The sequence below is a fragment of the Stenella coeruleoalba genome (genome assembly GCF_951394435.1).
Source record: "Stenella coeruleoalba genome assembly, chromosome: 17".
NCBI lineage: Eukaryota > Metazoa > Chordata > Mammalia > Artiodactyla > Delphinidae > Stenella > Stenella coeruleoalba.
Window position 1 is genome coordinate 54,998,141 of NC_137163.1, and position 72,089 is coordinate 55,070,229.

Genomic DNA, 72,089 nt, shown 5'->3' on the forward strand with positions numbered 1-72,089 from the left:
TCACAAATAAAGTGAGGAGAGGTCCAAGGAGTAAAACATGATATAGAAATTGATGTGACTACAAGAAGAGAGGCTAGAGCTTCAGAGTCCTTTTATGGTACACTGCAGAAAAGTGTAGTAAGAGTATTTTTTGGTGACCTCAACATTTGTTACCAGGAGTTTAGACATATATATTGCTTTCAGTTGAAAAGCAAAATGGAGGCGAAAATCCTATTGCATCAGCCTATTATTGTTTGGCGAAGAGAGAAGACCACAGTGAGAGTGACCTGTACACATACATCTTGGCAGAGTTATGAGGTATAATGTGTAGTGGCTGACATAAAAATAAATACCTGGATTATGCTTTCTTTATTGGACTTTGTAAGGGGCTAACTTGTAGAGACCAAAGCACACTGAATTTCTAAAGAGGCCAGCCCATATATCTCCTAGTTTAAAAGGCCATGTAGAGCTTCCAAAGAATCTCAAATTTGCCCCCTGAAAAAATCATCACTTCAATTCCTGCTGTAACAGAAACATGCAAGACGATCAGTGTGGATCAAGGGAGGACTGTACTAGCATCAGTGATTGAAAACTTTTTGTTTCTCTTCCTCTGTCTCACCCTTCTCCATTCTCAAACTGGAAGATAAGAGAAGTAAAGGGAAGGTCAAAGCAGACAATGAGTTCCTTTCTGACCTCGCCTTCCCAAGATCAGATCTGCAATACAGGGAGGAGAAAAGTTTCAAATTGGATATAAAAATTCAAAAGTATATATTTTGAGATCAAAAATGTTTAATTGGTCTAGGATGGACTTTTCCAAACCTGAAATTAAACACTAATGAGATTGGCCAATTGTATTGTCAGGCCAAACACCTCACTATCTGAGGACAGTGTTTGGAGAAAAATAACACTATTGGTCTTTGCAATTGGTTTCATACAAAACTAGGTTCCTATCTTAAAATAAGCATCTAGTGGGGCTGGGAGATTGAAAACACAAGGGTCCATCCCTAAGACTAAAATCTTCTAAAATTCTGATGAAATAATAACAACATCAACAAAATAAAATGTAGAAGGAAGAAAAAACATTTATTTTGTGGCTATTTCAAGTAAATAGTTCAAATGTGTATTCTATTTTAACTCAAGCTATGACGTTTTGAATTTTAATTGAGGGAGAAAACAACTGATCTCATATATATTTGAAGGAATACATATTGGTCTATTTCTTCACTACATGAAAGATATGAGATTATATACTTGACAGTGTACAGTGGAGATGGGGAGGGACTTCTAATATTTTTACATTTCAAGTTTAAGACTAAAAAAGAGAAGATATTTAGGAAGAAGTGGAAAACTGGACCAGGTGAGTACATTTTGTGTGATGTAGTCCACAATCACAAAATATAAGTAGTGGTCCAAGAGGAACCAAAGAAACATATATACCAAGAATTACACTAAAGTAAAACAATGGGAGTCTAGGCTCTTTGGAAAACATATTACGAGCAGGTGCACGCTTCCATCACGTGCTTCAGAGAACATAAAATACTGTGCACATATATGCTGCATTTTTTCCTGCTCTATATGACCATCTCGTTCTATTAAATTTCTGTATGCTTGCCCACTTATATTTGGAGTTTACGCTAGCCTTTTGTTGGTAGTATGTGAGGTCTCTTCTTGCCAATTTTCTTCCTTCAAAAATTGTACATAATATTTCAGTGTTCTACTTAGAGAGAGAGCTCTAAGGAAAACCAGAGCAAAAAGCTATAGATGATTAGTCCTCCTTTGATGTGTTTCATATACACCCATGGGTATGACTCTTTTTCATGCGTTTTGTCCTTTTTTGTTTACTCAGTTGGTTTTACTTTTGATTTAGGAAACTAAAGGGAAACATTAACTTAAATGGCACAGGAAAAGATGAGGTAACTTGGGAGTAACAGAGCTAGCACTTGAATCCCATATCAAAACCACAGCAGTGGCTGAGCCTGAGTGATTTAGACATAAACTATGCACCAGAGCTGAGTCTTGTCAAACACACACCTAGGGGAGGGTTCTTCAAATACCATTTGAAAAACAAAGGCTAAGCTGGGAACTCTGTGCTCCCTGAAAGGTATCTACTTAGACCTTTGAATAACTTTGTAAATATGTGCACCAGACATAGCCTTTGGAGATGCAGAAGAACCACATATTTGTGACCTACCGGCAACTAAAAACATATTAGAGATCATGGTACGTAAGATGATCAGTTTGGGTTAGTGGAGTTCCTTGATAGCCAGAAACTGGAACACAAGAAAAAAAAGACAGTCATTTTAGAAATCTAGACATCTTAAGTATTATTATTTGATATTTGATTCTCAGAATTGCTGTGCTGTTCACGTATTATGCTATTTCTTCTAAGTCAGAAAAGCATAGTGTCCAGTTTGATGCTTTTTCTCCCTCCCCTTCAAATTTTGAAGCATTGTTAAATTAGTATGTGTCTTAAAATGAAACCGTGTACAATCCTTGTCTTTTGAAGTAAAAGCCTGACTCAAGAGTAATGATTGGGAAATGTGAAGATGTAGAAAAAAAGAATAGCTGTTGGGCTGGGGAACTGGTAACAATTTAGACTATAAATCTGCTGCACAGAAGAGTCACCAAACTCACAATTCCCTGAAAGATATAGTTAAAGGCCTGACATACTTCTGAGTTGTTTTCATAGGAAGCTGACCCCCACCAGGTGAAAACTGCTGACCACAAGAACATAAACCTAGACTGGTTGAAACCAGAAGTTTGATGATGCTTGAAAATTCACCTTGATGCCAACCAATCCAAGAATGCCCATGAGCTGATCACATCCTGCTCCTTGAACACCATATGAATCCTCACTACACCCTCCAGGGTGGGACACAGTTTTGAGGGCATTAGCCTACTGTGGCCTGCTTTGTCTAGCAGAGCAATAGAGCTATTCTTTTCTACTTCACCCAAAACTCTGTCTTCTCATTTCTATTGGGCATTGGTGAACAGAGGCCAAGTTTCAGCAACAAAAACAATACTTTTTTCACAATCTCTCATGTATAATATCCATTTTCTAAATTTATTCATTTAGATCTTTCCATGTAATTTTTTTAAATTTTATTAATAATCTGGCTATATTGTTTTTCAGCCAATTGTGTTTATCAAAAAAGAGAAATATTGATTCTTGAACTCATTACAGAGGAATCAAGTAGAGTTGATCAGTTAACAATTAAAAGAATGACTTTAAAAACCCTAAGTAATATGTAGGTTAATAAAATTTTAAAACACAATTAGGTAAGATTTGCCATATTAAATTAAAATCAAAAGCAAAATATTCTGTTCTTTTTTAAAAATATATCTCAACTGTACTCTCTATGATTTTTAGAGAGTGACACATAATATTATACAAGAAATTATTTATAGTGAGTTATGTAAATAAATTTTGATGTTATTGCATATAAGAGAAATACATTTTATAGTCTATAATATATTTGGTTACCTGTGGCATTTTATCAGCACAAGTTATACATTCCTCTTGGTTGATACCTAAAAAAATGCATAATAATAATTTTTCTTGAAAGACAAATAAAATATTTAGGTCTGTGACAATCATTGTTATATTAATTCAGCAAGTTACATGATTTATCAACAGCATTTGATGCAAACATTTCTATATTTTTCCTTCTGTATTATTGTCATTGCTTAATCATTTGCATCAGGATAAATGAAATAGGTGCAAACATGATGTGGATATCATAAACTTCACTTAAAATACAAATAAACTCAGACCGGAGGTCACTGGAAATATAATTACTTTCTTCTTTCTTCTAGATTCCTTAACTTCAGTTTAGACATTTTCAAATTTCTAAATCCCTCTACTTATCCCTACCAACTCCTCAACAAACACTTAAATTTTAAGCTCATTGAGAAATGAGAATGGGACTTGGAACTTTAGAACTAAATGTACTGTTACATAGTAGTTTTAAAAATATCTTTGTGGAATAAATAAATGGATCTGTTAATAAACAAACTCGTGATTTCAATAACTATCTGGTTGCATAATATGAGGCACAAAGTGCTAAGTATATTTCCATACATCCTTGTTCTTTTTTAAATAAATGTGGCTTTTAAAACATTTGCCATTGTGTGTCTGTGACTGTGATAATATAAAATGTGAAAAGGAACTAAAATAAAGGTAATTAGAAAAAATGGCAGAGAATTCATCTAAATTATCTTTTTCCTACGTTGATTTTCTTTTATGTGATTTAACAATAAAGTTATTTTTAAAATTATGTTATTTACTCATGTACTAAAAAACACTGTCATTACCTATGTATTACCATAGTAACTCTTTGTGTGTGTGTATTTTAGTAAACAATAAAATAGAAAACCACAAGTTTGAATACATCCAAACAAGAAATAATTCAATTTAGCTTTATGCTTGGTTGTTATTGACTTGTAGAATGTGAATATTAATCTTTCCAGTGTTTAGAGAAAAGAGAAGTCCTCAGAGCCAAGCTTTTACTCAGTGGAAGCACCAAGTGTAGTTTATGGGAAATTTTTCACCCTATACTTTCCATCAGGCACCATGGAAAATTAAACAAAAATAGTGTGTGCTTTATCAATTTAACTTTAAGCCTCTAAGTTTCCCCTTTCTACCAGATCGTGATGGCTACATGATGAATCTACATTTAACAGTCCTCACTCAGCAGTAAATTAGTGTCATCAGCTTAAGTAACACATTGCCTTCCAAGGACATGACCCCAGCAATTCCCTTTTTCGTCTCTGTGTAGTCAAGTTTTTACCCTCTCTACTGGGATATTCCCCTCAGCATACAAGAATGGAGTTATTGCTGCCGTCTTTAAAAAACACAGAATAAAAACTTTTGATGGTCCCATTTTTATTTCCCTTTTACAGATAATCTCTGTGAAGAGTTGGCAATGTCAAACATCTCTTTGTGAGCCCTTTGCTCACATTTCATCTTGGCCCCCTCCAGGATTTCACTCCTACTCTTCCACTTGCTTTTATCAGTTCTGCAATGGCCACAACACGGTAGGTAAGTGGGCAATCCTCAGTCCTGTTCTCCACTGAGTGCACATAATATGAGCCAGCTGTTTACGAGTCTGGCTTTCTGCTAAACTGGGGAAGAAAATGAACTTCAGACGCAATGATGAATGTTTTCTTGCTCCGCTAGTGCATTCTCTCAGCTCACCCACTGTGACACTCCTAGACTAAGTCTGCCCATATGTCTCCTGGATGTTCCCCAAACAATGAGGGATGGAGCCAGTGGATACATGACCCAACCTCTGCTCTTTGGATGGACTTTTCTGGGAACCTGTGCATTTTCTGGAAGTATCTGCAGACTCAAGCATCTTTTGTCTATATGAGCAACCTCAAATGATCTACACTTTTTTGGCTTTTTCTCCTCTTATTTCATATCATATATTGTCTACTTTATCACTCTATTCCTTCCAAATAAACTCCTGTACCAAATCCTTGTCTCAGGCTTTGTTTCCAGGGGGGCCAGGAAGTGTCATCTCTATCTATCTCTCCTCACCCTCTAAATGTCTTTTTAATTGATTTTGCTTAATTCCACCCTTCTCCCTCAAAAATAATGCAAGTTTTGGGCTTCCCTGGTGGTGCAGTGGTTGAGAGTCCGCCTGCCGATGCAGGGGACACGGGTTCGTGCCCCGGTCTGGGAAGATCCCACATACCGCGGAGCGGCTGGGCCCGTGAGCCATGGCCGCTGAGTCTGTGCGTCCGGAGCCACAATGGGAGAGGCCACAACAGTGAGAGGCCCGCGTACCACAAAAAAATAAATAAATAAATAAAATAAAAAATAATGCAAGTTTCGTAAGGGAAATGTTGTTATTATTTTGTTTTTGGTGAAACACGTAGCAGGCCCTAATTTGTTAAGTGAAGGAATAAAAGTAAGTAACACAGACCTCAATATATTTTTAGTTCACTAAATGTGTAGATTTTATTTTATTTTTTCCTAAAACAAGACCTGATATTCTATGCAGTCTTGACAATAAATTAAATATTCTACTATAGAAACCTGAACATTGGTAATAAATTTCAGAAAAGTAATACAAACTATTTTTGTTTCACTTCAGTGTTTTTAAAACTTTTAGTAACTATAACTTTCTTCCAAGTTAACAAGATCTTGTTCTGCAGTTCTAAAGTTGATATAAAATACATTATTTCAATGCTCCTTTCCCCTACTTGTAATGATTTATCTAAATGACTAATAAAATTTTTAAATTACAGGGCTTCCCTGGTGGCGTAGTGGTTGAGTCTGCCTGTCGATGCAGGGTACACGGGTTCATGCCCCGGTCCGGGAAGATCCCACATGCCGCGGAGCGGCTGGGCCCGTGAGCCATGGCCGCTGAGCCTGCGCATCCGGAGCCTATGCTCCACAACGGGAGAGGTCACAACAGTGAGAGGCCCACATACCGCAAAAAAAAAAAAAAAAAAAAAAAAAAAATTAAACTACAGAATATAATAAGCTTGACTTTGATATCACATCTACTCCATATAATGTCTATACAGGCATTGAATTTTCATGAATATCCAAAATAAGTTAAATATTTTGAAACCACATGTTTGCAATTTGGACTTATCACACATTTTATGTGTATCATATTGATAGCTATTTAGATTATCTGTATTTTTTTCTTCAAATAATGCTGCAAATATATCCTATTAAAATTTTAACTTTAAAAATTGATATTCACTATAAAATTGCCCTTTGAAAATATCACATCCATTTATAATACTATAAACTTATGGATATGTTTCCCCAGTACTATCAAAAATACTGGGTAAAATGATTTTTTTATTACTTTTGGCCAATTGATAGAAAAAATAATAATAATTTCCAGTATTTTAACTTACATTTTATTGAGTACCAATAATGAAACTTTATGTTAATATTCTATATTCTGTGAATTTCTTGCCAATATAGATTCAACCTGCTTTCATGGGGTTCTTTCTACTTGCTAGAAGCTATAAACTTTACATACATGATCTCAATTCTCTTAAAAACCCTATGAGGTAGTGGCTATTATTATCTCCATTTTACTTTTTGGAAAACTGATAGAAATAAGTTATTCGGGGTTACACAGCTGAACACAAACTTGAACCCAAGCACCTTAACTCTGGAGCCCACACTCCTAGTCACTATGTCCAATGGTCTTCCTCTACTTTTAAGATTTATTTCCTATTTTCCTCCTTCATTCTTTATCTTTTTCTTATTGACAGATTTAGCAATAAAGATAACTTTAAAAAAGAGAGTCATTTTAGGGGCTTCCCTGGTGGCGCAGTGGTTGAGAGTCCACCTGCTGATGCAGGGGACATGGGTTCGTGCCCCGGTCCGGGAAGATCCCACATGCCACGGAGCGGCTAGGCCCATGAGCCATGGTCGCTGAGCCTGCACATCCGGAGCCTGTGCTCTGCAACCGGAGAGGCCACAACAATGACAGGCCTGCATACTGCAAAAAAAAAAAAAAAAAAGACAGTCATTTTAAGAGAGATTTTAGGAGGAAAAAAACCTTACATAGATAACTAAATATTGGACTTTTTTTTCCCCTCAAGAGAAAGGAAATAAGTAAGATCCTGAAATAGTTAGTCAAATTTTCTGGGTTTTTTTATGGAAGTTTTCTCCATTTTTCAGTGCCACTGTTTTAGAACCCAATAATCATTTATAATCAATCTCTCTACATTTTGCAATCCACAATATTCTGGAGACTGTTCAGAATTTGAATGATATTTTTTTTCCAAAGAGAAAATCCCATTTTTAAATTCTGATTTCTCTAATAGAACCATATTTGTTATTTTTAAAATTGTGATGATTGTTGGTACTGTTTATCTTAAAGGTATAACAAAGGACTAGAATAATTCACACTGTAGAGAAAAGTTAAATGTGATGGTCTTTAGCAATCTTAAAAATTGGAAAGATCAAATTAGGATGCATCACATTAGCCACTCTGATTGATTTCTTATTGCTGTGCTATCTTGTGTTCAATTTGCTGCTTACTTAAAATCAGGGCAGATATATGGGCATGGGGAGTCTGAAGCTTAGACAATTCTGTCAATAAAAAAAAGACATAAATACAAAGTTAAGTACTAAAGTCAGTAGTTATTAGTAGGAAAAAATAAATCGCATCACATTAAGAGAGCCTTGGAGATATAGATTCCTTTCTTTTCAGAACTCAATAAATTTTTGAAAAAAAAGGTTAACATTGACATGCTTCTGGACCCGGTTTCCCCTCCTAGCTTGGAATACCATTCACTGCAACAGAGAGTTCTTGAAGTAGCCCTGGAAGTAAGCAACCATGAACCAAACTTTTTATCAGCTTTTATAGCATATTACTTCTGCTTAAAGCTAATATTAAAATTCTTTGGGTTCCTTAAACAGGCTTTACAATTTTGACTCTAGATCATTACATATATTTCTTTTCGGTATCGTCACCCCACATCATCCTACAATTTCTTGTCATATAGTCTGGTCACAAGTGAAATATCACTTAAACAAAGGTCTTCCCTGACAGCTCTTCTATTTATACTAGGTAAGCACACTTTCCATAAGTTTCTTTAACTCTCAACATTTACCTTTTTGGAATAATAAATTACAAAATTCATGACTAAGTAATTTGCGATTACTCTTTTGATATGGGTGTTTCCTGCTGTAAGTTAAGCTTACCATAGAATCCCCAGCTCCTAGCACATTTTCTTGCACATAGTGGAAGTCTGAATCAGTGTTTTGAAATTAATTAGCTATTAGCAATAATTAAACTAAGTAGATAGCACTTCATAGTTCCTGAATATATTATTCAATTCCTATACCTTTACCCATCCTGATTCTCTGGGGGTCTTTACTCCTTGTATTCTGCACAGCAAGTGTTATAAAAGGCATTTCTAATACAGTATGATTCTCTCTCTCAACTACACAAGGAGGGATAAACCATTTAGTTAGAAAACTCACAAGAGGCTATGTACTTCTTTGCTTGTGCTAGTACCATTGTTTACATCTGGAAGATGAAAATATTCAACATTATGATTGAAAAGAGAAAATACGGGCAGAAGTTTAGCAGTAACATGGACTATGCAATGGCAAAAACAGATTGCCTACTGGGAAGGATCTTTCCAACTCAATCTCATTGCTTAATTTGAATTTTACTTATTCTTTGAGCATATGACATAGGTGCCCTCTAAGTCAAATATATGTATATTTTCATCCATTTTGCATTATACACACTGCTGCTGCTCCTCTCCATTAATGTAGATAATTGAGAACTGACATACATATTGAAAGGCTTTTCTTAAAGCACTTTGAAATCTAATGATGAGATTAAACTATCTAGAAATGTATTTATCTAATAACTTGGTAAATGTAGTCATAAGATGACATTTCCTTTTGGCCTTTATGTCATCAAACAAAAACTAGCAAATATTAAGGCTGTCTAATTACCAGAGGAGTAGTAATTCTCAAGAGAACAAACTCTGAATTTACAGAGAATTAGAATTCTTTTGTTGTACTAAATGGAGTGCATCATTAATCACAATGAACCTTAAAAGAAAATGAAGCTGAATCAAAATTGAGTAATGAAGAAACCAGAAGTATATGGTTTCCATCCTGAATAATTAATCAACAGAGGCCTGGAGCCAGATTTGGGGACTATGTGGGATGAAATAAATGTTGTGTAATTGATTTTAGTTTTGTTGTACATCATATGTATGTGTGAGTTTATGTGTGTTTACACAAATATACACATATTTATGTTAATTTTACTCATTTATAGTTAAAACTTTTTTCAAATTAAAGGAATCTCTTTAATAGTTCCATTTTTTGTGTGTTGCAGTACTTTTTCTACAGTGTATTCATGGATGAAAAAAACACTTTGAGAAAGTGTAAATATTTCTAACAATAAGAAGACAACTCTACTACCATCAATTACAAGAAAAACTTACAGAGGTCATAAATAGGAACTAGCATTTAGAAACATTTGAGAAAAAGACAATAAAAGTAAAATATTTTACCCAGAGCCAATAATAATTCTTGGCATCTAGTAGGTGCTCAATATGCAAATGTTGAACAGATGAATTATAGAAATGAAAATTAAGTAGAACAAGTTTATAAAATGCAAAGTAGTAAAAAGCTGAATGAAGTTTAATTTTGTTAGAAAATTAATACTGATGACTAGAAGTCTTGAGAAAAAAATTTATTCTATATTGTTGGTTACAATAAATTCAGAAACTGTATAAAATGATATTACCTGATACAAATTCAGATTCTGTTCTCTTAATTTGTTTACTCTGCATAAGGCACTTAGGGAGGTATACAGCTTTTGCAAAGGCAGGCAAATCTTATTTTAAACCTTACTTCCAGCTCTTCTGTTCATGAATGTTGTCATATACTTTAATCATTCAGTATATCAGGCTCAATGTTTTTCATTAATGAGTATAATATTTTCCTCATTATTAATTCTTTATAATAAAAAGAACATGAATTTAGATGTAGGCCCAAATCACAGCTACTCTTTTTACTAACCCTGACCTTGTGTATTTTTCAATGGCAGCTTTGTTGAGATAAAATTAACATATAAAATTCACTGTTTCACAGTGTACAATTCAGTGTGGTTTAATATATTTACAGAGTTGTTCAACCTTCAACACTATCTAATTCCAGAACATTTTCATCAGCCCCAAAAGAAACTCCATACCAACTAGCAGACAACCCCAATTTCTCCCTTTCAGGAAAACACACATACTTTCCATCTCTATGAATTTGCCTTTTATGTCCATTTTTGTGATTTTTTTTAAGGATTTTATAAATACAGATCATGTCATCTGCAAGTGGAATAGTTTTATTTCTTCCTTTCTGATGTGGATACCTTTTATTTCCTTGCCTAATTTCTCTGGATAGAACCTCCAGTGCAATATTCAATAGAAGCGGTGAGAGCAGACATCGTTGTCTTGTTCCTGATCTTAGAGAAAAAGCATTCAGTCTTCTTGCATTAAGTATGATGCTAGCTCTCTTTTTTTCATAGATGTCCTTTTTCATGTTGATGAAATTCTGTATTCCTAGTTTGTTGAATGACATTATCATGAAAGGGTGTTGGACTTCGTTAGATTTGTTAGATGCTTTCTCTGTGCTTATTAAGTTGATATTTCCAGAGATCTAACCTTTAGTTTAATTAATTTACTCCCTTGTTTTACTGTTTCTATTTTGCATATTCCCACTCTAATCTATATAACTTCCTTCTTTAGGCTCCCTTGGGTTTAGTTTAATATTTTTCCTAGTTTCTTAAGATGGAAAATGAGTTTTGGGATTGTTTAGATTTTTCTTTTTTTTTCACATTTGTTAACAGTTATAGATTCTCCCATAAGCACTGCTTTAGCTGCATACCATAAGTTTTGGTACATTGTATTTAAATTTTCATTCACCTCAAAGTGTATTTTCATTTTTCCTCATTTCTTCTTGACACTTTTGTTATTTATGTATGTGTTGTTTAATTTTCACATACTTTCAAATTTCCCAAATTTTCTTGTAAACTTCACAAATTTCCTTATGTTATTGATTTCTAATTTAGTTCCATTGTGGTGGGAATACATACATTTTAGGTTGTCTATCCTTTTAAATTTATTGAGGGTTTTTTTATGGCCTAATATATAGTGTATCCTGTAGTATGTTCTATGTGTACTTGAAAACAAAGTGTATTCTGCTATTGTTGGTAGACTGTTCTATAGATAATTCTCAACTATAGTTGGTTTATAGTTAAATTTTTCTATTTCCTCACTAATATTATTTCTACTAGTTATTTCCATTATTGAAAGTTGAGTTTGGAATACCCAATTATTATTTGATTTTCAATTTCTTTATTCAATTATGTCTATTTTTGCTTCATAAATTTTGGACTATATTGTTAAGTGTATATGTGTTTATAATTGTTACGTTTTCATAATAGATTGACAGTTTTATCATCATAAAAGATATTCAAAAAAGAAGGCCAGGGGTTTCCCTGGTGGCGTAGTGGTTGAGAATCCACCTGTCGATGCAGGGGACATGGGTTCGTGCCCCGGTCCGGGAAGATCCCACATGCCATGGAGCGGCTGGGCCTGTAAGCCATGGCTGCTGAGCCTGCGCATCCGGAGCCTGTGCTCCGCAACGGGAGAGGCCACAACAGTGAGAGGCCCGCGTACCGCAAAAAAAAAGTACCACAAAGAAAAAAAAAGAAGGGCATTTCCTTCTATGCCTCTAGTATTTTTTTCTTTAATGTCTATTTTTGTCTGCTACAATATATCCACTCCAGCTCTCCTTTAGTTAATATTTGCACAAATATCTTTCACCATTCTTTTACTTTCAACTCATTTGTTTTTTAAACATTTTTTTTAAATTAATTGTGCCACTCTTTCCATTCTTTACCTTTGATTGGTGTGTTTAATTCATTTATGTTTACTTTAATTATTTATAAGGCAAGAATTGTATCTGTGATTTCATGACTTATTTCTATATGTCTCAGATTTTTTCCCCTTTTCTTCCATTCCTTTCTTTGTTTTTTTGAAAATACATATTTCTTTGTGTACCACTTTAATCCCCATGTTGTTTTCTTTAATATTTTTTTGAAATATTTTCTTAGCAATTGCTCTGGACATTAAAACTAACATTAACTTAAAATAATCTAGTTCCAAAGAAAGTAGTTCCAACTTAAGTTCAATAGTGTAAATTTTTTTGTTTCTATAACTTCATCCCTTCCCACCTCCTTTGTGTTATTATTCTTATACACATTATATATTTATATAAAAACGCCATCAACCCAGTTCTATAATTATTGGTTTATGGTATTGTCATTTCAACTGGAAAAGGAAGATTTTATCCTAGTTGAAGTTCATTGAGTCTCTTGAGTATGTACATTAGTTTTTCAATAAATTTGGGAAGATTTTAGATTTTTTTTTCTTAAAATATTATTTCTGCTCCTTTATCTTTCTCTTCTTTCATTCTGGGACTTTAATTATGTTTATGTTGGTGTCTAGTGGTGTTCCAAATACCTATGAATTTTACTTTTTTTAACTGGTTTTCTTCAGACTAGATAACTTCAATTCACCTATCTTCAAGTTTCTGATTTTTTGTTTTGAAAACTCAACTCTGTTTAGCTTCTGTTTTATGCTTTTCAGTTATAGAACTTTTCAACTGTATAATTTTTATTTTTTAAATGTAATTTATCTTTCCTTATTAGATTTTTTTCTTTGGTGGAGCTTTTTTTCATTTATTGCTTTAATGTTTGAACATGGTTTACTTTTGTCCTTTGAACGTATTTATAATAGCTAATATAAAGTCTTTCCTTAGTAAGTCCAGTAACTGGGCTTCTTTAGAAACAGATTCTATTGACCCTCTTTTCCTGTGTATAAGTTATAACTTACAATTTTTTGCATGTTTTGTATATATTTTGTAGAAAACTTGACATTTTTAACAATATAATGTGGTAACTTTTAAAATCATATTCTTCCTCCACAGGATTTGCTATCGTTGCCATGTTTTGCTGTTGCTTGTCTCCTGAGTTTCCTAGACTAATTCTTTGAAGTATATTTTTTTGTATGAAGCCACTGAGGTCTGTGCTTGGTTACCTTAGTGATCAGCTAATGATTACATAGAGAATTCTTTAAATATTTTAAAACAATATGTCTCACAGTTTTTACCAAGGATTTGTGGTGGTGCAGGGTTGTTGGGGTACATGTTTGTCACCCTGGCATTTTACAGCTCTGCCTTACTCTTCACTTCCTGATTGTTTAGAACATTAAGGTCAGAGAGAGGTGAGATGTTGAGGCTTACTCTTCACTTCCTGATTGTTTAGAAAATTAAGGTCAGAGACAGGTGAGATGTTGAGGTTTTCCAGGGCAAGCACAGACCTGCACATGCAAGTGTCTTTCTAGCTCCAGAGAAATGTGTTGGAGCATTTCAAAGGCTCCTATAGGCATCATATTTTCCAGACTTCCCTTTTAAGATGTTTTGGCAGCGTCTTGTTTGGTATCACTTGGTAGCACTTTCTCAGGCAGCTACAATTGCTACTGATTGCTTTAAAAATTCCCTGAAAATAGGGTTTCCCCATGAACAAGGCCACCAATCAGGTCAAATAAAGAGGAGTCTTGTGAGCGGGAATTTTCCAGAAAGCTGCTAGACAGGTCAACTTGGGACACTTCTGGGGAAAGGGGTTCTTGTGGGAGCTCCAGATCCATATTATCTCTCCTTAGTCTGCTAGACTGCTGTTTTTCTTGGCCTCCATGGTTTCTACAGTGTTCTGTTCAATGATTCTGCAGAGCAGAAGAGAAGAAGATGGAATTGGGACAAAATAAAGCACCAGAAAGCTCACTGCTCTTACTGAGAATCAGCTATTTTTCTTTAAAAATTTAAATTTTTCCAGTTCTTTGTTAATTTCCAGACTTCTGAAAAAGTTGATTTGACAACAGATTTCTCAGTGTTCTCTCTGCTTTTAAGGAGGAGTAGATTTTGGAGACTCCTGCTCTGCCATTCTAGAAATACTTCCCTCTTATGTAAGTTCTAAATCTTTCTGAGAAAGAACTTTATAATCTTAAAAAGTGGAATAAAAATATTGTTGTGGAAATTAAATTTGATGATATTCAACTTTATATTACATTAGGTATTTATGTGTGTATAAATACATAGTTCGTTTGAATAGTAGTAACGTGCAGTGGATATTTTACATATTATGATAATACTTTTAACTCTTTTTATAACTAAATAATACCTATTGGTCCAAGTTTTATTTTGGGTCACCCATAGCTATTGGTCCTACAGAAGGAAAATTTATCCAAGTCTTTAAGTCTTTTCATCTTGGATCGCCTACTTACCACTAAATGAAAATGATGCATGTGACTCTCCAACACTTAACTGTTCCTTGTCCACAATATATTTAAACTGTTTTGGGAAGAGTTTCATTTGGAAAACACAATGACCTTTTATATTCTAATTTTATATTTCAACCCAACAACGTTTAGCATAGTTGATCTTCTACTTTTTGAAATTGTTCTGCTTTGAGTTCTTTTTCTACATGTTCTTTCATGTCTTTTACTTCTCTTGTCACTTTTATTATTGCAATTATTATACTTCTCTGCCTCCACTTTTTGTAAAAGGAAGCTCCAAATTTCTGACCTTAAGTTTCTTCTTTCACTTTTTACATGACTTTCACATTTAATTTAATACTCTCCTTGGCTTTGATTATTTCTATTCCCTTTACTCCTGCAATATATCCATTCCTAACCCCTCTTATAAAGCCTTAATATAAATTTAATACTTCCTGCTGTAATCTACATATGGATTCTTTCTTTATATTTGTAAAACATGTGCCAAGATCTCTCCAATATCAGGGTCATAGTGCACACTGTTTCCTCTACCTAGAATGATTTTATCTTAGTTTTTCTTATGAAGGTATACTTATCTTTCAGGTCTCCCTTTTAAATTACAATCCTCACTGAAGATTTTTGTACTTTTCCTATTTATGCCATTTTCTTTCTCCCATTCTCTGTCATAACTCTCTTTCTTCTTCTTTCAAGACTGTTCATTTTATAACTGACATTTATTTACAGGCTTTTTTCCACTCCTTAGCTAGAATGTAAGCTTTCTGAAGGCAAGAGATAAGTCGCTTTTGCTTACATTAGACACAACTAGTTGCTTAATAATAATTTCTGATTTAGTAAATAAATGATTAGAAAGAATATTGGACTTAGAACCAAGAGCCCTAGTTTTTCTCAGGGCCTTGATTATCTTATCTAATCATCAATGTCCTCTTACTGTGTCAGTGATTATTAATATTGATTTGCCCCAAGATACCTGAAGAATTCTACATATTCCTATCATTAAAATGACTCTCTCTAGTAATGTTTTTTCAACTGAAAAATGAGTGATCATATCATTAAACTATGATCTTCATGACTCTCCCAACTTAATATTATTATATGATTACATCTATTCATTCACCTGAGTTCTTGGCCTCATTGCATGTCTTCCTAAACCCTCACTTTCCTATGTCTGCACATCTGTATGTTGACAGTATACACTGTACACACTTTTTTCCATTACTGGCTGTCTGATTTTAGGCCTTCATCACCTCCTTTCTGTACTGGTCCCATTACCTTCAATTCTCTCACCCATCTCATCCACATTTACATAATTTCCAGTGATATTTTCTTAAAATAGAAAAGAGAAGTCAGTTCTTAATGGTTTTATTTGTAATTAGTTGTCTTCAGACTAAAATTCAAGCTTTCAACGCTGGTTGCAGGCGTTCATGATATTTTTCCAAACTATTTCATCATTCTCATCTCCCACTAAATTATATCAGATACTCAAAATAGTTCTATCACAGGTTCTCTAAAATTTATTTTTCTCAAAACAAACTTTTATACTTTGGCTAATTCTATTAATCCAGCAGGAACTTCCTCTCTTCTTCATGTACTTCAAAACAAATTTGTAAGTTTACAGAAATATACAATTTTCACTGCTTTATAATAGCTTATGTTACTGATTGCATGTATCATTATGTTTTAAATTATATTCTCTTAACACCTCACGAGAGATGCATTTGTATACCTCTTATAATATGTGGCAGGAAGAGGAGAATTGGAATATTCTCTTACTTTCAAAATAATCAGCTATGGCTCATTTTTACCAGGTTTTTTTCTGTGTGATTTGCATATGATAAGCATTGAATAAAAGCTTATTTTAAATCACTTACTGAAAGAGAGAATGACATCAAGTCTTGTCATGAGAAATAAACTAGCAAGGAGGTTTGGGAAGTGTCTATAATTTGGTATGTAAACAGTCACATGACAAAGCAAATGGTTTCCTATATCTATGAAAATGAATGAAGTTGGAAAACAAAATTCAACGTCATAGTTTACCTGATTCTTCCTATGCTTAGCAAGGACTGAAAAAAAATCTTTCATATTTACAGGGGAGATCCTAACTTTTATCTATGTTCACAGAATATATTCTAAATGGTGAATATCTGTTTATATTTCATAGAATAGAGGAATAACATAAGTTCGGAATTCAAACAAACATATATTTAAATCATAGCCTAATGATTATGAAGTTGACTTAATTTTCCCGTATCTAAAAGTGGCATGTTAATTTTACCTTGGAGAATGGTTTTGAGATTTTAAATGATATAGTAAATAAAAAAGAATTGGCACACAATTTCATTAGGTAGATGGCAAATGGCAGTTTTCACATTCCTCAGGTAACAAAATCCTTCAAGATGAATGTTAAGAGAAAAAGGAAAAACTGAATGATTCCTGGCTTTAACCTAATTTCCATGAAGTTCAGATACACGCTCTACTTATTAGTTCATGAATAGGATTCAGGATTCACTCTTCCTCCAATAATGCTATCAGTTATTAAACACAACTATATCAGTCAACAGTATCTTTCTTCTCCTCTGCCTTCTTTATATTCTATGGATGTGTTACATTTATGAGAGAAATGAAGTTTTCTTCCATGGTGAATGACAAAATGGAGTCTGGAAAGTTAGTATTGGGACTTCTGTCAATTGCTTAAGATTAAAACCCTAATATATTTTACAGGGTCACTTTATGTGTGTGTGTGTGTAGTAGTATGTTTGTATGCATAGGTAAAGTGTCATATCTTTGAAAGTTATGTTATTTTCCCTATTTTCCTTCATGAATTGTGGGCAATTTGAAGTGAAGAGGGATTTCTCCCCATTGACCTCCCCCTTTCAGTAAAGTCTGGCTGGTGGTTAAAAGTTTATTTTTAGGTTAATATTTGTGGATAAATCACTTAATAGGTTTAATTTTCAACAACTTAGCCTGAAAAATGTCAACAATGAAAACACTTGGGTATGGAATCAAAGAAACTCTCTGTACTTCTCCCTCATGAAGTATGTGGTCCTTAATCAAAAGAAATGAGGCAATGATATGTAGAATGAACTAAACACGAGAAGAGAAAGTATACAGCAACCTCACAATCCAAATCTGCCACCCTTTGCACTAGATCCTACAGTTCTCCTTTCTGTAATTTTGTTACTCTGAGTTCAGTCAAGTCAAGGTTTATTTCCTTCACTTTATCAAGAGACACTTCCAGAATCAGTCTGTGTTCTTATTTGACAAGAGTAGAAATCACTCTGGCTATTTTGAGCAGACATAGAATATACTAAAGTGTAATTGGTAGGTTTAGGACTTATGTGGCCAAGAGAATATTCAACTCTGTGATGCTCATGCTTCTGACCTGGGAAAGAAATGCTGCCACTAGAATTCCTGCAGTCTTTGGCTGCCAGATGTCTGTAAGTTATCCCTCCACCACTCCAAAATCTACCACACAGAGCTCCATTCTTCACTCACTTCTAGATCATGTGGGTTCACCTGTCTGGTGTGTTCCAGCTTCAAGAGAAGCTGGAAAAATCAGGTTCTGACTCCTTCTGTTGGGAGGTCTCTCAAAATTAGGAATTCTACAAATACAGGAAGAGTTCCAAAAGGTGCTAGCTGTAAATTTAAAATGGAATCATGAAAACACATGTTCTACAAACAATAATAATATTTGACAACTGACATGTATAGACAGTTCTTTATATTAAAAAATCAATAAACAGAAACCTCAATTAAATAAAGAATGAGAAACCCCCATACACTCTGATAATAGTAGAGTTCAATATGAAGAAACAAGGCTCCTCTACTTTCCTGGCAAGACTCAGCCAATGAAAAGCCATGGACTCTTTGTTTACTCTAGCCCTCCCAACTTCCTTTTCCACTCTATAAAAACATTCTTCTTCTCTTGCCATGTGTGTAGGGTCTTGCACATCGTTCACAATGGTTGCAGACCCGAAATTGAAATTATTTTTTGATCCCGATTAAACTCATGTTTACTGGAAAAATATTTGGCAGTGTTATTTGCTTTAGGTCAACAATATCAACATACTCTTTAAAACAGCTCCCATTCCACATACAAAAACATAAATAAATAAATTTAGATCCTTACCTTACACCATTTACAAAAATTAACTCAAAATGGATAGAAGACCTAAATGTGAGAGCTAAAACTATAAATCTCTTAGAAGAAATCTTAGGGTAAAAGTTTAATAACATTAGATTAGGCAAGGACTTTTATATATGACCCCAAAGCATGGGCAACAACAACAACAAAAAGAAGTGGGAATTTATCAAAATTACAAAATTCTGTGCATCAAAGCACACAATCAGCAGAGTGAACAGTGAACCCATGGGATGTGAGAAAATATTTTCAAGTTACATATCTGACAAGGGGTTAGTATCTAGAATGTATAAATATCATCTACAACTCAACAGCAAACAGCAGAAAAAACAAACACAAAAACAAAAACAACAAACCTGGATTTGAAAATGGACAAAGGACTAAAATAGATATTTCTCTAAAGAAGATATACAAATGGCCAACAATCATATTATAATATGTTCAACATCACTAATAATTAGGGAAATGCAAATCAAACCCACAATGAGATACCACCTCACACCCAAAGGAAGACAGAGTTGACAGGACAGAGTACTGGAGAGGAGGAAGATGCAAAGAGAGATTCAGGAGACAAGAAAAGAATGACCCTCAAGTATTCAACAGAGCACTGATCAGCTTATTCCTCTGCAGAAATTACCCGAAGCTAAGGAAAGAGTCACCCAAGAGGCACCAACGCTCTAAGAGGCTTGTCATAAGGTGGTAGTTAAAGAGGTACAAAGTCAGAATTTGCATCCAAGTTTCTCTGATTCATAAAGTCTCACACTCTCCATGAATGCTATTCTTCCCATTCGAAGAGGGGAATTAGAAACAACTTTTCAAATCTATAATATCTTTATAAAGAAAATATGTTGTGAAAATTATTTTTAAAAATCCATAGAGAAGTGTTCAGTGTCACTTCTTAGATTTATCTAGTACATAAAAACTAATCATTACTCTTATTACCCAATTGAGTCTCACCAGAATAATTGTATTTCTATGGAGCTCAGTAAACATTTTTGATAGCTAATTTTCACAGTACTACTATTCTTTGGAGACTAGATGTTTATTTCCTAATTGATCATAAGTTATCTTCTTGATAACTGTACAATTGAACCAATAGGTAGCCAAGATTTTTAAAATCATAAGAATAGTTTTTTCTTGGAGGACCAAAATATGAAAGAAAGAAAACAGAACTAACATTGATCACAGAGCGTTGTTATTCCTGAGAGTAAAGCGTGACTTTTCTGAGAAAGTTCAAAAGCTGAAGCAGATAACCTCTATGGGTTTGTCTGAGTTTAAACTACTTCTATATTCAAAAATAATCAATAGAAATAAAAAAAACAGTTCCTTTACACTGCTCAGAAACTCTCATAGTTTCCAGAAGCAATATGCATTTATTGTTGACCTACAATTAGCCTTATAGTTTATTTTCTCTATTGTGTTGGCTTGCATCATTGGGCTCATATGCTGCAATTCTTACAAGATGTAATCAACATTCTCTATTCATAGTAAAATTTCAGAAAAAAAGCATTCAGTCAAAAGAATGGCAATTATAGTTTTCTAGGTTCTTTAAAGCAAATCTTTTAAAATCATCATTTATGTCTAAAATGTATTAATAATAGATGCCTGATTTCCTTTCTATTTTATATCATTTAGTGTTATAATCACTCATAAAACATCAAAAGTTTCATTTTTTAATATCAAAAGAATATTACTTAATTAATGAAGGGATAATAATTATCCCTTTAAATGTTGCTCAGCATTATATAATGTTACAGAAATTATACACAACAGTGGCCATCACAAGGAAATTATAAAGCCCTGAAAATTCTAATTTGCTTTACTTTTTCTCTTTAAATCAGATATGATAATTTCCTGGAACAATTAAAATTATAAATTATTTTCACATTTATAATTAATCATTTTTGTGTAATTTTATAAAATAATGTACAAATAAAGATTAATTTTAAAATGATGGGATTATAGGTGATTTTTATTTTCTTCTTATGCCCTGTACTTTAAATTCCATATTGAATATGTTCTTTTAAAATCATTATTATCGCAAATCTTAAGTATATACAAAAGTTGAAAAGTATATATAATAAACCCTCAGACACCCATATTTCAACAATATAAACCCATGCCCAATATTGTTTTATTTTTATCCCCACCCACTTCTCCCTATAACCTTCCTGCAACACCACTCCCCCCACCCCGAGCTGCTGATCCAAGCCAATGGATTATTTTGAAGTCAATCCTAGACATCATTCTCCTATAAATATTTTAGTATATTTTTCTTAAAAGTTAGGGCCAATTTGTTTCAATATACAAACAATATCTATAACAAAATTAACAATAATTCTTTTTTTTGTACTCACTTTTTAAAAATTTTTTTAGCATCTTTATTAGAGTATAATTGCTTTACAATGGTGTTTCAGTTTCTGCTTTATAACAAAGTGAATCAGTTATACATATACATATGTCCCCATATCTCTTCCCTCTCTCATCTCCCTCCCTCCAACCCTCCCTACCCCACCCCTCTAGGTGGTCACAAAGCACTGAGCTGATGTCCCTGTACTATGTGGCTGCTTCCCACTAGCTATCTATTTTACATTTGGTAGTGTATATATGTCCATGCCATTCCCCCTCCCTGTATATTCAAATCCCTTCTCTAGTAGGTCTGCATCTTTATTCCCATCTTGCCCTTAGGTTCTTCTGACAATTTCCTTTTTTTTTTTTTTTGTAGATTCCATGTACATGTGTTAGTATACAGTATTTGTTTTTCTCTTTCTGATTTACTTCACTCTGTATGACAGTCTCTAGGTCCATCCACCTCACTACAAATAACTCAGTTTCCTTCTTTTTTATGGTGAGTAATATTCCACTGTATGTATGTGCCACATCTTCTTTATCCATTCATCTGTTGATGGACACTTAGGTTTCTTTCATGTCCTGGCTATTGTAAATAGAGCTGCAATGAACATTTTGGTACATGACTCTTTTTGAATTATGGTTTTCTCTGGGTATATGCCAAGTAGTGGGCTAGCTGGGTCATATGGTAGTTCTATTTTTAGTTTTTTAAGGAAACTCCATACTGTTCTCCACAGTGGCTGTATCAATTTACATTCCCACCAACAGAGCAAGAAGATTCCCTTTTCTCCACACCCTCTCCAGCATTTATAGTTTGTAGATTTTTTGATGATGGGCATTCTGACCGGTGTGAGATGATATCTCATAGTTTTGATTTGCATTTCTCTAATGATTAGTGATGTTGAACATTCTTTCATGTGTTTATTGGCAGTCTGTATATCTTCTTTGGAGAAATGTCTATTAAGGTCTTCTGCTCATTTTTGGATTGGGTTGTTTGTTTTTTGATATTGAGCTGCATGTGTTGCTTATATGTTTTGGAGATTGATCCTTTGTCAGTTGCTTCATTTGCAAATATTTTCTCCCATTTTGAGGGTTGTCTTTTTGTCTTGTTTATGGTTTCCTTGCTGTGCAAAAGCTTTTAAGTTTCATTAGGTCCCATTTGTTTATTTCTGTTTTTATTTCCATTTCTCTAGGAGGTGGGTCTAAAAGGATCTTGCTGTGATTTATGTCATACAGTGTGCTGCCTATGTTTTCCTCTAAGAGTTTGATGGTGTCTGGCCTTACATTTAGGTCTTTAATCCATTTTGAATTTATTTTTGTGTATGGTGTTAGGATGTGTTCTAATTTCATTCTTTTACATGTAGCTGTCCAGTTTTCCTATCACCACTTATTGAAGAGGCTGTCTTTTCTCCACTGTATTTTCTTGCCTCCTTTATCAAAGATAAGGTGACCATATGTGTGTGGGTTTATCTCTGGGCTTTTTATCCTGTTCCATTGATCTATATTTCTGTTTTTGTTCCAGTACCATACTGTCTTGATATCTGTAGCTTTGTAGTATAGTTTGAAGTAACCTACAAGATAAATGAGACTTAAGACTTATCACCCAAATGTAATGTATAGAGCTTGTTTAGTTCCTGACTTGAACAATCTATACAAAAAGTTTGAGTCAATCTGAGGACTAAAACCTAAAATGACTTTTACAGTATAAAGAGTTATTGTTGTCTTTTCAGGGTCTTCAGTAAGTATACTGTAAAAGTAATTTTAGGTTTTGATTCTCAGATTGACTCAAACTTTTTGTATAGATTGTTCAAGTCAGGAACTAAACAAGCTCTATACATTTCATTTAGGTGATAAGTCTTGTCTCATTTATTCTATAAGTCATTGTGCCTCTATTTTTTTCTAGGAAATTATTTGTAAGTTTAGTATCCTATAGTATAAGTTTAGTTTTACTGTATTCTGGAATTTACTAATTTCATTCTTTGTCCTCTTTAACCCTTATATTTCCTAAGAACTGGTAGTTTTTTTTAGCACCTTGATGAATATTTGAGTTCTATATTTAACAGTTACATTTTATATGTATAATTTGGTAATTCTTATAGCATCCATCAAGAGACATAATTTCTTTTTTAGATATTTGGAATAATGTGTTCAGGTCCTGTCATTCTTATCTGCTCATTACAAAATTTTCATCTGATTTTTATCTAATGGTTGTAGATTGCTTAGATTAAATCACTCAGCCAAAGGCTACAAGATTATGATATTCTAATTTTATTATGGTTCTTCATTTGTTAGTTGAAATTTGTCTGTAAGTAAGAACTTTCCCTAATGAGAAATTTCCCTATTCTATAATAAAGCACTAAAGACAGGATAAGTACTTGATTCTTTCTTGTAAATTACCAATTTTTAAAATAATGAGGTGTCCCAATAGCATTCCACAAATATGAACCATGGATTGCTGTAGTATTTGCTATGTACTTATTAATTTACACATATTTATAGTTATTTTTCTTCCTGTTGAAAGAGCTAGTGGAGTTCCTTTCAACCTGGCTATAAAATCTTTCCAGCAAGATCCCAGAGGTCTTTGGTAGCTTGAACATATCCACATGCAACAAACTGCAGGGCCTCACCTTCTAAAATTCAATGTTTTATTATAATGTTATTAAATATTGCCTTTAAATCCATTTTATAAGCCTTAAAACAAACAAATGTCCATGTTTTGTGTTACCTTATTTAATTTATTTTGAATTTTACCATAACAAACAAATGCATAGGGTCAAAACAACAATATAGGTTTATAATGTGTAATATTTTCCTTTTGCCATCTTACCTTAGCCAAATTTTGCTCTCACACAATTTTTAAGAATTGATTTTACTTCCATGTGTTACATAAATGGATCAACTGCTTCAAATAATATTTTTATTTTTAATTTATCAGCTTTGCATATTGTGTATTGAATACTGGTAAGAGCATGGAAGAATTTAACTCAGTTAAATCACATCTCTGTACACTTTCTTCCCAACATAATTATTTCATTAATTTTCTGGCTTTACACTGATAATATCTGTAACATCAAACCTTTCTTCTTCTAATAAATGTAGGCACTATTCCTAGACTCTTGATTTTTTTATAATAAATATCTTAAACATATTTCATTCTTTTAAAGAAATTGTGATGTTGACTGTTAAGTAACAATTCAGGAACCAGTGTACTAACACATAATTTGTATTTAGCTTAAGTTCATTATGAATAATTTAATTTTGATTGTGAACATGTTTTTTTACTTGGAAATTGGTTAATTATTTGCTGATTCTTCTTTTTTTTCAAAACTCATGAGAATTCCCTGGCAGTCCAGTGGTTAGGACTCTACGCTTTCACTGCTAAGGGCCCAGGTTCCATCCCTGGTTGGGAAACTAAACTCTCACAAGCCACACTGTGTGGCCAAAAAAAAAAAAAAAAACCTCTCCTAATTTATGGCTATCTTGCTTTTGAGTGCTTATGTTTACATAATTCATTCTGTATTTTTTCCTCTAGTCATTCTGCCTCCTGTAACGTTTCCTTTTCTTCTGGATTTTTGTTCATCTTAGTGCCCTTGGTCTGCTAAACTAAAGGAAAACAAAAGTATAGAAAGATTTTTAAAATGTAAAGAGAAAGAGAAAAAAGTATGGGAAAAAAGTTATTTACTCTGAAAGAGGACATTAAGCCATTTCTGGTTTAGTTGGAGGAGAAAATAGACTTTTGCTCTTATTATATCAGAAAAACAATGGATCAAAAATATAATTTATTATCAGTGTAAGTAAATATTCCATTTTTCTATAGTTTTTATGATAACACCAAGAAGCTGCCAAGTGATAATTAAATAATAAAGATTTAATATGAAAAAACTATTCTAACCAACTCAGCCATGTTAGAACATGTTCACTCCCTTCTCTCCCTTTCTCTTTTTGGAACATACTGTAAAAACCCAATACAGTTTGGAGAAGAAGTTAAGTAATGTTTCTTTCAAGCAGTAAGGATGTCCCAAGTTCTTTGTTTCTAATCAGTTAATGAAATATAGACCCTGTTGACACTCTGGAAGCATTAACATTGATAAGGTATGTTTCCATATTATACCCTTGGGTTGTGTGTCAGCAGTCCCTGGGAGGTCAAACGGGATTCTCTGTAAAGAAGAGAGGTCTGATCCTGATTGGGATCAAGAATTTCCTTTGTGTCACATGTTGAGAAATACAGTTTAGACTGAATATAATCCCAAAAAGTCTTAACATTATTTTAAACAATCTTTGATCTAATAAATTGGGCAATTTCTGAGCGAGGCTATTTATCTCATAAAACACACACTTCTGTGATATATGACCGGCACACTCAAAGAATAAAATAAAATATCTACAAGGCAGTTAAGCTAAACAGTCTGTACGATCCTTAAAATAGCTGAGAGATTGGAGGCAGAGATAAGGATTGTGTGGATGTATGTGAGAGTACAATAGCCTTGAATGAGTACAGAACAGAGAAGATAAAAATAGAAGAGATGTATTTAAAGAAATAGTTGAAACTCTTAGCAAGGGAAATGGATCAACCCTACCTTAGAAATGGGAGTAAAGGGGTAAGGAGAAAAGTTAGATATTTTCTGTGAAAGTCTGTGAGTTGATTTAAAATTATTACCCAGTGTAAATAAACATTAAATAAACATTACAGGGAGTAGAGAGTGTTAATAACAGAGTAGATAAAAGGATGAACTGTGTGCATTTCAGTCTTTTCTGGAAAAGCAGCCAGAGGCAGGTCCAAAACAAATGGCTGAGATATTATTTTTCATTCCATATGTAAAGCAGAAAGTATAGAACAATGGCAAGGTAAAAATTAAAACTATTGTGATTAGGATTTGGGAGTGGAGGTGCATAATTTTTTAAAAAAATTTTTTTAAAAGACATATGAAATAAAATAGCACAGGTAAATGTTTTATCTTGGATAAGATTGTTCTAAAATTAAATGTCATATGTAAAAGTAAACTGACTATACTTTTTTGTTCTCTCATGAGTCATTTACTCACAACTAATTTATAGAGCTGTTGTATAAAGTAGATACACTCATAACAGTTTAGACTCTATTAACAACACTTTAATTATAGTTCTATTAGATTACAGTTCTCATTGAATGTTTAAATGTCTATTTTACAACATGAACAGGGACCTCCCTGGTGGCGCGGTGGTTAAGAATCTGCCTGCCAATGCGGGGGACACTGGTTGATTCCTGGTCCGGGAAGATGCTACATGCCACAGAGCAACTAAGTCCATGCACCACACAACAACTGAGCCTGCACTCTAGAGCCTGTAAGTCACAACTACTGAGCCCGCATGCCACAACTACTGAAGCTCACATGCCTAGAGCCTGTGCTCCTCAACAAGAGAAGCCACCGCAATGAGAAACCTGTGCACCGCAACGAAAAATAGCCCCCGCTCACCGCAACTAGAGAAAGCCCACACACCACAACTAGGGAAAGCCCACGCACAGCAATGAAGACCCAACGCAGCCCAAAATAAATAAGCTAATTAATTTTTAAAAAAACATGAAAAATTAGTATGTCCAAATAAATAATTTTTTTCAATTGAATGATTGACTGATTTTAACCTAATTTCCCCTCTAACTTCCCAATATATATACTAAATTCTTTAAAGCTAAGTATTTTCAGTGAGATCCAATAGTCTATAACTCTGTGCAATAACAGTACTATTCATACACAAACACTTTATTTGATAGTTATTGAAGAGCACATTTTATGTCTCCTTTTAGTAAGAAACTTTCTAGAAAGAGTTTCATCCTACTTTCCAAATATCTCCTACATATTTGACATTCAAAATGCATTAATTGGGGCTTCCCTGGTGGCACAGTGGTTGAGAGTCCGCCTGCCGATGCAGGGGACACGGGTTCGTGCCCCAGTGCGGGAAGATCCCACATGCCTCAGAGCAGCTAGGCCAGTGAGCCATTGCCACTGAGCATGCGCATCCGGAGCCTGTGCTCCGCAACGGGAGAGGCCACAACAGTGAGAGGCTCGCATACTACAAAAAAAAAAAAAATGCATTAATTGTTCCACCAATTAATTAAATAACTGAAATACTAAAGGGTTTGTGAAAGAGGTCTTTAGAGATTTAGATTTAATGTGTATTACTGTAATAAAGTTGGGAAAATGTGAACCTTGAGCTGCCAGCCATAATTGTCCAGGCTGTTGGTCTCAAAAGCTTGTTTGTAAGCAGAAAGCAGAGACACAGAGGTGAAAAATACTGTAAACACTGAGTTTTTGTGAGTTTGTTTTGCTTTTTTGGCACTCCTGTTCTTTTTTTTTTTTTGGCAAAATTATGTTAGCCTATAAATTTTCCTTTTTGCCTAAGGTCAACTGGTTTGCTGTTACTTGCAGTGAAACATCCCTGAATAATGCATGATGTCTCAACTGAAGGAAGCCCTCTAAGTATAGTTAAAATATATGTTAGAAAGTGATGAATTCCAAAGAACAAATGCAGTCAAGAATTTTGCATTTGCAATATTCAGAAAAAAAGTCAGCATTCCTTAATGCCTGGTGCCATGAACTATTTATTCTGGCCTCAGTATGAACATATTACATAGAAAACATTTTTATATCTACATACATTAATCTACTGAAAGTTCCATCAAATAGACAGCATATAAAAAATTAGTTTTACTATAAGATGTATCATTTGTACAGAGTAAAATAATATACATGTATTATTTAAAATATAATAAACACCCACATACCTATCTCACAACCCGAGAAATATAGCTTATTAATACTTTGAAGCCCCCTCTGTGCCTTTCTATAATCAATCTCTTCTAACTTATACCTTACTCCTAAGATGAACACTATTCTGAATTTTTTGTTGGTCATTTCCTTGCCTTTTTAAAATTTACTACATATATATGTATGGTAAAGCATATTGTTAAATTTTGTCTGCTTATGATTTTATAAAATCATTTATAAAATGTAATTTAATATTCAGCCATAAAAAAAGAAGGGGATCTTGCCATTTGTGACAACATGGGTGGAACTTAAGGGCATTATACTAAATGAAATAAGTCAGAGAGAGAAATACAAATACCATATGATCCCACTTATATGTGAAATCTAAAAACGAACAAACACGCAAAATAACCCAATTCATAGATACAAAGAACAGATTGGCTGTTGCCAGAAGCAAGGAGGAGGAGAGTGGGGGAGATGTGAAATAGGTGAAGAAAGTCAAAAGGTCCACATTTCCAGCTATAAAATAAATGCATTATGGGATGTAATGTATAGAATGCAGAAAATAAAAAATAAAATGAAATCATACGACGTAAATTCTTCTTTGGCTTGATTTTATCATTCAATATGTTTTTGAGATTAATTCCTTCAAACATAGATCACCATTTTACCAGTTTTTTTAGCACTCTGCTTTCTGAATATAAAGTAACTTATTCACCTCTCTGATTGTTGACGATGTTGTACTCCTTCAGTTTCTTGATATTAAAAACAATGTTGGTAGGAATATCCTTGAAAATATTTCCTTCAGTATATGTGCAATTATATCTTGGGCTTCTTCACCTGGGAGCAGAATTGCTGGGACACAGAGTGTGCACATCTTCAAGGCAATTGTGCAGAGCCAAACTGTTTTCCAAAGAGGTTGTGTCAGTTTACAACCCCCATCTACACAGTGTAAAAATCCCTGTTGCTCCATTTCATTGCCTAACACTTGTTATTGTCCTTTAATTTTTGGCAGTCTGGTGGGAGTAATATACTATTTCAGGGTGATTTTAATTTGAATTTCTCTGGCAATAATGGAGCTGTGAATATTTACTTATCTTTAGGGAAATTCATGTTTCCTTTTCTGTAAAATGCCTAATATCTTCATATTTTTTGCCAAATTTTCCATTAAATTGTCTATTTCTTATGGATTTCAAAGTGTTCTTTATATAATGCAAATACTTATACCTTATGATTATATGTATTATGAATATCTTTTCCAAGAATGCAACTATCTCTTCAGTTTCTGTAAGGCAACACTGAAATAGGCATAGTTCATGAATTTAAATTTAGTGTAATTCATTGAACTTTTTATTTCTACTGTTGTTTTGGGACTTGTTAAAGAAGTTCTTTCCTGCCTCGAAGTCATAATGGTATTCTTTTATATGGCTTTCTAAATATTTTCATATCTTAGCTTTTTATATTTATGTTTGTAACCTATCTGAAATAGATTTTTGTACATTGCATTGGAGTAGAAATGTCATTTAATTATTTTCATATAAATAAGCTATTATCCAGCATCATATATTTGATAGTCCTTCTTTTATCGACTGATCTCCACTGCAAGGTCTTCTATATTGTAATTTTTAAAAAAATAATAGCATATGTATTAGGATTTGCTATTACATTGCATTTGCTAATGTGTTTATTTTATTATTGTATCAATAGCATGATGTCTTTGTTACTCTACTTTTATAATCATTCTTTTCACTGAAATATAATTAACACATAACATTATATTAATTTCAGGTGTACAGCATAATGATTTGACATTTGTATGTTGTGAAATGACCATTGCAATGTCTAGTTAATATATAGCACCACACGTAGTTACACATTTATTTTCTTGTGATGAGAACTTTCAAGATCTATTCTCTTAGCAACTTTCAAACATACAATGCAGTACTATAAACTACAATCATCATGCTATATATTACATCCCAGGACTTATTTATTTTATAGCTGAAAGTCTGTACCTTTTGACCACCTTCACCAATCTTTCCTGCCTACTAACTCCCAAGCCTAGCAACCAACAATCTGTTCTATCTATGAGTTTGGTATTGTTTGTTTGTCTGTTTGTTTGGATTCCAATATAAGTGAGATCATATAGTAATTATCTTTCTGACTTATTTCACTTAGGACAATACCCTCAAGGTCCAATCCATGTTGTTACAAATGGCAAGATTTTCGTCTTATTTTTTTTTTTTACTGCTGAAAAATATTTCATTGTATATATATATATATACATTGTATATGTGTGTGTGTGCTACATCTTCTTTGTCCATTCATCCATTGATGGGCATTTAAGTTGCTTCCATGTTTTGGCTATTATAAATAATGTTGACATAAATACAGGGATGTAGATATATTTTTGAATTAGTGTTTTTATTTCTTTTGGATAAATACCCAGAAGTGGAATTGCTGTATCACATTAGTTCTATTTTTACTGTTTTGAGTAACTTCTATACTGTTTTCCATAGTGGCTGCACCAATTGACATTCCCACCAACAGTACACAAGTGTTCTCTTTTCTCCACATCTTTGCCAGCACTTGTTATCTTGTATTTCTGATAATAGCCATTGGGACAGGTGTGAGGTGATAGCTTTTTGTGGCTTTGATTTGCATTTTCCTGATGACTAGTGATGTTGAGTACCTTATTATGAACCAGTTGGCCATCTATATGTCTTCGGAAAAATGTCTATTCAGATCTTCTTTCCAGTTATTAATTGGATTTTTGGTGTATTTTCTTTTTTTTTTTTTTTGAGTTGTATGAGTTCTTTATATATTTTGGATATTAACCTCTTATCAGATATATAATTTACAAATATTTTCTCCCATTCAGTAGGCTGCCTTTTCATTTTGTTAATGGTTTGCTATTGCTGTACAGAAGCTTTCTAGTATGATGTAGACCCCTCTATTTTTCCTTTTGTTGCCTTTGCCTTTGGTGTCAAATATTATCACTAAATGTAAGGTATGAACATAGATTTGTCTTCCTAAGAGTGTATTGACTCTTCTTGACCTTTTTCATTTTCATATAAAATCTGAAATTAACTTGTCATATTCTTCAGCAACCCCCAAAAAGAGTGTTCAGATCTTGACTGAAATTGTTATTAATCTAAAAATGAAATGTTTGAGAATTGACATCATTTAAGTATAGTTTTTTTCTGTTAATGAACATTATATTTCTCTATTTCCATGTTAATCCCTTTAGACAAATATATCAATTCCCACACTAAAGTTTTCTCACATTTTAGTTTATTTCTGTCTCATTTTAAATTTAAATTTCAGATTGCGTTTTAACTGTTTCTATCTGTTGTTATTATATAAAAATATGATAGATTTATTTCTCTGTGCTAGTGACTTCAGGGCCTCACTGATTTTTTCATTGCTTCTTCATTCATAGCAAAACCCTAAGCTATGTGCCTCATAGAAAACTACATTTCTGATAGCATGACTCTCGGATCCCAGTACTCCAAGGTTAGTTATGAGCAATTATCAGAAATGTGGCACAGGATTTCCAAGCAGTCTCTCTATTAGGGACTCTATTAGGGTCAGCCCTTCGTCTCTCACTTTCTCTTATTCTTGTTTTCTGAAATTTAGACTCAGTGATTGGAATTTCAACATTCAACCATGAAGGAACTTCATGCTGGAAGTTTCTCACTGAGAATGGTAGAAGGAAGAAAAATTGCAGAGCATGAGCCACTAATATTACTGGAGCTTCTATTTTACCTGCAAAGCCTACTTCCAGCCTTCTTTTGCATGTGAGAATAAATCCATGACAATTTTTCAGTTTCTCTTTTTCCCAGAACAAATTTCTTAACTCTTATGTCAATGGATTTTAATTGTAATAACATCTGCACTTATTAGAAAAAAGTCTTTAAGTATGCTTAAAGTCAGGAGAAAATCATGGAACATTTTTTTTTCCTGCTAAATTACAAAAAGTCATTTCCAAATAAGAAAAACTAGTTGACATCTGTTTCCAAAAATAACTATTTACATTTGAAATTGACTTAATCCATAAAAATATCATTACATATAAAAATGATTGGGATATAATGAATTGTTTTCTGTAGAATTTCAACAAGTAGTAAGAAGTTTTATTTTTTTAATTATGTTAACCTTAAAATGCTAAAAATCAAGTTGAAGTTTCACTTATTCTACCTCTCTGAAGGAAAACATATATTTGTTATCGGCTGGCAGCAATGATAACATTTTCTTTGTCAAGAGACACTTGCCATCTTAAAGCTGTACAATATGAAGCATCATTATAAAATGAAACATTCAAGTGTTGATGATCTGTTTCCTCTCTATTGACAACTAAGAAGGCTAAAGTTGTGCAGCTGTTACATTCCCATGATGCATGTACTTTTACCTTTATACAAACTAGGCAAACTCTATATTTTGGTATGCATAAGCTCAGAAGACAGGCACAAAATAAAGTTCTGAAACATTCTTTGATTTTTTTTTATAGAATCTCTTCTCCCTAACGCTCACTGATTTGGGAAAGAAAAATAAATTGATGATTCATGAGGGTTAAACACTGCCAGCTGATTCTTTTTACTAGCTGCAGATGGAGCAGTTTCTTTTTAAAAGCAAAGTTCAAGTCTTCACGCAAACAACAATTAGAAAAGTTAATGTCTCATTTTATTTAAACAATTTCAGTTCAGCTGTGAGGAAGCTTAACCATTGAGTATGTTATGAAACAACTGTATTTAATTAAATGTTGGTTTCAGAAAGTGGGCAGCTGAATATGCTCAATTTCCCAGCATTAAATTTGTTTATACAGACCTTTCATTCAACACACTCTTATCACCTTCTGGCTTTCCTCTTATGTTTTCCATATTTCTTTCTTTCTTAGACCATCTGTGGTTTATATATTATTAATTCAAGAAATATGTATTGCTTACCTACTATGTGGCAAGCTCTGATCTAAGGCTCAGCAACAAAAATTTACCATAGAGTGCTCAGTGATGCAAATTTAAAAATCAGTACATCACTTGAGAATCAATGCCATTAAAAGGACACACTAAATGATCAGAATAAATCAAGACTTTCATGTGAATGTCATGAGAAAATTTCATAGGTAAGTCTAATCATAATTTTTGGTATTTTCTGATGCTCCTGAAATTTGGAAAAATAAATCTGCCATTCAATCATTAAAAAAATGTATTCCAAACAAAAACTTATGAGAAGGTATAGGGAAATTAAGACAATATAATCTTACAATGATTTGACCAAAGTTCTCTTATATAAGTTAAATTTTGCTTTCATTAAAGTTTACCTTTTTTATAGTATATGATAATGAATGTTTAGAAAATTGGAATTTTTGATTACCTGAAAATAGTTTTCTATATTTTAACAGGTCTAGTACAAAAGTGTAGAGTGAAGTTTTGTTTTATATTAAAGATATTTAATGTGACTATTAATGTAACCAAAGTTAAGGTTCATTAATGAGCACACAGAAAATAGATAATATAAATGCAATGTTATACATAACAATCCAGGTGTTCAAAAGTATTTTTGTGATAAAATCAGGTTTCCTAGAGAAAAAAATATATATGTTTAAAATAAAACAGGAAGAAGAAAACAAGTATTGTTTATGGCACAGGATTTTGTAATAAGGACTAGAACCCTGATGGTTCAAGGATTGTTTATTTTCTCATGGGAAAATCACCTAGAAATCCCATCAATTGTTGATTCAAAACCATTGATTAAAGGGTCAAATCTTATAAGAAAGTCAACGTGTTAATCTATCAACATGTTTGCTTTGAAGATATTATTTCATAAATTATAGGTCACAGACACTAAAAACAATGGATTAACTTTTCTATAATTGATAAACACCTTTATAAAATTCATAGAATTTGAGACATACAGAAATTTATATACTTCTAATTTTATCTGTACTCCAATTGCTTTTCCCAGTTAAATGTACTCATTTACTTACTTTAGCAGAAGCCTGTATTATGCCTTGAGATTATCTCCTTGTATAATAACTATATGTATATTTAAATAAATATAAACTTACAGGGTATAGCTGGAGGTTGTTTTATTATAAAGACCTCTTTTGCTCTTGCCTTGAGTCTGTAATCTTGGGCATGAGCTTTTGTTTCTACACAGTCATATTTATAATGCTGCCCCGAATTCCTAATTCATTGTAGCTTGATTTGTTTGCCTAAAACTATGACACCCCTAGACTCCTTCTAAGGTTCCTCCATTGAATTGTCACAACCCAAGTCACTCCACTGCTCTCTCCTCTAGTCTTGAGTACTGTGCTGTGTTTAACTGTCAATCTGCAGGTTGTAAAATACTTCCATAATATAACCTTTAATCATGTGTCTATCCCAATTCTGAATGATTTTTATGGTAGCATATTCTTGAATTCATCTCAAATGGCAAACTTATTTCTTGGTTCTATTCCAGATCTTACTCATTAAGTATGAGCCCTGTTCTGCCTTTTGATCTTTGCCTTGGTGAGCCTACCTCAACTCACCCTCTTCAGAACTGTTCCTTTGCTCAGATGTTGAAAACAGGAATCATTTCTATCCTTTCCTCTCGGGTATCTGTCAGCAGCTCACGTAACCCTGAAATACATCTATGGATTAGCAAACACCTAGAGGGAAGAGTCTTGGCATATAGAAACCAAGAATACTTATTCATTTAATGTAAATCAATACTTACTCAAAATCTTTTATGCTGGAGACACTTTACTAGGCACCTATTATGTTAGATAATAGACCTGTTCTTATTGTATTTATCTCAAATCATTCCCCCTTTGGAAGAGAATAAGATTCAAGATCATTTACAAGATTTATAGCATGTGGAGATGTTAATCTACCCAACTACCTAGGAAGTATCTACCTACCAAAGAGGGTTAGAATTATATCTGATACTTTTGTACTTAAAAAGCTATAAAAGGTCAAAAAGAGTTGCCATTGGTAAAATGTTTCAAAGTAATTCATAATGTTGAATGTTTATTTTGGTTTTGTTCTGTAATCTGAGAAAACCAGTCATATAAATAATGTAATATATAAGAAAATTTTACTTATTACAATTAATATTTCTAACAGTTAAATAAATAGTTTACAGCAATGACAAAACATTCAGGACTGGTGACAGACACCAGAGAATTGAGGAAGTGAAGAGGAAAACATTTATTTTTACTTTGAATTTTTATTACTTGACTATTTTTATAATATTTGATTTAATGTAGTTTTTAGTAAATGACATATTACAATCGAAAGAAAACCAAGCAGCAAGAATTATTTTTGAATGCATAAGGAATTGATAATGTCCACCATAAACATTTGAAAATAAAAGTTACCAAGAAAGTATTAAAGTAAGTCATAATCCTACAACCATTCTTCTATCCTTTTTCTCTTTTTTTTAAGATTATAAATCATAGCAAAACTTTCTATAACTTTTATTCTGTATTTATCATTGTTTCTCCTTTGATCTTTACCATCCATACTAAAATGATATTTTCTATTCATCCTTTGTATAAGTTATCAACGTGCTTAGGGTGATTTTTGTACCTCATAATTTTGTGGGTTAAATGACAATTCCAGTAAATTCTATACATAAACTCTAAAGGTATATGATTCAACTTATTTTCAAGACCAGAGGGCAGTTTAGTACTTTAGGTCTTCAACCAGCTGCTCTTCTCTCATTTTTTTCCCTAACGTAATTCCTTATCTCAGCTATTGTTTGTTTTTGGTAACATTGTTCATTATTTCCTATACTACTTCTGAGCCATATCTCAATCTAAAACTTAAGACTGAGACTTCATTTGGCCTTAGATCATCCATTTCTCTTGAACTTATCTTTTATTCAACTTTACTTGAAAGCATGTGTTTGCCTTGGTCCCATGTCTACTTATGAGAGAGTTATAAGATATTACCTCATATTATGTGACCCCAGTGATTTCCTCTATAGTCACCACTTGATAAATTATTTCTATGCTTGCAATTTTTAATTCTTTTAAATTTAATTATTGATTTTAAATGTATTAACATATTCAGCCAACAAATATTGAAATAACTACTACATAGACGTGCTAAAATATGTGCTAAGTACTGGGTATACTCTGGTGAATGAAACAGACAGGACTTGATCCCATGGAGCTTACAATCAAAGGAGGAAGACAGACTCTAATCAAACAAATACATAAAATGCTACAGTGCTGTTAACAAAAATATTTTAAAGTATTATTGAATAACTGCAATGGAGATGAGAGCAATTTAAGATCAGGTGATCAGGGAAGAATTTTTGAGAATATGATTTTTATGATGAGAAATTAAAAATGAAATTATTTAGGCAAATGTGTAGAGAGGTTGAGGAGTGTGAGAAAAATTACGGGGGGGGGAAATAAAATATATAAAGCACTTGGGACTTAGTAAATATCTTGGAGGCTTAGAGGGCCTGAAAGAAGAGTAATGTCACAGGCATAAATAAATGGTGAAGTGGAGAGAGGTGAGTTTTTAGGGGCAGCAAAGACTGGATCACAAAGTGCTTGAGGACTCTGGTAAGAAAATTATTTTATTAATGGCAATGGAAAATCTTTGAAGAGTTTTAAAGAGGAGTAACTCTCTTTCTCTCACTCACTCTTTTTTCCATTTCTTCTTTCATTCATTTCTTCCTTGTTTTTACTTGCCCAACAGACATTGAGCTTGAACTTCATTCCAGGCTCTTTGCTAGGTAGGTTGGAATACACAGCCAATCAGTCATAGCTTTCTGTTCTTGAGAAGCTGTTAATGGTTGGCTTAGCGGATCTTTTAGGGGAGTTTTATTATTGATATCTGATCACTGTATCATTACTTTTCTACTCAAATTGATAGAGCCCTTAAAGACAAGGACTCTTGGATTAAAGTCACTTCTGTAACACCAAACATACCACTTTCTGTAGACATAATTTTGTTGGTCTGTGGAAAGGAGGAGTTTGAATACGTTAAGCATTACACATGAGTTTCATTGTGGTTTTTGAAGTGGCAAATCACACAAAAATGGAATGTGTTTAAAAGCAGGAAAAGTGAGGCATGGAAAGCAGTCTCTGGAGTATTTTCTTGTCTATTCCAGCACCTGAAAGGTGGTTCAGTACCATAATAGCTGGCATGAATTGTGTCCCAAATGTTAAAATGATCTGCAATGTCATTTCAAGCTTGGTAAGAGAGTGAATTATTAATTTGTGATAAAGCATTAGCTTTAGGCCAGAAAATATAAAAAATAATCTTCACCCCATCATTTAGGAAATCAGGAAAGGTAATTAAACTAATGAATGATAAAGTATTATACATCTACACTGGAAATCACACATACACACATGCACACGATGCAGCACAATTAAATTTAGTAGAACTGGCAAAATAGATGATTCAAATTTCCTGTTCTAAACAATGAAACCATTCTTGTTATCCCAAAGACTTGCGTCAGCACCCAAGACACAATCTTGAAAATGACTGGAACCCTGAAGAGTAAAAAACAACTAGAGCAACTGATGTTATTTAAATTGTAATTAAATCCAAAATTATCAAAACTAAGAAACAAATTGTCTCTCCTAGTCCTGGAGAAAGAATGAAGATGAATCTCACTAGGATTCTGAATTTCACAGCCAGGCTAATTGTAAGAAAAAGCATTCAAACAGGAAGTCTTCCCAGAGAAATTAGGATGCTCACTAAAATCAGAGGGAATGTGCATATGAAGCTATAGGATGCTGAATGTTCTTTTCTAATTGTCCAATTCTATATTTTCTCTGGCAAGGAAAATTCAAATATTTAATGGCATTAAAAGTATATTAGCTTTATTAAATAAAAATTAATAACAAGAAACTTTTCTCTGTGCTAATGCAAAGTGAGGCTCTCAAAGGAAATGCATTTTTTAATTCATCTCAATTTTCTTTTCTTTGCCCTACTTCAATTTAATATTATTTCAGAAGATAAATAATTATATTTCCTCTGTGTTTACTTTTCCAAAGTATTCAATCTATAAAAATTTTAAGAGGATGCTAACAATTAGGGTTTTAATAAAAAGAAAAGTTCTCAAAGATATGGCAAGGAATAAAAATACAATCTGAAGGAACCAATGCATACTAAAAAGAGGTAAACAGAAATCAGTGATTAGTGAGTATGAGCTAGGCAAAAATAAAGCCAAAGCTTATTGCCTCTTGTATGTACAACTGCCTAAGTCACAGGCCTCCCTATGTGACCTCCCATCTCAGTCCCCAATTTACTCACTTCAGATTTCAGATCACATTCCCTGTCTGTTCATTCAAGTATATGTCATCACATGTTAAGAATGTTCTTCCTTACAGATGCATGCTGAAGTCTTTATATTCAAATAGTTTTCTGTACTATAGTTTGGATCTTTCTAGGACAACCTCTTCAATTCCTTACATCTACTAGTTAAAACAACTTTCCACTAACCCATCAAAGTCTTCTGCAATTATTTTGTGTCAGCTACATGCTTTTTTCTGTTAGCAAGACAGGCTGTATTTTTTTTTTTAATTTATTTTACTATTTTTTTGCAGTACACGGGCCTCTCACTGCTGTGGCCTCTCTCGCTGCGGAGCACAGGCTCCGGACACACAGGCTCAACGGCCATGGCCCACGGGCCCAGCCGCTCCGCAGCATGTGGGATCGTCCCGGACCGGGGCACGAACCCGCATCCCCTGCATCGGCAGGCAGACTGTCAACAACTGTGCCACCAGGGAAGCCCCAACAGGCTGTATTTCTAAATGCATTAGAGAACTTACAGATTTTTAAAACTATTATCCATTATTCTAAATTAGTCTCTTTTGTTTCTCAATTTCTTACCCATTGTTATGCATGTCAGTCTTCTTAATTAGCAACGAGTAATACAATTTCCCACACACTTCTTTCAAATATATTTTATCTTGTTTAATATTTTATATTATTTAATCCTTAATTTAGCATGATTGCAATTGTATAAACTAATCAATGTCAATAGTGCTTTGTGAGAAAATAGAAACTTTCTTTTATAATTTTAATAGTTACTTTTAAATAATTTTCAGTTTAGAAAAACAGTAATATTTTTGATAGCACCACATTATTAACAGAAATACCTAACAATCTTCAAAATGTATCTCTATCAGTTTAATTGTCCATAGCTGTAATTGAATTTATTCTCACCTGTATGATAACTCCTCTCAAAACTTGTGCATGAATATTAAATGGATAAAAATAGACAGGGATTTTCTATTCAGTAGACATTTTATAAAGTAAAAACAATAGTAATAAAAATATTATATGCATCATTTATACCCATCTGCTGTCACATTTTCACTTGTGAAACTTTATGGAAGAATTTTACAACAAATATAATAAGCTGAATAATAATTGTGATCTACCTTTAAAAGCAAAATCTTTCCATAATTAAAATATAACTACTGTGTGAGACAGGTGCTCATTAGTACAATGTGCATATTTAGCTTCTTTACATTGTTTATGTCTCAATTTGCTTCCATGGTTTCTCTTTTAAAAGAATACAATGAATACAGTCAGCCCTCCATATCCACAGATTCCATATCCACCGATTCCACACCTACATATTTAACTAACTGCAGATTAAAAATATTCAAAACAAAAAAATTCCAGAAACTCCCCAAAAGCAAAACTTGCATTTGTTTCATTCCAGCAACTATTTACATAGAATTTATATTATATTAGGTGTTATAAATAACCTAGAGAAGATTTAAAATATACAGGAGTATGTGCGTAGGTTATATGCAAACACTTTACCATTTTATATAAGGCACTTGAGCATCCTCTGGTTTTGGTGTCCACAGGCATTTCTGGAACCAATCCACCAAAATACCGAGGGATGATGGTAATGAGTTTATTTACACAACTCTCTTTCATGTAACTCATGATAGTATACACATTATTTTTAATTAATTAAGGAGAGGGCCATTATGAATTAATGAAAAACCTGATTTATAAAAGTTTTAAAGCCATGGTATATCTAATATGTATATGCAAATGAATAGCATGTAAGATAATTTCATCTAATGGATTTGTTAACCCATTGGTGTCTTACTTATCTGCTGTAATAAATAGATAGTTCATAAATAACTAGCCAATTGTTTTTCTCTAAATTTACTTAGTATATTTTATTTTTCTAAGTGTTAAAATATCCCTCTTCTAGTTTTTGTTTATACTGTTAGTTTGCTTTGTTCATACTTTATTCAAAGTCAGTTCAAAGGTACAAGCATACCTAGGAAATATTGAAGGTTCTGTTCCATAATAATACAATAAAGCAAATATCACAATAAATGAGTCACATGAATTTCTTGGTTTCCCAGTGTATATAAAAGTCATGTTGACAGTATACTGTAGTCTATTAAGTGTGCAATAATAGCATTATGTCTAAAAAGTGTACATACCTTAATTTTAAAATACTTTATTGCTAAAATAAATTGCTAACCATCATCTGAGCCTTCAGTGAGTCATAGTATTTTTGCAATAGTAACATCAAATATCACTGATCACAGCTCACCATAGCAAATATAATCATAATGAAAATGTTTGAAATATTGAGAGAATTACTAAAATGTTACACAGATACACGAAATGAGCAAGTGCTATTTGAAAAATGGCTCTGATAGACTTGCTCAACACCACAAACCTTCAATTTATTAAAAAATGCAATATCTGTGAAGCATAATAAACTGAAGTACAGTCAGATGAAGTATGCCTGTAAATATCAGTGTAGCTCTGATGAATTTTCCTGAAAAACAAAACAGCTTCCACCAACACAACAAAAGTCTTTTTCAATGTTGGTAACAGATGACAACATTTTCTATATTTGGAAAACAAGCTCTAGTTATTTCTTTAATACTGTGAAGAAAGCATCTGCTATTCTGAGTCAACACATACAAGTCTCCCTGGTATGCTGTGCCAACTCATGCTCTCTTCCATATACATGTTATCTTGACTGATAACATATCTTCAGAGATTTTGCATTTTGAAGAATTTTTAGCATTAATCTAAAAGGAAAAATGGAAGACACAAGATTAACAACCATTACTCTCTTGTTTATTGAAACTCTATGGTATCTGTACCATTTCTATTTAGAAAGTGTCTATACCTTGTTATCCTATAGTAGGGATAGTCTCTTACATTTGATAAATAATCTGTAATTATAATGTTAACTACAGTCTATTACTGAGCAAGTTGATTGAATCAGAGATTCAAATTCAGTACAGGCAATTTGAATTGTTAAAAATGCCATTAACAGACTAGCTGATAGGTGATTTTCTCTCCTCATTAGAGTATGAGTTCCAAGGAGACAGACTTTTAAATTACTTTAATTGAAATTTTATCTTTTTAAATTTCATTTAGTCTACATGGATTTATTAAATATTTATTATAGTCAAGCCCTGGTCTTGATGCTGGGAAATACAATAATTAATAACATAGGGATGTAGCCATTATGCTATTCTTAATCTATAATAAAATATTTGCAATTTATTTTGGTAAGAGCTTTAATATTCGTAAAGATGTATGAAAACAGTGAAGACTAATAACTCCCTTATTTGGGAAGCCTTCAAAGAATAAGTGACAGTTGAACTAGGTCTTCAAATGTGAGTAGAATTCTGTCATTTTAAAGGGTAATTTGGGTGGCAAGTAGAGTGTGGTTAGAATATACTGTGAAAATGCAATGTTAGGATAGTGCAGTCAGATTGTAATGGGTGTTGTGTCAGTTAATGTGGTTTTAGCTGCAAGAGACAAAAACCATTTATTATCTCAATAAATAAAAGGTCTGCAACAGGGAGATCCATGGTTGGTTTAGTGCTCATCTGTGTAATCAAGGACCCAGAATCTTGCCATCTGTCCACTGTGCCACCTTGAGTGTGTTGATGATGTGTCTGCTCATGATTGTGAGATGGCTGCATCAGCTCCAAGCATCAGATGCTTATGTTGTAGTTATGAGTCTGAAATGATGTGAGAAGGGAAATAAGGTCTTTCCCTTTCTGTGTTCTTCCCTTTTTATCACAGAGCTTCATTTTTCTGTGGTTAGGAAGGTGGATTATTGAGCTGAAATTTTGGGGGTTTCATTATTTAATTTTGTCCTCAAACAACATATGATGTTCACTTTCAGTCTTTTCAAGACATTTTAGATGTGCTATATAAATTTTCAAAGATGAGCACCTTGATCCTCCTATCAGAACAAATGATCATAACTCTTCTCCTATCTAATAAATCAAAGAAATATCAGGTGTAAAACTGGTGTATAAGGTAAATAATTTAACAGTTAAATTAAGATTGAAAAAGATATATAATAATTTGCCAAGATTAATGGTCCAATATCTTTTAGTCTTTCAAGTATTTAGAAGAATAATTAATCAAAACGAGCTTGGGTGATAGTAATTCTGAGGAGGTGAGAGAATGTATTAAAATACACTTCTCATTTTAAAATGTGGACTGAAAATTTGCCTTAATCTCCCCAGAGTTCGTTGAGAATCAAAAATATTTGAAGAGATATTCTTTCATTTTAAGAATGAATTTCATTAGGGCAGTAGAAAAGTTTGTAGTGCATATCCTGGATCAGAATATTTGAGAGATTTCTTCCAGCTAATAAAGAGATTGGATAAGATTAGCAAAGATCTCAAAGTCTAACTCTTGTCTAAGATGATAGGTTTGACTTTTCTCAAGAGAACTTTGGATTGCTCCAGCTTTGTACATCTAGAAATCAAAAAAAAAAAAACAAGAATGATCCAACTGACAACTATCTGCAACACTCACTTCAGAGCAACATCAGAACAGCGGGGAGGATGGGGTAGGGATGGGGCATATATGCACTTGTTGAAACTTTTTATTATGAATGGATGTTGAATTTTGTCAAAAGCTCTTTCTGCATCTATTGACATGATTGTATGATTTTTATTCTGCATTTTGTTCATAAGGTATAGGACATTGATTGATTTTTAGTTATTGAATCATCCTTGCTTCCCTGGGATAAATTCCACTGATCAAGGTATATGATCCTTTTAATTGATTATTGCATTCAGTTTGACAATATTTGTTTAGCAATTTACACCTATGTTCATCAGTGATATTGACTGGTAACTTTCTTTCTTTTGGTGCTGTCTTTACATGGTTTTGAAATCAGAGTATTGCTGACCTCGTAGAATTAGTTCTGAAACATTCCTTCCTCTTAATATTTTTGGAATAGTTTCAGAAGAATAGGTGTTAGTTCTTCTTTAAATGTTTGGCAGAATTCACCTATGAAGGTATCTTGTCCTTGACTTCTATTTATTTGTCAATTTTTGACTACTGATTCAGTTTCATTACCAGTAATTGATCTGTTCATATTTTTCTATTTATTTCTGATTCCATCTTGGAAGATTGTACATTTCTAGGAATTTATCCATTTCTTCTAGTTTATCCAATTTGTTGGCACATAGTTTTTTATAATATACTCTTATGATCCTTTGTATTTCTGTGGTGTCAGTTTTAACATCTCTTTCATTTCTGATTTCATTTATTTGGGCCTTCTTTCTTGTTTTTCCTTGATGAGGCTTGTTAAAGGTTTATCAATTTTGTTCATCTTTTCAAAGTACCAGCTCTTAATTTCATTTCTTTTTTTTTAGTCTTTATTTTATTTATTTTCACTCTGATCTTTATTATTTCCTTCCTTCTACTAACTTTGGGTTTTGTTTGTTCTTCCTTTTCTAGTTCCTTATGTGTAAGGTTAGATTGTTTACTTGAGCTTTTCTTTTCTTTTCCTGAGGTAGGCCTGCATTGCTATAAACTTTCTTCTTAGAACTGCTTTTGCTGCCTCCCATAGAGTTTGGAACCATGTGTTTCCATTTTTATTTTTCCCAAGGCACTTTTTTGATTTCCTCTTTGATTTCTTCAATGACACATTTGTTGTTTAATAGCATGTTGTTTAGATTACATGTATTTGTGTTTTTTCCCTGTTTTTTTGTTTCTTTTAGTTGATTTTTATTCTCATGCCATTTTTGTTGGAAAAGATGCTTGATGTGATTTCAATCTTGTTAGTTTTACTGAGACTTGTTTTGTAGCCTACCATGTGAGCTATCCTGGAGAATGTTCTATGTGCACTTTAATGTGTATCCTCTGCTTATGGATGGAATGTTTTGTTTATATCTATTAAAGCATCTGAATATGTGATTGTTAAGGCCAATGTTTTCTCATTGATTTTCTTTCTGAATGCTCTATTAATGTAAGTAGGTTTCTTATTTTTTTTTTTTTGAGTAGCTTTATTTGAGATATAATTCACACACCCCAGAATTCACCCTTTTAAAGTGTGCATTTCAGTGTCTTTTTTTTTTTTTTTTTTTGGTACGCAGGCCTCTCACTGCTGTGGCCTCTCCTGTTGCGGAGTACAGGCTCCGGACGCGCAGGCTCAGTGGCCATGGCTCACGGGCCCAGCCGCTCCACGGCATGTGGGATCTTCCCGGACCGGGGCACAAACCCGTGTCCCCTGCATCAGCAGGCGGACTCTCAACCACCGTGCCACCAGGGAAGCCCATTCAGTGGTTTTTAGTATATTCAAAGAGCTGTGCAACCATCACTATGATATAATTTTGGAATATTTTCATCAGCCGAAATAATTATCACCCTCCCATTCTCCCAACATCTCCAGCTTGGGCAGACACTAATCTACTTTCAGTGTCTATAGATCTGCTTATTGTGGATATTTTATACAAATGGAATCATACAAGACTTCTATTTCTGTGTCAGACTTATTTATTGTATTACTGTAAATTTCTCCCTTTATATTTGCTAATATTTGTTTTATGTATTTAGATGCTCCTATATTGGGTGCATATATATTTACAAGTGCTATATATATTTTTGGATTAATTACTTTATCACTGTGTAATGTCCTTCTTCTTCTCTTGTTGCAGTCTTTGTTTTAAAGTCTACTTTGTATGAAATAGGTATTGTTACCCTAGATTTCTTTGTATTTCCATTTGCAGGAAATATGTTTTTCCAACCCATCCCTTCATTCTCTATCTGTGTATGTTTTTAAATCTAAAGTGTGTCTGTAGTAGTCACCACATACATGATTCTTGTTTTTGCTACCATTCAGCCACTGTATATCTTTTGATTGGAGCATTTAGTCCACTTAGCTTAAAGGAATTATTGATTGGTACATACTTTTTCCCATTTTGTTGATTGTTTTCTCATTGTTTTTGTAGTTCTTCTCTTTTTTTTCTTCTTCATGTCTTGCTCTATTCCTTTTTGATTTGATGACTCTCTGTAATGTTATGTTTGGATTCTTTTCTCCTTTATTTGTGTGTATCCCTTATAAGTTTTTATTTTGTGGTTACCATGAGGTTCATATATAACAACCTATTTATATAGGTACCTATTTAAGTTGGTGATTTCTTAAGTTTGAATGCATTCTAACAGTGATATATTTTTACTGCACCCCCATGTTTTATGTTAGTGATGTCATATTTTACATATTTTTATTTTGTGTAACCATTAACTACTTATTGTATATATGATTAATTTTACTACTTTTCTCTCTTAACCTTCCTACTAGCCTTATAAGTGGTTGATGCTCTAATTTTATTGCATGTTTGTCTTTACCAGTGATGTTTTTCTTTTTTAATTTACCTATGTCTAGTCATGACCTTTTCTTTTCTGCTTAGAGAATTCCATTTAACATTTATTCTAAGGCTGGTTTTGTGTGATGGACTGTTTTAGCTTGTGCTTGTCTATAAAACAATTTCTCTCTCAATTCTGAATGATGACCCTTGCTGGGTACACTATTCTTGGTTACAGGTATTTTTCTTTCAGCACTTTGAATATATCATGCCACTCCCTTCTGGTCTGTAAAGTTTCTGCTGAAAAATTAGCCGACAGCCTTATGAGTGTTCCTTTGTATGTAACTAGTTGTTTTCTATCACTGCTTTTAAGATTCTCACTTTATCTTTAGTTTTTGACGTTTTATTTATGAAGTATCTTGGTTTGAACCTCTTTGGATTCATCTTGTTTGGAACTCTATGTGCTCTTTGGACCTTGTTTTTTTCCCTCCCCAGGGTAGGGACATTTTCTGCTATTATGTCTTCAAATATGTTCTCTGCCTCTTTCTCTCTCTCTCTTCTCCTTCTAGGACCCTTATAATGATACATGTTTTCCCAGAGGTCTCTGAAACCATACTATTTTCTTTAATTATTTTTAACCTTTTCTGTTTGCTTAGTTTATTTCCACTACTCTGTATTCCAGATCACTGATCCATTCTTCTGTATCATCTATCTACTGTCAATTTCTTCTAGTGTATTTTTTATTTCAATTGTTGTATTCTTCAGCTCATTTATTTATTTATTTATTTGTATTTTCTTTTTGTTGAAATTCTTACTGTGTTCATCTTTTCTTCTCCCAATTTTGGTGAGCATTATTATAATAATTACATTGAAGTCTTTATTGAATAAGTTGCTTATCACTGTTTATTTCTTTTTTTCTGAGATTTTCTCTTAATTCATTTGGAACATATTAGTCTCCTCATTTTGCCTATTTCTCTAGGTTTATTTTTACATATTAGCTAGGTCTGTTACATCTCTTAATCTTAGAAAAGTGGCTTTATGTATGAGATATCCTATGGGGCTTAGCAACACACTCCCCTTTGGCCACCCAAGCTAGATGCTCCAGGGGTGTATTTTATGTGGGCTATGTGGACTATTGGGGTGGGGTCAACTCTTGGTACATTGGTAGACAAGGCTTGCCTCTGGTCTGGCTGGTTGTGAGGCTCTGCCTCATGAGGTTGCTGTGAGTGTGCTGGTGGGCAAGGCAGGCACTTGGCACAGCTGAGGGCAATACCTGGTGGCAGATGGGCTACAAGCTCACTGTTGAACGGGGCAGGCTCCTGCATAGCTGGTGGTGCAATCCTGGCAACTCATGACTGCTGTGGGCCCTTTGTTGTGTGGGGGCAAGCCCCTAGCTCTAATAGGGTAGAGGAAGAATCCCAGAATGGTGCTTCTCAGCACTGTTGACAGTATGGTAAACCAAGATCTCAAAAATGGCTGCTGCCAGTGGTTCCAACTGGGGAAGAGGGGAGTCCTATCTGCCTCCTAACTCTCTGGGAGGCTCTGCCAGTTCAGCAAGTGGATCTGACCTATGCATCTTTCAAGCTACTGTCTCTGGACTGTGACTCAGAGCATATGAGATTTTGTGAGCACCCTTTAAGAGCAGAGTCTCTGTTTTCTATAGTTCTTCAGCTCTCCTGAACATAAGCCTAGCTAGTTTTTGAAGCCAGATATCTGGAACTCATCTTCCTAGTGCTGCAGGGCCCCTGGGCTGGGGAATCCAAAGTGGGACTCAGACCTCTCACTTTTCAGAAGGGACTTCTGTGATTGTGACACCTTTCCATTTTGGGGTTGCCAACCTAGGGATGTGGGTCCTGACTAGACTGCATCTCTGCCTCTCCTACCCATCTTGTTATGGCTCTTTCTTTATATCTTTAGTTGTGGAAAATCTTTTATCTAATCCTCAGGTTGTTCCCATAGGCAGTTCTCTGTAAGTAATTGTAATTTTGTTGTGCCCATGGGATGAGGTGAGTTCAGGGTCTTCCTATTCTACCATCTTGATCTCAAGCAAATTCTCAAAGTCATTTTTGGCAACTTTGGCTTATGCCAGTTTCACAATAGCTATGATGTGTGAAGTTATATAACATTTTCATATTAAAAATCACTAGCCCAGTTGTTTGAGTTGTCTGTAGAAGAGATAGAAAATGGAATATACTAGAGACGATACTTTAAAGGTAGCTCTAAAGTCACATCACGAATTATCTTCAGTGCATGTTATGAAGTATGTAATATTTTGGGAGTGAAGGGAAATACAAACATTTAGATACAGGGAATAGAATAGACAAATCTGTTATTATGAAACTAATTGTTGTAAATGACAGGTATTTCAATACTATTGAACTTTTCTTTCCTTGAAAGCCATAATAATTATTGAATTTATAATTTGATGGTTTTTGCCTTGGGATCTTTCATTCCTTCTATTTTATATTTTACTGATATTAAAATAATTTGTTATTTAAACAGTAATTTATTTCCTTCATATTATTTAGCAAAATAGAATGCAAGGTTTTCAAAAGTTATGGCCACATTTTATATTTCCATATATCTTCCTTTTTGCCCAGCACAGTGACTTCTTATAACCTGTCTTCAGATAAGTTTATTAATTTAGTTCATTTTGTTTGTAGACTTTGAATAGTTTTTTGAAATAAATACTTTTGTAAACATGTTAATTAATGATAATTTTAAGGGTAAAAATATGTTTTCCTGAACAAGTATATTGACTGGCATTTAGGAAAAATTTTCAAATATCTATGCATCAAACCTACTTGTTTTATAAGCTTAAATATAAAATTAATAAAAGTTATAAATAGTTATATAAATAGACAAAGAAAAGGCATTTAATAAAATCCAACATTCATTTGTAATTAAAACAAAATAAAAACTATCGACAAATTTGGAACAGAGGGGAATTTCTTCACAGTGACAAAGAACATTGGCAAAAAAAAAGTCTACAACATTACGCTTAACTTCATGGCAATAAACTAGATGCTTTTCCCCTAAAAGTGTTAGCTAATGCAATCAGACAACAAAAAGAAAAAAAAATACAGATTGGAAAGGATGATAAAAAAAAAAAAAAAACTATCTTTGTTCACATATGGCATGCTCATCATCTATTTAGAAAAAATGTTAAAACTTCTGAAAAAGTAAGGTATTGTAGCAAGTTTGCAAAATACACAAAAGTACCAGCAATGAGCAATTGGAATTTGAAATTAAAAACCCAACACTGTTTATATTAGGACCAAAAGAAGAATACTTAGGTATAAATCTAACAATATATGTACAAGATCTACATGAAAAACTTTAATGAAAGAAATCAAAGAATATCTAAACAAATGGAGAGACACTGCATGTTCATGAGAAGGAAGACTCAGTATTGGTAAGATTTCAGTTTTTCCCAAATTTATCCAGAGTCAACACAATCCCATTCAAAACTCCAACAAATTATTCTATGGATTTTGAAAATCTTATTCTAAAGTTTATATTGAAAAGCAAAAACCCAGAAGAGCCAACATAATATTGAAGAAGAGTAAAGTAGAAGGACTGACACCACACTACTTTAAGACTGGCCATGGAGATACATGAATCAATACAGGGTGGTACTGGCAAATAAACAAACAACTAGATCAATATAATAGAATAGAGAGACCAGATGTAGATTCATACAAATGCAGTCAACTGATCATTGGCAAAGGAGCAAAGGCAGTGGAATGGAGAACAAAAGTCTTTTCAACAAATGGTATTGGAACAAATGGACATCCACATGCAAATAAATGAATTTAGACATAAAACCTTCCTCCCACAAATAACTCAAAATGGATCATAGACCTAAACGCAAAAGGCAGAACTATAAGCTCTGGAAAACAACCTAGGTGAAAATCTAGGTGACCTTTGGTTGGCTATGAATTTTTAGATACAACAACAAATGCTGTTTATGAAAGAAAATTGATAAGTTGAACAACACTAAAATTAGAAACTTCTGCTCTGTGAAAAACACTATTAAGGAAATGAAGACTGAGAAAATATTTGAAAATAACATTTCAGGTAAAGGATGGATATCCAAAATATACAAAAAATTCTAAAAGCTCAACAATAAGAAAACAAACAATTTAAAAATGGGCCAAAGATCTGGACACCTCACTATAAAAGATATATACTGAATAAGCAAATGAAAAGGTACTCAGCGTCATTGGTCAATACAGAACAGTAAACAAAACAACAATGAGATACTGCTACAGCAGGCAGGTAGCTAGGTATGAGCAGAGAAATGGGGGCAGAGGCCAGGTGGCCAGGTGTGATTATAAATCACACGTCTTATAAACAGCGGGGGGGGGTCCATGGACAGGAAAAAAAAAATGCAGGAACCTCCAGACTGACAGGAAACCACACTTTTTGGGTGAACCTGTTGCTCATTATGCTCTCATTACAATAATATTAGCCTTACAGATAAGAAGTACTCATCATTCACCAATGCCATGACACTTCTGATCTAAGCTAAATAAGGACAAAAATTCCTCCTTCCCCCTGTCTGCCCGCTCTCAGTCTGAGAGAGTATTCTTGCTTAAATAAATTCTCATTTTACTTTCTTAACCTCCCTGCTTTGTCTCTGAATTCCTTTGATATGTGGCAAGAACCTCAAATTCACCAGGAACAATACTACCATGCACCTGTTAGGATGACTAAACTTCAGAACACTGACAATACAGAATGCCAGAGGGGATGCAGAGCAACAGAACTTATTCATTGTAAAGAGCAATGCAAAATGGTACATCTGGTTAGGAGAAATGTTTGGTAGCTTCATACAAAGGTAAACATAGTCTTCTCATATAACCCAGAAACTGTATTTCTAGGTGTTTACCCAAATTAGTTGGAAAAATGTATCCATACAAAAAACTGGCAAAAGATTGTTTATAGCAGCTTTATTCATTGCCAGTGAATTGGAAGCAACAAAGATATTCTTCCATAGATGAATTGATAAATAAACTATGGTACACCCATACACTGGAAGATTATTCATTGCTAAAATGAAATATATCCATATGTATAGTTGATACACTTTGTTATAAAGCAGAAACTACCACACCATTTTAAAGCTATTATACTCCAATAAAGATGTTAAAAAAAAAAAAAGACATGGAGGAAACTTACATGCATATTGCTAAATGAAAGAAGCAAATCTGGAAAGGCTACATACTGTATAATTTCAATTACATGGCATTCTGTAAAAGGAAAAACTGTGACAATAGTAAAAATGTTAGTTTCCGGAGGTTTAGGGGGAGAAAAGAACAGGTGGAGCACAGGGGATTTTAGGGCAGTGAAACCACCCTATATGATACTATAATGATAGATATATGACATTATGCATTTGTCAAAACCCATAGACCTGTACAACATAGAGTGTACGTTAATATAAACTATGAACATAACTTAGAAACAATATATACATATTGATTCATCAGTTGTAATAAATGTACCATATAGAAGCAAATTTTAATCATGGGGAAACTTGGGTGGGGCTGTTGGTGGGGGATATATGTACTGTATGGAAACCCTTTGTACTTACTTTCTTTTTATTTTTCTGTAGACCTAAAACTACTCTAAGAAATAAAGTCTATTGTTATTTTTTTTTAATCACTAATGTTACTAGAAACGATGTTATTGGTATAGGCACTAATCTGAAATGATTAATGTGAAACATTTCATCATTTCTGTCAAGTTCACCCTTCACTTTAGATTGCTGGTACAAACGCATGATTAACTTAATGTCTTTGATATTCAACAGTGTCACATTATTCAGTTCATGTGCTTTATTTATTACATTGGAGATTTTCTCTGTTTATGATGTCTTCACCTTCTATGTTTTAATGATAATTATTTTCTAATGTAGGTATCTAATAATAAGCTAAATAATTTAAATGCTACAGTTATATATTTCTTGGGACTTACTTTCCTTTCAGTTCCTTAGATACCTATTCTTTTTTTCACATGTTTATTAAACTTTACATTCAAAAACTTCACACAAACTTTAAAATATATTATTTGAAGTAGTATTTTCTCTCTTCCTCCCTGTTTATCTCCATCTATCCATGTACCTAAGCATAGATTTTTCATTCAAAATAATTTAATATCATCAGTAATACCATTAATAATGATTTGCTCCATGATATCACTTTAAGGAAGTGATTATTGTCAATAATTCATAAGGAAACTGCCAGACCAAAAATCTTGAAATCTTAAAAAGTTTAAGGTAAATCTATGGTGTTTTGCCAAGTGAATTTAAATTGTATTTTATGGGACTTTACAGGAAAATGTGAAAGTGTGTAAAAATATGTAACTGAAAAGTGTGCAACTTTTCTATTATGAATAATATTACCTAGATGAAGAATGAAGTACCATGTATTACGAGCTCTTGAATTTTGGGGTTTGTCATATTATTTTATGTCTAGATGGTTTGAAGACTTAGTTCTTATTTGCTCTTCCCAAACAATACAGGAAATAACATTTGCTCCAAAAATATTATCTTAAACTTCTCAGAGTTGATTTGTACTTGACTCTTGAGGACAAAAGTGTTCAACAAAATTATCTTCCCAAACCAAATGAATGAAAATGTATTTTTCATACTTTCATTAAAAAGTTTGAACCTATATTTCTAATAATTATTGTATCTTTATCTTGGACTTTTAAAGGGGGGACAAGGCTATTTTCTGTTTGTTTCTGAACACTAAGTGCTGAATTGGAAAGAATTTAAGTAAGTTACAGGCACACTTAATGAAGGAAGCACCTAATTAACACAAAACCCAGACAACTATGAGCCAAGTCTTTCAAGGATGATTCTCTGCATACCACACTGTGTCATTAGGATGTTTCCCATTCCTTTTTATTAGTGTCTTCATTTCTTATTCTTTTAATCTGCCTTTTTTCTCCCCTCTGTGACTGTGGTTTAATATTAGTGTTTTAAATTTTGTCTTGTGAGAAAGTAAACAGATATGGAAACTTTTAAAATGTTCATATCCTTAAAATCTCTGTGATTTTTTTGTAGATAATACAAAATAGACAAAAAAAAGAGGGTTGACTTTTTTCATGTAATACTTCATTTCATGTGATGTTAAGTATGTATTTCCCTCTTATAGTCCTAATTTCCAATTCCACATTGAATATGAATAAATATGAATAAAAGGCCTTGTAGGTACAGTGTTTAAGATTACTAAAGAAATGCAGTCATTAATTCAATTTAATATCAGCACTGCTATTTTCAAATAACTTAGGTCTATGTGGGAAAATATGTAAATATGAAAATGGGTAAAATACTGTTGAAATGAAAAGTGATAATTTGTATTTAATGAAAAATGTAATTGTTATCTTTGTGGGTGAACTTCAAGTCTTTATGGAAGAGAAGACATAAGCTACTTTACTGGGTTGCTGCTTACCTGTTTAAGAAATCAGAAAAGCATGCCAAATCAGATATGTCACAAGCTCGTCTACTTCCATAGTGATGACTTCAACTTTGAAAAAATTGTTCTGAGTATCTTTCAAAGTCATTTTTAAGATTCTTAAATAAAATAGTTCAATTTTTAAAACAGATGTATAAATATGATTATCAAATATAGATTTCTAAAAAGTAATGTACACCAGTGGATTTGTGAAATATAACAACTTTGAGCAAGTATTATATGAATAAAAAAGAAATATAATAAATCAAAAAAAAAGATACAAGGTAAAGTATTTCACTTTTTAAAAATTAACTGAACGTTATATAGAGAATTTGATTGTAATGATGGAAATAAATAGTAATTTAATTAGTTTTTAAGTAATGACACACTATATTTTATTTAATCAGGAATGCTGCTATTCATTTAAAATTTTACGTTTAATTAATATCACTCTTTTCTCATTACATTTAGAAAATTTTTATCATCAATAAAAAGTTTGGAAATGGGAATGAGTGTGAATATTTTAGTCAATGCTTCAAAAGAAAGTGTCTTATTCATAGGAATTTCAGTTTATAGTAATGGAAATTACAGGGACTAGGCATCTTGTAGGAATCATAATTAGGCATCAATCTGTGAAAACATGCTCCAAGTGCCTGCTCTGACAGAGATATACCACACACTTTTATTTTTAGAGTAGTCAGATTAAGATCGAGAACTAATTATTTCCTGGCAAGATACTCAAAAACTCAAAAACACACAAGCACACACACATACATGCACACATGTACAATACACATATGCATGTATATATAATTATAGTCCATTTTTATGCTTTCTTGTTAGTGTTTGTGTACAAAATATGGGTTTATGATAGTTTAGGCCTGACGTAAGAGAATGAGAACTGCTGATTCCTACCTGCCCAGTCATTTCTCTTCATCATGGTGCTTTAAATGCTGTATAAGTTATGGTTATGAAAATGAGAAGTCCAAGTACCACTTTTGACTGATATATGGTTACTTGCTTTCATTACACAATTTGCTCTATTCTTTTACTCCGTTATTTAAGCTTACCATTTTTTTTTACAGAGTTTCACTTTCTTACTATTTTATTGCATAAAACTTAACTTGAAAATTCTCATTTTCCAGAAAACTGTCCCCCCATTCACCGAAACTCCTAGCACCAATTCCTCTCCATCCATCTCCTCTATTGGGTGATGTAGAGTTTTACTGTAAAGTTTTTTTAATATATCAACATTTGAACTTCTATTATTTTTATTTTTTTATTATTTTTTTTTCCGGTACGCGGGCCTCTCACTGTTGTGGCCTCTCCCGTTGCGGAGCACAGGCTCCGGACATGCAGGCTCAGTGGCCATGGCTCATGGGCCCAGCCGCTCCGTGGCATGTGGGATCTTCCCGGACCAGGACACGAACCCGTGTCCCCTACATCGGCAGGCGGACTCTTAACCACTGCGCCACCAGGGAAGTCCTCTATTGTTTTTAAAACTCAATGTCTTTCCACTGCAAAACCACTGCTGGATTTAATACCAACTACTCAAGGTGAATTCAGGCAGATCAATCCTGACAATAATATATAAAGACGTGGGACATCAGATTGTGGACGGAAAAGATATCCTGGTGAGAACCCTAGTTTGGAATACTGGGTTTTGAACCTGGTTGACCAATTAACTCTGTGAGAAACCCCCAGTCCCATCTGTGTCTCAAGTGCAGTAAAATGAAGAGCTTAATTAATGATCCTTCAAAATATGATATTTTTCCTTGTTAAAAATATAATACATGTGTATTGGAAAATATGAAGTGGCATCAGAATAAATAATCTAGAATCTAAACAGCCAGACAGAATAAATGTTATCCTTTTGGTCATTTGTATTTGAAAAATATGATAATTATCCCAATACAATTTTTAATGCAGCACCTTTTAAAGTTAATAATTGAATACCATCAGTATATTTTTGAACACATTGTTTTAATGGTTGTAGATTATCCCATTATATGCTAGTGACATAATTTATCCATAAATTTCCTCATATATTTTTTATATTAATAATACTCAGATGAGAAAAATTATTCTTAAATCCCTGTGTATGAGGTCATTTTCTTAGGTTAAAGTACGAGATGTGTTCCTTAATATATATGGCTAAATTTCTTTTGATGAAAAAACAAAATAACAGAATATGGTGATGTCAATCTGAATGTACAATTCCAAACACAGAACATTATTTCATCTTAACATTTTACATAATTTGACAAATTTAAAATGGCTTGTCCTTATTCTTTCTATTTTATTATTTTTAATTACTAACAAGTGATAGGTTGAATAAAATTTCAGATATCTTTAGCTATTTTATTACTTTTCCAGTTAATTGTTCTTAGTCATTGCCTAATTACTCTTTGGAATTGTTTATATTTTTAATTCCTCCTTAAAAATTATGCTTTATAACTAAGATATTAACAAATTTGAATAATTTATTAGAATATTTTTCTTATTTCCTTTCACTATTTTTATGCTATTCTTGACATACATAGTTTTAAATTTATATTGTCAAGTCTATTGTGTTTGGCTCTTACACAGATGATATATGTCTTTGTAAAACTCTGTGTAAAATTCTCAACTCTAAAAATATAAACCTCTCTGTATCCTTCGTCTTTTCTAAGGTACTTAGCATTTAATATACACATTTAAAATTCATGAAAAATGTTAACTTTTTGGTTTGGTTTTCTAGTGTTTGAATGTTTTATTCTAAATAAAACAAATAACAACAGCTCGGTGAGTGGTGTGGTTACCTACTTGAAAATGATAAAAAGTCAGCACTATTTTAAATAATGAGTGGTTATGTGACTGGAATAAGAAGAAGTCTGTTTTATTAAAACACAACAAAACAGCATAGACCTTCTTCCCTGACCTTTCACTGATGGAAAGCACAAGAAGAATGAAATGATCAGATCATTTTACTCTCAGACTCTTTTGTATAGAGATACAGATCTAGCTCTTGAGCAATATCCTAGGAAAAATTTACTGAAAACAGAGTTAATTAAAACAACTTTTTATACTTGGCCTGTAATATTCATCTAATATTAGACTCAAAACCAAATTAAGTTTGTCTCTTATATTTTAGGGACTTGGGCCAGAGTACACATGGAGACTCACCATACATATAAATAGCTTCAAATGTAAACTAAGCCATCAAACTTTAAAAAAATATCAATATATCTTATTTTTATATCTTGAAAAATATTCTTCATGATGACCTGGAAGAACAGGTTCAAAATTAGAATTTTCTATTCCTTATATATCTATGGCCAAACACCACAGCCAAGGGAGAACTGGACACTGCCTTCAGGTTCCTAGCCCATAAACCTCTCCTCTTTTGCCATCCCATAGGTTCATGTGGACAACACAGCCAAAGCACATGCTCTTCTCATCCCCAACCCCTTTCAGCTAGCCACTCTTTAACTACTCTTCAAGGCCTCAGGTACACAGACTAGTAATGTGTCTGCTTTTGGAAAGAAGGTACTAGGGAAGAGGCCAGCACAGAAACCAGAATGAGACTCAGGGGCTTGTAATTACTATGTAGCTGGAGCATGGTTTAGAATGAAGGGGCTTATGTTCTAAACGGGAAGCTCTCCTTGGCCCTGTAAGTCCTGACCTCATGGAAAGGGGTTCAGTCACAGATGGTTAAGTGCAGGACTCCTTAAAGTTCAAGATGCTCTTAAGTGAAGGTCCCCGTGCTTTGTAATGTCTTACCTGGGCTTAAGGTCTTAGCTCATCTTTTGAGAAGAGGTAAACTAGAAGGGGAGAGAGGAAAGGCATGAGGGGGATAAAACACTAGAAAACTTTTAAAATTACTTTCCATTTTATTGTTTGTTTTGGAGTTATTGTGGTTTAAATGACACTTCTCTTAGAACTAAATGATGGAAATATATTTAAGACAAACACATGCATTAAGTGCTTTATAAACATGACTGATGTTACTACACAGCAGTAATATCCATCTTCAAACACTTTACAGCACTATCCCACTGATTAGCTTCCATTTTAAATAGTGACTTACATTCATTAGGGTTCTATTATTCCAGTATTATGGTTTCATGCATAACAGCTTCAAAGCAACAATTTTGGCAATATAAGGAATGGAATGTTTCAACAAGCAATCATTTTTGTTCTTGTTGGTTTCCATGTGATAAACTCTGTGAATATATTCAGAGATCTTTGAAAATGACAAGTCTGTAATTTAGTAATTTGGTCTATAATACAAACTGTAAAGCAAGCACAAAGGACGATGTGTCTCCTATTTACTTTCTTGATTTACAAATTACTTGTATCCTGTTATGTTAATTGGAGCTGATATTTTAACTAGTTTTCATAATATAGAAAAGAAAACAATGATAAAACAAATGTGGGACATCCATATAATAGATATTACTCAGCCATAAAAAAATGAAATACTGATATGTGTAAAAAACATAGACGGATGTCAAAAACATTGTGTTGAGGCAAAAAAAAAAAAAAAAAAAAGCTGACTACAAATGGGTGAATATGGCATGATTCCATTGATATGAAATTCTAGAAAACTCCAACATTATTCGAAAGAAGATGACAAGGCTCCATCTACCAGTGCATTGGAAATACCGTTGAACCGGCCTCACCCAGCAGTGGACAAGCACTAGCTCAGGGCCCACCCAGGGTCATGCAGCCAGAGACCTCAGGTCCCAGCTCTACCCACCAGTGATCCAGCACTAGTCTTGGGACCACCTGGGCCCATGTCCCATCCACTAGTGGGCCAACACCAGCATGGGAAACACAGGCCCCAGAGTGCTCAGGACCTGACTCTACCCACCAGTGGGCAGATAACAGCCCCAGAACCCTCTATACCCCAAATGTGCTGACCAGTGGGCCAAGAGCCCGCTGACCAGTGGACCACAAGAGCCCAGCCTGCTGTGTCAGAACCTGGGATCCAGTTCCACTCACCAACAGACTAACACTAGCTGTAGAAACAGTGAACCCTGCAGCCAGATATGTCAGGAACCAGCACCCCACCAGAAGGCTGACAGTAGATCCAAGACCCTGGACATACAACCACTCACTCTGCAACCTGGCTCCACCCACCACTGAGTCAGCACTAGCCTTGGGATTCCCTGAGCTGTGGCCCCACCCACCAGTAAGCTGACACCAGCTCTGGGACACACTGAATCTCTCAGTCAGCAACCCCAGTACTGGGCCACACTCAATACCTTTTGGACATACCAGACCCTGCAGCTAGCATGTCAGGAAATGGCTCTGATTATTGGCCGGCAGACACTAAATCAGAGACTTCTGGCCCCACAGTCAGTCACCCTGTGACCCAGCTCTGCCCACCAGAGGGCCTAAAGCACTACCATCAGTACATTCTAGGGCTCTGCAGCTAGTCACCTAGTGACGTGGTGCTGCCCATCAGCAGCTGGCAGCCTCTATATAAGGCAGAACATGGCAACCAGCTGGACGGAGGGTTAGCCACACCTACAAGTTGGCTCACAGCAGTCAGCCTGCCACAATGGAAGGGCCCACACAGTCCACACAGGGGGGCACCCCTAGAGCATATTGTTCTGGTGACCAGAGGCGAATATGCTGTCGACACAAATAAGATGTCTGTCACCCACAAAAGATCACTATTCCAAGATTGGGAAATGTAACCAACTTTCCAGATACACAGAAATAAAAACAGCAAATTAGGCAAAATGATGCAAAAGAAGAATATGTTTCAAATGGAGGAACAAGATAAAATCCAAATTGAAGAACTAAGTGAAGTAGAGATAAGCAATCTACTCAATAAAGAGTTCAAGTTAATGATCATAAAGATGCTCAAGGAGCTCAGGAGAAGAATGGACAAACATAGTGAGAAATTTAGCACAAAATTAGCAAATATAAAGCATAACCAAACAGAGGTAAAAATACAGTAACTGAAATGAGAAATACAGTAGAAGAAATGAACAGTAGATTAGATGATACAGGATTAGATAGAATAGTGGAAATTACTGAAGCTGAACAGAAACTAGAAAAATAACTTTAAAAAAAAGAAATGAAGACAGTTTAAAACAACTCTGTGACAATATTAAGCTAACATTCACATTATAGAAAGTTCCAGAAAGAGAATAGAGAGAGTAAGGGCCAGAGAACAAACTTGAAGACATAATTGCTGAAAATTTCCCTACCCTGGGAAAGGAAACAGACATCCATGTTCAGAAAGCACAGAGAGTCCCAAACAGGATCAACCCAAAGAGGACCACAGCAAGGCACATTGTAATTAAAATGTCAAAATTTAAAGATGAAGAGAGAATATTGAAAGCAGCAAGGGACATACAAGTTATATACAAGGGAACTCCCGTTAGGCAATCAGCTAACTTTTCAGCAGAAATTCTGCAGGCCAGAGGCAGAGGCACAATATATTTAGTGTGATGAAAAGAAAAATCCTACAACCAACAATACCCAGCAAGGCAATCATTCAAATTTGAAGGAGATATCAACAGTTTTACAGACAAGCAAAAGCTAAAAAAGTTCAGCCCTACAAAAAGAGTTTTACAAGAAATGTTAAGGGGACTTCTCTAAGTGGAAAAAACAACCATAATTAAAAATATAAAAATCACGAAAGGAAAAATATAATTGGTGAAAAGCAAATATACAATAAAGGTAGTAAGTTAACCACTTTTAAATCTAGAAAGAAGGTTAAAAGACAAAAGTAGTAAAATCATTTACATTTACAATAAGTAAGTAAGAGATACACAAAGCAAAAGAATGTAAAACATGATGTCTGAAAGAGTAAATGTGTGTGTGGGGAGTAAAAATGCAGGGTGGTTAAAATGCATTCAAACTCAAGAGATCAGCAACTTAAAATTATCACATATATATGTACATTGTTATATATATATATATATATATATATATATATATATATATATATATATATACCTCAGGGTAGCCACAAATCAAAAATCTATAACAGATATACACACACAAAACAGAAAGGAATCCAAACATAACACTAAAGATAATCATCAAATCACCAGGGAGGAGAGCAACAGAAAAGCAAAAGCTACAAAAAAAAATCTCAAAACAACTAACAAAATGGCAATAAGTAGATAACAATCAATAATTGCCTTAAATGTAAATGGAACCAATACTCCAATCAAAAGATATAAAATGGCTGGATGAATGCAAAAACCTATATATGCTGCCTACCAAAGCTAAAAACACACACAAACTAAAAGTCAGTGGATAGGACCATGTATTCCATGCTAACAGAAATCAAAAGAAGCTGGGGTAGCAATACACATATCAGATGAAATAAACTTTAAACTTTAAAACAAAGACTCTTACAAGAGACGAGGAAGGACATTACTTAATGATCAAGGGATCAATCCAAGAAGAAGATATAACAATTGTAAGTATACATGCACCCAATGTAGGAGCACCTAAATACATAAAGTAAATATTAACAGATATAAAGAGAGAATTTGACAGTAACACAATAATAATAGGGGACTTTAACACCCCATTTACCTCAATGAACAGCTCATCCCAACAGAAAATCAATAAGGAAGCACTGGTCACAAACGACACATTAGACTGTACAGACTATGTATGTGTGTGTGTGTGTGTGTGTCTGTGTGTGTGTATATATATATATATATATATATATATATATATATATATATATATGTATGTATTTAGATGGAGAGAAAGAGAGAGATAGAAAGATCCAGATTTCTCATATCTAGTACTGAAGACTAGAAGATGACATAATAATGCTTTCAAACATTTGAAAAAAATAGAACTAGAATATAAAAACCATCATCAGCTAAGATGTTCAAATACACAGACAGAAGAAAAGCACTTTAGACAGTCTAGGATTCAGAAAGTATGGAACTCATATATCCTTTCTTTAAAAAATTATTCATGAATGCACTCTGATATCCATTTTCTTAACCTTTATTTTATACTAGCTCTCAGTTGAGCTCATATTATGTCCCTCTTGATGCTAAAGGAACAAAAATATTCTTTGTGGTTTCTGCTCCAAGAACACCCCGTTAGTTTAATGCCATCTTTTTCTTTGTGCATCAGAGGATCAGCCTCCTAGAGATGGCTGGTTCTGAGGTGAACAGAGTTAATTCTTACCTTGGAGGAAGAGATCAAAATGTAGTAGAAAGAAATAATACCACCTTACCCCACAGGCCCTTTTCACTCCTGCCATGCTGTGTGCTCATATACATGAATAAAAACTTACTAACTGAGAAAAACAAAAGGGTTTAAAAGAATTTCTTTCACTGCATGAGAATAAGGAAAAATGGAAAATGAGGAGTGTGAGAAAACAGTGGGTGGCAGTTATCACCCTGCACATAGTTGTTGAAATCAATTATGAATAATGTTCCTTGATAAAAGATTTTTCAAAAATGCACAGCATTTCAAAAATGCTCTCAAATAATGATTATGACTTCATAACCACAAATGTTCTTTTATGTTAAATGCAACATGGTACATGCCCATAGAATTGACTTTGGTTGCATAGAGGATTCTGCAGTAGCTTCCATTTAAAAGGATATGCAAAAGCGAGGACTCATAGAATAAGATGATATATATTTGTAATGAGCAGTGCAAAGAGGACTAAAACTTCAAGAGAAAAGAGATTAAACTTTTCAATAATCCTAAAGATGATAACAAATTATGTACAAAAGCAAAAACAAACAAGCAACAGCTCTTTTAGTGATTTGTTATTAAACAAATGACAAAATGAAAACATTGAACCAATATTTGAGGTAAATGGTGCAATGTTAAAGGTTAAGAACCCTTAATTTCCTCAACAAAATTTTTGCTTTTGTCACATTCATGAAAAAAAATACCCATTAGTTTGCCATGGGTCAAATAAACCTCCATAAGAGGAATTTCTCAGCATATAAGGAAATGTCTTCTCAACTTTTAGAGGTATTTAAGCACATTCAAACTACTTGCCTTAGTTATAGGGCAGAGAACTGAATAAACTACCTGGTTGAACTGAATTACCTCTAATTGTCTTTCAAACAATTAGATTAAAATATCTTCTAAAGATAAAAATCTCATCTACTTTATTCTTCCCTTAAATCAAAGGCTATTAAGAAATACAAATATTTATTGGTATTCGTGTGGGACTCAATGAAGGAAACATTTGGTTCTTAAGTAATGTCAGTGAATAAAATAAAAATACTTCAAATTGCTGACACTTTTTTTTCTAGCTCATAAGAACCAATATGACAGAAGATATCCTACTATTTTCCAGGGAAATTATAACTAAAGTATATCATTACTGTCATCTGATGCACTTACAGGAGATACATGTATCTCTGGGAAATTACACTTGGTGGAACCAGATTGAAATGAATGTGACTAGTGTTTATAAATGGGCTTGATCTGCTAGACATATGGAAGAAAATCATATTTGATTCATTCCAAAATGTATCAAATATAATGTGAATGACAACTAAACTTCCTTAAAGAAAAAGCCATCTGTGTAATTGTAGACCTATTTCCAGTGGAAAAAAATGATGGCAAACTATTTCCGTCATCATGCTTGCAACCACCCTGAGTTAGTATCCACATTTATTTATTGTGTTAGTTTTTAAAAGTCCCCCCCTCTCTTATTTTTACCAAGGTATTGCTTCTGCTCTCCCCTCTTGCGAATACAATGTGAACTTGTTATAATTCTGGACATAAAGAGTATAATTTTTTGTAATGGTTCTATTGTAAACAATATACTCCAATGTATATGTTTGAATCTATGTCCTTTGTGCAACTTAACGTTATTTTCCTTAAATCATATTTAAATCATTACAATAAACCAAAAGTTGCAATTAAAAAAGAGATATTCCATATTCAATAAGTCTGCTCATTTCCAAAATGAAAGGAATTTAGGTTTCTAGATGAAAATAGGAAACCAATATATGCACATTTTTATTTTTACATTTTTAAAGTAAGTGTAGCATGTGCTATTTAAAGTTTCCATTTTTATATATATTTAAAGTTTATAGGCAATTCACTATTTTAGACCAGAACACACAGATGCCAAATTTTCCCTAAACATTTAGAATAACTACAAACAGCCATTAATGCAGCTTGATCCTTTGAACTGATCATACCACTGAAAACAACTGAGAAAGCTGAACAAAAATTTTAAAAAAAAATGGAAAACAGGAGATCACGAAGACAGAGCTGCATTATGGAAAACATAAAAAAAAGAAAATGCGACGAGCTGAGTCCAATATTTTGAGCCACTTTCTCCCAAAAGATGTTATGTCCACATAGTTGACTGAGAAATAAGCAGAGATTTCAATAGTCTCTCCAGCCGAGAGAAATCAAAATTTCAGTACAAAACCCTCTAAGGATATGGGGGAATGGAAACCCTCCAGAAAGCCTATACACAAGAAGTTAGAGTGAAACCTATATGAACCAGCCCTCATAAAAGTGAAAAACAGTCTTTGAATCAGATTGATCCCTGACTGGACTAATGTGAAATAGGGTTGCTAGTTCTCTCAGGTAAATACTTGCCAAAAGCAAATAAATTCTTTCTGAGGAAAGTTATATCAGCCTTAGCCTTAGATTATCTCTATAATATTTAACATTTAATTTTGAGTACTCAAAAATAGTCAGATATATGATCAGACAAGCTGATATAACTACAAAGCAAAGAAAAAATAGAAGTGAAAACAGATATACATAAGATCTGGAAAAGAAGATTGGTGGGCAGTGGTAATATCCAGGTATAAATCCAACTAACTACAATATTGCTTTCATTTTTACCTGAACATATTTATAAACCATTGCAATAATACACACAAAAATAGCTTTCCTATTTCCTCACTCTATTCAAAAGTATAAAGATTTGAATGCAACAACACTGTATTTTTTTCTGTTGCTGCTATAGCAAATTACCACAAGCTTAGTGGCTTAAAACAACACAAGCCTGACATAGAATTTTACTGGACTAAGATCAAGGTGTCAGCATGGCTGTGTGACTTTCTGGAAACAGTGGAAAAAAATCTCTTTCTTTGTATTTTTCAGCTTTATAGGCTGCCACATACCTTGGCTTGTGGCCAATCTTGATCTTCAAAGCCAGCAAAAGAGAGTGAAATCTTTTTCAAATCACAACTCCCTGACACTTTTCTTCTGTCTCTTCTTCATCCATTTTTAAGGAATGTCATTAGATTGGACGCACCCAGATAACCTTGGATAATCTTCCCCATTTAAAAAAATGAGTTGATTAGCCAACTAATTGCCTCTGAAACCTTAATTTCTTGTTGCCAAGTAAGATAACGTATTTATAGTTTATGGGGAATAAGACATGGACATTTCTTGGTGGGGAGGGGGCATTATTATTCTTCCTCCCATAGACACCAGTATAAATTTTCTTTTTGTATTATCCATTTTTTATGCTAATTAAATCTGAATATTCTGTATATATTTTTGTATCATTTGGGAAACACCATATAGAAAAATCAAGACATCATGATGATTGTTGATATTGAAGCTGAATGTTGAGACAGTCAAAAATGATGGGCTATGATTTAATGATGTCGTTTCTCTCAATACATTTTCTTCAGCTTCTCACACAGGTGACTCATTCCTGTTCATTCATACCCCATCCCCATTCATGATGATTCATGGGTTAGTGACCTGAAGAATAATGTATCATGCTGTGCTGAGAGATGACCCTGAATGTTCTGACCTCTCTAACTCTTTGTCAGATATGCATGATTTTGAGAGTGGTTTAAGGCAACCCACTTCCTCTACTATTTTATTCTTTGACTACTGTGAGAAAAGATCTCTTAAACTCAACACATATATTAGGTAAGATACTTCCAGGCATTGAAATTTAGGTAACTTTGTTTAAAATCCCTATTCCATGCTCCTGAGAAATCTAAAAACCTACCAAAATTTGAACCAGATGCAAGGCTGTTTGTGTCCTTAGTCATCTCTCCCCCTGGGTTCCTATAGGGTTGGCCAAAAAGTTCGTTTGGCTTTTTCCATAAGATGTTGCAGAAAACCCCGAACAACTTTTTGGCCAACCCAGTATTTCTTCATCTCTTGTCTCTGGCGTATTTGCAGTAAATATAAAAGAGAAATTTTTCTACCTTTGTTTTTTTGAGATAAATAAACAAACAAACAAATAAGGCCCAGTCACAGGAAAAAATGAATGTGTTAGAAAAAAAAAACTATTGTGTTCATGCAAGCGTGTGTGTGTGTGTGTGTGTGTGTGTGTGTGGTAGAAAGAATGCAGGTTTTATTTTTTTAATTAACTTTTATTAGTGTATAGTTGATTTACAATATTGAATTAGTTTCTGCTGTACAGCAAAGTGAATCAGTTATACATATACATGTATCCACTCCTTTTTTAGATTCCATTCCCATATAGGTCTTTACAGAGTATTGAATAGAGTTCCCTGTGCTGTACAATAGGTTCTTATTAGTTATCTATTTTATATATAGTAGTGTATATATGTCAATCCCATTCTCCCAATTTATCCCTCCTCCTCTTTCTCCCTTGGTAATCATAAGTTTGTTTTCTATATCTGTGACTCTATTTCTGTTTGTAAATAGCCTCACGATGGAGGTTTTAGCCAGTAAACTTGGGGAACTTGGAAAATCCTAATTAGACTTGGGAATTCATTAACTGTTCTAAACATTACTCTCCTCATCTATAAAATTGTAATAAAAACATTCATTTTTAAGGAGTTGTTTCAAAGAATAAATTGGAATCAGTATATACATTTTAACAATTAATAGGCATTCAACAAGTAATACCCATTATTAGGGCATAGTAATTTCCATAAGTTGATGAGAGAATCTGTTTCAACCTTACAATTGTAGAAAGAATAATTTTCTATTAAGTTAAAATCAAATGGCTTCCAAAAATACTCTATGGTTATGTCACCTATAACTATGGATTTGTTAGGTCACATAAAATTAGTGAAGGAAGTTGCTGTACATAATGGAAATTAAAAACTTATTTTTCTATAAAATGTAGTTACTTTGTTTCATATATAAACAGACTTTCAACTGTTTCCAACATTCACTCTCAAAGGATATACTGAATACTGACAATGTGTTTCAATATTTTTTTCTTTGTTCTTCCCTAACACTGGCATCCAGTTGTACTACACACACATACGTATACCCGTGGCTGAAGCCAAAAATACAGTCTTGACCTTGGCACGCAAATATTTTTTTCTTTACTGTAGGTAAGATAGATACATTTGAAAAGTTAATGAATGAAATAATTATGTCTATTAGCCACAGAACAAGTTCATTATCAGGAGTGTGATAAATGATTTGAGCAATATGATACTATTTTTATGAAAATATGCCTGCTCCTCTACATAAAGTCAATGCTTTATTACATCACCCACTCTGATCTTCTTTTCTTATTTTTCTGTTAAATATTTCTTTAATCATCAAACAGCACATGCTGCTACACTATGTACATAATTCATCCCTATCAAGATTATTTACTTAAGTTACTATTTTACTTTACCACTTTAATATTATATATTCTTGAATCTCAATCTCACATGTACAAAACTGAGGTCACTATACCTCTCAAAATAGTATTGGAAAATGTTTTGGTTTCATTAAATTTTTTTTTGTTTTCATGTAATGCTCTTTGCCTTGTAATTTATGATACAATAACTTTATACACTCTCTCAAAATTCCCATTAAAGGCTCTAACAATGTAAGAATTAACTTAATATTTTCCAAAAATAGAGGAATTGATTGAGTTATATGGGTGAAACATAGATATGGATAGAAACAATTTCCATTTATTGACTATTAAATAATTTTCATATGTGTGAAAATTTTAGTGTTAAAGATTATTTTCCTTGTATACTTTAGTTCAGCACTGAAGGAGGAATATTTTAATGATTTTATATTATATAAAGGAGCTCTAATAATGATGAGAGGAGAAAGCGCTTTGATCTTGTAAAACTACTCTAACGTAAATGGTGCTAAATAGTAAAGAGTGAAGAGTAAAGGATGGAGATAAAATCCCAGGACCAGGTTTATTTAGACTTGCCAGAATCTTATGACAATTTAATTATAATATAAAATGGACGTTAAGTACTAACCATTGCAACCCATACATTTTATAGATTAGGAAACTGAATGTTTGAAAATGGTTTTCTTTGTAGACGATCACATATATAAATATCATATATAATTGTTGAGTTTGGACTACTACCAAATTGTCCCCAACCTGTAAATATCCTTTATCGTATATTTTCAAAAGAATATTTATTAAAATACCAACCTCAATTTTATCTCAGTTATGTGAATAAATGAGGCAGACACATATTGGCATATTTCTTATAATTGTAAATTTTAAATTTGGATTTCTGGTATAAATAAAAGTTTTAAATATTAATTTTATAGTGTTGTTATTTTACAACCTAAATACTCTAAAAGGCATAATATCTAATATTGAAGGACTGGTCCAAGAAAGAGGTATAATTCTGTTAGTGAAAAGTCAATAAGGAAGAGCAGAAAGTTTAGAAGAAAAGACTGAATTTAATTTTTAACATATTTTGATTATTTATATCATATGGGAAACCCATAAATTTTGTGTTAAATTAAGATTTTGTTGAAAAATATAACATATGGAATTGCTGTGATCTTCTGCAGGACTTTCTCTTCACTGATATTTATCAATATATGTCAAGAAGCACATCATCTTGAAAACCTCTTGTTCCTAACAGTCCAAAACAGCATTTTTTTTACAAGTTTATACCATCAGAGTAGACTTACATAAACTGTAACACAAATAATGATTCCATGATTATAGAAAACATAAATAATATAATTTTAAAAATTCAATGGCATAAAACATATTTCTATTTAGAAAAAGAAAATTCTTGCTCCAATGTCATTTGGCAAAAACTTCAAAGTCTTGTAGGTGTCTATAACTTCAAAATAATTCATAAAACTGGTTGGTCTCTGGTGGCTATATTAGAATTAATCAGTTGATAAAGACAAATAACATTTTTCCTTGCCAGTGAAAAGATGAATTGAAGTCATAACTTACATACTCATCCTTGATTCAAAGTAGTGAAAAATATGTCAAAATGGATAATTATTTAAATGTCCAAGCATCTTTTGCTACTTGAAGATATACAACAACGGTGTCAGTATAAGGACTTGCACGTACGTGTTTCTCATCATTGGAATATTTAAAATCTTATTTAGATTTACTGCATTTTTCAAAGCACTATTTTAAACTGATTATTTTCACTGCCTATTTTTATGCTGATTCATAGATCTTAATCTTGAGTAAAATACCTCTTTGATAACTTTATGTATATACTTTCCCTCAAATGCAAAGAAGTTTTGTTCTTATGGTCCTTATTATATATCTCCTTTGATGAACTTAAGGCAATAGAACAAGTAGTGACAGAAATAATGAAGATATCATATCATGTGGTCAAATTTTCTAATTTTCAGTAACAAAGTGGTGATAAAGTTTTCTGTGATTTGAGAAAATATACCTATTAAGATCTATGTATAAATTAATTTAAAAACTGCATTATCCAAAAGTTTTGAACCTCCAAAGTAGAGCAATTAGTTGCAAAATTTTAAAAATACATCTCTTGTTTTTAAAAACCTTTAAGCGGACCACTATATGTGTGTGTGTGTGTGTATATATATATATATATATATATATACACACACACACACATACCTACTATTATACTATTTAATTCAATTTGGAAAATGTTTAAAAAGCATAGGGTGCTAATGGAGTATGTGGGCATATAAAATAATTGGAGTTACATTTTAATTGAGGGATGCATCCTAAAATCAATACTTATTTTGAAGCAGTATAAAGTTAAAATCACTATTAAAATCTCTTAACTCACTCATAAAATACTTTATACATGGCTTTGTGTAAACTCTGGTGCATTCATGAGGGAATATGTGGAACACTTGAGATGGAATAAAGGAAGGAGCATAAGAAATATATTGCAGCAGATCTGGATATTTGATCCATTTTCACTTTCATCAGAGATAACTGCGAAGATGGGTGACGATTCTAAATTTCTTGCTGGGCTTTAGTGTTTACAACATTCAATTATAATATTAAGCTTTGTTAAACTGAACATAACCACATTTTTTGTTTGTTTTTATAGAGACTGCATAAGTTGGTGAGATTGGCTTTTGAGATAAGTTCAAAAGTCTTGAGGAAATTTGAATGTGTATGTAGTACAATTGTAATCTATATCTATGTCTATGTCTATATCTATCTATGTATATCTGTATCTATTTTATCTAGGCTACAGTCAAGTGGGAAATAACCCTAGTCAATTTTTGAACTGAGTTTTGAGAGATTAGTAAGATTTAACCAAGCAGGGAAATGAACAGAAGCACTCACTAGGCAGAACAAGCAAAGACACCCAGGCATGAGAAAACACAGCATTGCCATGGCACAGGAAATGGTCCAGTGTGCCTGGAGCCCAGGCGTGAGGGGAGACTGCCAAATGGTGATATTGGAGAACTAATCACAGGGCAAATTAAAAAGGGTCTGGATTTGATCCTGAAGGTAGCAGAGAACCATTCATCAAACAGAGCTATATGAAATTAAAAACAGGGGCAAAAAAAGAAAAGAGAAAAAAGAAAGTGGCTACTAGTGCACTCTTTAATGTAATAATCAGTTCAAAAGATAAGACAGTATTAGAAACACTAAACACACCTTGTCATATATTTCTACCTAGTAGAGAGGTTTCAAAGCAAAGAGGCAGTCAAAAGCAAAATTGTATCTGGTCATTTATAGTTACAATGACATATTAGAACAAGTTGACAATGGTCCTGTGGGAGGAATCATTCAAATAATATTTTCAACAGCAGGAAACTAAAATATTTGAAATAATTCATATTACTTTCTAAGATTTTGAGCTTTGAGAGATTACCATGTGGCTTTTCATCAACAATGGGCACAGAAACCTTGAGAATGATATATTATTTTGAGGTACACACCAGGGATACCTACAATCTAGTTATTTGAATTTGTGTCAGCCTAACATTTATAAAAATGACATTTCTCTTTTATGACAATGTATTTGAATGGTTCTAGAGCTTTAAATAAGTCCAAAATTGAGATGTATGTCCTTCAATATTAAATTGTCAGTGAACACCTAGTATGGGTTAAATCTATTGCATCAACATAGGTAAGTTCAATTTTGACTGACATGATAAATAGAAATAAGAATTTATATCTAAATTCAGAGAAATTTTTCAACAAAAATTTATAGAAAAATTTTTGAACCCAAGCTCTGCCATTTAATAACCAGATGACCTTGAGAATGTCAATCTTTACTAACATTGATTTCTTGATACAGAAAGGACAAATACTCAACTATTAATGTTCTTTGAAGATTAAATTATATGTACAAAAATTCCTGATCAAATAACAAAAGTAATATAAATCAGTGCTTCATTAAATGCATCTTGAATGAAACACTATTACTAGTTTTAGACTTATATAAATGGATATCATTATAGTCTTTTGAGCCAAAAGAAAGCTTAATTAAAGAGGTAGAATACATATACAGAATGCTTCAGTTATTCTTTTTTAACTTATGTCACATTGTTAAGGTTATACCGTTACACAGAGAAAACCAATTAGGAAGATATTAAAAACCAGACTAAAATTTTAAGAGAGTAAAGCATGACTTCAAAAAAAAAGTGGACTCTACACTGTAATGTTATTCTTATACAAGTTACTGTTGTCATTGCAAAATAGAACAGGATAGATTTGATCTTGCCATGAGTAACTACCTTCCCAAAGCAAAATATTCACCCATGTATGGTGAATTACAATGCCCCAAGACACAGCTTAGTAAATTGCCTCTTCTTAGGTATTGACTGGAACCCCTAAAGAAAAATAAAATCATTGTGTGCAAGTGACCTCTTTGTTCCCAGACAAATTGTTTTCCATAAGATTAGTGTAACAAGACAAAATCATATGTTTATGGTGTATTACCTTCTTTTTTCCTTATAAAATGACCTAGAAGTTTATATTTACTTAAGTTCTTGCATATCTTCAATCCATTTGAAAGAGTTAGAAATGGGAAAGAGCATTATTATTTTACCAGTTAGGTATGAATTCAGTTATAAAGAAAGAAATCAGCTGCAGCTGAGAATCAGTATTAATAGCAGGTAATTTTACACCAAGCCTAGAGTATATTTCTCTTAGTAATACTCTATGAGTTAAGCCAAATACTTTCAAATATTCTTGAATATTAAAAGCTTATTCATTGATGTTTATTCATTCATTTTCCCTACATATTTTTGGAGACAACACTACCAGAAATGCACACAAAAATTGTATATTTTGCAAAGTTACAGGACTGATACTCTTGCCTGTGAAAATAGATAAGGAAGCCTTCAGAGGGCTCATGATTTCTGTAAGTGTACAATTTAAGTTAAATTGAAAGATTAATTTTGCAATTGCATTTTAATTATCAAAAAAAAAAATACATGCAAAGTATCCCAATTGACACATTAGAAATGATATAATCAAACTTCTGAAGTGACATGATCTAAAACAAAATTGTACTTACATATAACCTGCTTTTATTGTGGTTTATGTATATCTATAAAATATTACTCCTTTATGTCCACCTTGGTAGGAAGCTCTTGATACAGTTGATGAATTTTTGCTAAAGCTCAGGTAATAGCACATTATACCTATTGTTTTACTGTCAAGATAGCTGTAGGATATCTTATCATAGTAAAAGCCTTCTGGGGTCCATCCAGATGAATTTCTTCAGAGTACATCCATTCTGCACCAAGAGAGCACATAAACACCTTTTTTTTCTCCATCATCTCTAAATTCCTTACATTTTTAACAGATATTTTGCATAAAGAATTAACAGATGTGAATTCCCATGCCTATTTTTGTTTGA